Source organism: Anomaloglossus baeobatrachus, chromosome 3 (assembly GCF_048569485.1).
Source record: "Anomaloglossus baeobatrachus isolate aAnoBae1 chromosome 3, aAnoBae1.hap1, whole genome shotgun sequence".
Lineage (NCBI taxonomy): Eukaryota > Metazoa > Chordata > Amphibia > Anura > Aromobatidae > Anomaloglossus > Anomaloglossus baeobatrachus.
Genome location: NC_134355.1, coordinates 651823761 through 651895849, shown reverse-complemented (window position 1 = coordinate 651895849; position 72089 = coordinate 651823761). Strand labels below are relative to the sequence as shown.

The 72089-nt window shown below is 43.2% G+C and overlaps 4 protein-coding genes across 4 annotated transcripts in view; all 4 read left to right on the top strand.

Moving 5' to 3' along the window:
* The window catches only part of LOC142297372 (serine/threonine-protein kinase SBK1-like), a 7521-nt gene extending 1889 nt beyond the window's left edge, over positions 1-5632 (top strand). Inside the window, exons 2-3 of the mRNA XM_075341600.1 lie at positions 4095-4297; positions 5141-5632. Of these exons, the coding sequence (XP_075197715.1) occupies positions 4095-4297; positions 5141-5632 (695 nt within the window). The remainder of the gene's footprint in view (positions 1-4094; positions 4298-5140) is intronic.
* An 11981-nt stretch (positions 5633-17613) lies between these two features.
* Positions 17614-25240, top strand: LOC142297371 (serine/threonine-protein kinase SBK1-like). The gene is made up of 3 exons (XM_075341599.1): positions 17614-17731; positions 23703-23905; positions 24749-25240. The coding sequence occupies exons 1-3, from the start codon at positions 17614-17616 to the stop codon at positions 25238-25240; spliced, it is 813 nt and encodes a 270-aa protein (XP_075197714.1).
* Positions 25241-37170: 11930 nt separating this feature from the next.
* On the top strand, positions 37171-44815 carry LOC142297370 (serine/threonine-protein kinase SBK1-like). The gene is made up of 3 exons (XM_075341598.1): positions 37171-37288; positions 43278-43480; positions 44324-44815. Exons 1-3 carry the CDS (start codon positions 37171-37173, stop codon positions 44813-44815), a joined length of 813 nt encoding a protein of 270 aa, XP_075197713.1.
* An 11936-nt stretch (positions 44816-56751) lies between these two features.
* Positions 56752-64272, top strand: LOC142297369 (serine/threonine-protein kinase SBK1-like). The gene is made up of 3 exons (XM_075341597.1): positions 56752-56869; positions 62735-62937; positions 63781-64272. The coding sequence occupies exons 1-3, from the start codon at positions 56752-56754 to the stop codon at positions 64270-64272; spliced, it is 813 nt and encodes a 270-aa protein (XP_075197712.1).
* The last annotated feature ends 7817 nt before the right edge of the window (positions 64273-72089 follow it).

The following is a 72089-nucleotide window of genomic DNA, read 5'->3' as shown; positions in this document are numbered from 1 at the left end:
GGCGGATCTTATGAAGAAAAGATTTCTCGAACGGGGTTACAGTAGGAAAAATATCAACACAGCCTGCATTAGAGCAGGCAACAACAACAACAGACAAACCCTACTGTACACCAAACAGGACAAACAGAAAAAAGAACAAGTCAGATTTATTACAACGTTCCACTCACAATGGAATGTAATGAGGAAAAGTATAGAGAAATTCTGGCCGATTCTGCGTTCAGATTCATCCCTTAGTCAGTATCTTTCACCAAATCCTAGTGTCACAGCTAGGAGGAGCAAGAATTTGAAGGATATGCTGGTCTTTAGCCACTACCAACCTACAAAAAAGCCAATTTTTGACCTTAAGATACGAACTAATTGGGGCTGTTTTCCCTGTGGGAGATGCGTGGCCTGCCCTAATATTGAGCGAGCCACGTCTTTCCCAAATTCAAGTGGACAGGTGACGTATACCATCACACACCATATTACATGCACTACAACAGCTGTAATCTATCAGGCCACCTATCCTTGTGGGAAAATGTATGTGGGTTTGACTACACGTGCCCTAAAAGTACGTGTAAGGGAACACATTCGTGACATCATAGCGGCGGAAAATGAGGACGACATTGAGTCACTTAAGACGATTCCGAAACACTTCAGAAAATTCCATCAGTGTGACTCAACACAATTGAAAGTCCGCGGCATTGACCATGTCCCTATGAATATTCGTGGAGGGAATGTGGCCAAAAAATTGGCCCAATGTGAAAGTCGCTGGATCTGGACCTTAGATACCATACATCCAAAAGGGTTAAATGAAAACCTTAGTTTTACATCATTCCTGTAAAAAGTTTCCCCTTGGTTTCCTTGATGTAATATTGGTCTCTGCATTTACAACCTATGTGCTTGTATGTATTTATATGCATATATACGTAGATGTGTATCCGTGTATATATACATATTGTATGTATATGTATGCACATTCTATGTATTGCAACATTTTTCTCTGTCTTGTTTTTATCCTTCTGATCATCAGTACATATTTGGCAGGGATTTTCTCTGTTTTTTAAAAGGGTTTTTTCATATTTTATTTAGTATCTCACTAAACCTCTTTTTCTTTTTATAGTGTTTTCTACATCATGATGTTTCCTGCTTTTTTCTCATCCAGCCTATGATTACTCCCAGGACAAGAGTTTTTTTCATATCATCGGTGGACCCAGAATATACTTTGAAAGTTATATTAGGTCAGGAATTTGTTTCAAATTTGATCGCATTTCATATATCTTTTCAAGAATCATTATGTTTTAACATATTTATAATATTTATTATTCACATTTATTGCACTATTTCTTGTATGTGTATGCACTCTGTCCATTTGCCACTGTCTTTTCTTCAGGTCGCATTCACTTTCTCAATACATTTATTTATTTTACACGGATCTCCTTACACATATTCATACACTTGTTTTCACCCCTACACTGCAACAATTATAGCCATACAATTTTTTATATCTTTTTCTATACAGCTATATTTAGTTGAAGAAAAAACTTAGTTTATACATTTTATACACTTTATTCAGTGAGCCTGTTTTCTCACATTTTATCACTTGCTTTTCTTTTTTCCTTTGTTTTTCATGATGCTTCTCTTTTATATGTATGAAAGATTTTTAATAAGCTTGCAGGGTTGCATGTGTATATATATATTTTTAATATTTACACCATGTATGCTTTTTGTGTATACACATGTATATATGTATATGTATATATGTATGTTTTCTTAAATATATATATAGGAACTATTTATCTTAAACTGATGAATTATATTCTTTTCTATTTGCTCCGATTAATGTATATATGCATTCCTTGTTTGCTCTGACTAATGTATATACTCCCTGGGTAATAAGCACCAGTTTATAATATACTTCATGTCTTGGTTTATCCGGATCTACAGCGCATGCGCGGTCTCCGGACAGCGCTCACGCAGTGGGCGTATCTGTATTGTCCGAGCTCCGTACTCGCCCCTCTGACATCATCGCGTCACGTGACCTTTTTGTCACGTGTGGCGGTGACTCATAGTGGGACGACTCCGGTTGCCAAGCGACGATGACGCGTCCTTTCTGCTTGGGCTCTGTGCCGATCTGCACAGCGCATGCGCCGTCTACTTGATCCGGATAGTGATTGGCTGGATCTTTACATAAATACACTTACCCTGCCGGTATGTCGCCACGCACCCCTCCCTGACGAAGGCTGACGCTGAAACGCGCGTCGGATGGGACTTGGCGCCACTCCAGCTGTGAGTATGTGTGCTTATCGCTAATACTTGATTGCCACCATTTGATGCCCTTTGTATTATTCTGTCTTGGGACCCTGCCTGAATATAATTCAATAATACTTGCTTGCTTCCCCTTTACTTCTTAACAAGGTTGCTTTGTGGCTTCTCCATAACGTTGCACACTTCTCTGCTCTCAGCTGCTCTGGTATGGCATCTTGTGTATCCTCCCTGTTACTACATCCCCTCCTTTCCTTCTACATTTTTTATTGTTAAATAAAGATTTTTCTTACACTAATTGCTGCTATCTGATCTTTTTGTGAGTTGGTTTGTGTGTTGACATAGATCAGAATATCCATTGTATTTATGAACAAGTGGGTGGTGGAATTTTTTCCTTATGTTAGGAGACCACCTTATTACATATAATTCCCATATTATTCATATCTTACCAAGGCCGATTTTTGGTGATTATTAATATATAATATATACATATACACATATATACATATAGACAATTATAATATAAAATTATAATTATATATTTTATATTATATTATAATTGTGTATATATGTGTATATATATATATATTTTATATTATATTATAATTGTGTATATATATATATATATATATATATATATATATATATATATTTTATATTATATTATAATTGTGTGTATATATATATATATATATAATATACACACAGACACACATAATATATATGTATAATAAACATACACGCACGCTTTATTTTCAATGGGACAATTTTAGCTTTTTTTTAAACTTTTTATTGATTTTATTAGTCCCCTTAGGGCACATTATTACTGCACTGTCCAATCACTTCTCCTGTTCAGAGGGGTGCTGAAGCATTACTGGGATCAGCAGAAGTGCTGCTCTCCTGTGAATGCCGGCTCTATGGCACCATTCACAGGAATAGAGTCATGACAGCCACAGGGGTCATCAGCTGAACACTCCCCACTTTCATGACAACCCACCAGCCATTCGCAATCGCGTAACTGGGCCACTGATTGTGGTGAGGAATACTGCGATCCATGCCAGACAGTGTTACATTCAGTTGTCACATTGAGAGCAGGAATTAACTGGTTAACCACAGTGGGTAGATCAGAGATCCCCAGTGTCTGTTCGCTGCATCAGATCAGCAGAATCATGAGGGAGAAAACGTGGGTTGTGTGCGAGCCTGTATTAAAAAGACAGAGCCTTGGATGTATAGGTACTTCAAATGGTTGTAAAGGGTTTCACACATTTGAGGAGGACGTTTTCTTCATTTTTTCATCCCTATAAAAAAATTTAAAAACAGGTTTACAATATTTATTAGTCCTCCAAGGGAAATTTAACATGTGACGCCCTGCTCCCTTGCTCTACATATCACTCCCCATACAGCGCCAAATATTACAAATCATGGTTTGTACCTGACTAGCAGATTCCCACCAACACCAGCCCTATAGACACCTACCGCCATCTACCATTGCCCTACAGGGTGGCCGATGAGGAGCGCCATCACCAGCAGCCCATGGGCCTCTGACACAGCTGACAGCTGCATATCACGGGTAAAATTGCGAGGATCGGGAGGTCATCAGTACTCAGTTACAGCCGGGTTGTGTATAATTGCTCAGGCTCCTGCAGATGATCACACCAATACAGAAGCTGAACCGTGTGATCAGCATGACATAGGTCACTTAGTGCTCCAAAACTAATATGAGCTCAAGGAATATATATGTAATAAGAGGTTAAATACCAATATTTAAAATAAGACCCATTCTCTACTTCGTATTTGTTTTTGTTTTTATTTTTAATTTTATTTCATCTAAACAATTTTTTTAAAATCAGGAACTCACGTGGCCCTTAAACTAATGAAGAAGAGGAAGACAAAGGAACAAAGTTTCCTCCATGAGCTTTGTGTGTCCATCACCTTATCGGGTCACGAAGGGATCATCTTCACCCACCCAATCTACGTGGACTCGGAGTATTTCTATGTCCTGACTCAGGATTTGGCCCCTGCTGGAACTCTCCATTCGCTAATCAAACCCAGTGTAAGCATTTCACAATCACAAAGTGTTTTTGAATATGTAGCTGTAGAATCTTGGGCAGAGATTTTTTTTTAAATATTCTGACGTGTGGTAAGGAGTGGCATTTCTCATTTTTACAGCTGATTTAGATACCTAGAAAAGTGTTCTCCAACCTGCAACCCCTAGTTCTTTCAAGACTCCTTATTGCCTCTTTTGGCACATTGCACTAGTGGATGCACAATCCCTAATAACAGTGTGCACCAACCCCAGATCATGATTTCAGTGGTATTGCACGGGTGGAATTACCACCTGTTCAGCTAATTAAATCACATATACAATTACTACAGAAATACAGAAAACATGCACTGTTGGTGGCTCTTGAGAACTTTAGTTGGGGGAACACTGAACTATAGAGTCAGTTGGAAATCCGTATTCTAAATTAAATTTACCACTCTGGGTTCTTTATTTCACCACTAGATAGTTATCAGTAAGGCACGTTCTCTGTATTTAGTAAAACACAGAATAGCCATCTTCTGCTATTCCCATTGCTTATCCCGTTCTTCCTTTGCACCACGTGACCGGAGTGGTTACTGGCTGAATTGTTGCAGTGTTTGCCGGGCAGACTGGAAGTCACTTCTCAATATAAGTGTAGAAGACACTGAACGAGGCTCTCAGACTTCCAGCAATAGATATCAGCGGCTTCCACCAGTCAGAGCTGTAGTCACAAAAGTCAAGAGGTGTTTGCTGTATGTAGTAAAATGCTTACCGATTTAGAGTGGTGAAAAACAAAGCAGAGCAGCCCTTCCTCTCAGTTTGCCACATTCTCTAATTAAGGCAGCATGTATCTAATGGTTTCTTCTTTTCCAGGTTGGAATTCCAGAAGTGATGGTGAAGCGTTGTGCGGTACAGTTAACCAGTGCATTAGAATATATGCACGATCACTCACTGGTGCACAGAGACTTAAAACCAGATAATGTGTTACTCATGGACAAAGACTGCTTCCATATTAAATTGAGTGATTTCGGCCTGACACAAGCCATCGGTACCCTCGTGTCATCAATGTCACACATCATTCCCTACATGTCCCCAGAGCTGTGTCAATTGCAAAGCTATGAAGCTTTAGTCTTGCGACCCAGCATGGATACATGGGCCTTTGGTGTACTTCTGTATGTTGCATTCACGGGATATTTTCCTTGGGAAAGGGCCGCAAAGACGATCCTCTGTTCAAAGATTTTATCAAGTGGCAACGTTTTGGAAACCAAACAGCCCCGCCAGGACATTGGACCAAATGTTCCACTAAAGCACAAGAATTATTTCATGCCCTGCTCGCTGAAGACCCCACCATCAGGAGTCCAGTGACCATAACCATGAACTATCTTCACTTTCCATGGGGAGAAGACATGCCTGACAATTCTCTGGAAACTGTGGAAGACCGTGTTGAGGTGGAAAATTTGGACAATAAATTCATAGTCATTGAAGGAGAAGATGAGTACATTGTGATTGAGGACAGAGGGGACATCGAATGCATCATAATAGCTGATGGCTCCGTGGAAGCAGTTTCTAGCTCCAGTAACACTGTTCTGGTTTTGTCTGACAACGCCGAACTTCATTTGGGATCTGAAGTGGAGATCGCTTAAGTCTTCCAAGGTAAATATGTTGAGAGCTTCTAGTCTTCCATTATACTTACTGTCAAATTTGTCTTGGGTTCTAAATTACAGCTGGGCCTAAGTGTAAATGTCATGATATAAATGTAGATATGAATTTGTGTGTTTTTAAACCCCCATTGATGGAAGATGTGGTGGGCAGGCTTGTGTAAAGACCCAGCAGAAACCCAAACACTTCTCCCTGCCCAGTTCATTTTGCTTGGTTTAAAGTCCCGTTATGTAAATGGCCTTTATTCTTCGTTATATTAGCAGTTTTAGGATGAGAAATCTAGCTCCCTATATTAAAACTTGCGTAGATTGTGTAGATATCTCAGCTTACACTAAATGTAGCTTTCTTATGGATCAAGAACGATTGATTTCTTGGATAGGAACCCAAGTAAACTGGGTTGGGATGTTGGTTAACCTGATAAGAGACTCCTCAATTACATCTCTATGGCCCTAAAGAAACAAGACCCTAAACCCAGTATACATAAAAAAAAAAAAAAATGTGGTCAATACCATTTAGAGTAACAATTAACTAAAGTTTGCTATAGTCATTAATTTAACATCATTTCCTTGTACTCCTTTTAGAAGTACATTTTCATTTCCTGGAATAATATTAAAGGGGTATACATACCGTATCTCCAAATTATCATTATTAGCATATACCTACGATTAGAAATGTAGTATAGTTTTCCTGATATACTGTCACTTACCTCATGTTCAGGGCATTGCAGGACCTTAGGTATCCATGGTTATGACCACTAGCAACTAACTGGCTGTGACTATATGAGTTTTCACACCTATGGATAGTTAAGGTCCTGCAAATCCCTGACCATGAAGTAATGACAGTGAATCTGAAGAGCTATACCACATCTCTCATTGGAGGGGTTTGCTAATCTTATTACACTACATATTTTGATGTATTTATTTGATGAGGATATTGTAGATTGAAATAACCCTTTAAGTCTCATTGATCTAAATACCAGAATTACCATTTTCCAGGTGGCAATGGGGGCAGCTTTCCTTCCAAACCCAGGAGAAGGACATTTACTCACTCAAGGAGATGGGTCGAACGTCTGATCAAGAGGTAGGTGAGCCAGGTCACAAAAAGCTCCAATAATAGAGGCCTGTGTATAATTTTAAACTTTGTAATTTGTAGTTTTCTTACATGAAAAAAAAATATATAGTTTTCTTAATTAAAAATCTGTTGCAAAGTATTCGAGGAAACCACCAACGTACCGCCATCTCACTTATAACATGGCAATAAGTAGGGTGATGGCGAAGTATGTGTTACAGTTGACCAGAGTTGTGCAATACGTGTGTGGTAAAGCTCTGGTGCTTAGAGATCAAGCGAAATATTAAAGTGATCCCAATACATGCCGGGGATGCGCCTGTGTGACTAGTCCTACTTTGAATGCCACCAGGTGACTTTGCCGAACATTTGCCCTGGATTGACAGGTCTCCATATTCGTGTACATAGAGAGAGACCTGTCAATCCAGGGCAGTTGGTGGGACAAAGCCACCGGGTACCTGCCTATCCAACTAGACTACAGCACAGATCAGTCCCCGGCAGCTTTTAAAGTACGACTAGCCTTGGTTCCTGCCATCTGCCTTGGATTGAAAGTATACACGTATAGGAGAGTCCTGTCAGTCACTGGCAAGAAATCGCCAGGGACTTCACCATGACTTTTAAAGTAGGTTTCCGAAATACTGCGGCACGTCAGCCAAAAACATCAGATAAAAATCACATCCACAGACACCACAGATCGGACACATTAAAAAGGAATCTGACACCTGATACAGACAATTTCCAGCTCTGGTAAGTCATCAGTGCACATTGCAAATTAAGGCTCATCTTTCTCAAAGTGATCCAGAAAACTTTTATTGATCTCAAAATTGGCCAAAAGTTTTTGTAAAGTTTTAATTGACTTCAAATATAAAATAGATCATGTCCGGTTCAAAATACTAATGTTTATCATGCACTTTGGATACAAAATGTAACTTTGATTTTCCTTTTTCCCCTCTTTTTTTTAATCCCCATGGACATTAGAAGTGGGGGGCAGGTTTGGGAACCTTCGGACATAACATGAAGACTTCCCCCTGTCCGGTTCAGTTTGCTCGGTGCGTGTCAATAATAACCATGTCATCATCATCCTCAACTTCAGGCAGATGAGGGGCAGAACTAAAATACACCCACCACGTAAGTAACAGCTATTACCACATCTGCCCTGTACCAGGAAACTACCAGAATAAAATTCTACTTCTATAACATCCATTGTTCTCATGTTATTTTTTTTGGAAGACATTTAAGTAAATCATGTAAAAAAAAAAAAAAAAAAAAAAAAAAAAAAAGAGAAACCAGTCACAGTGAGTATTCAGTCCGATCTGCAGGCTCTAAATCATAGAGCAGGGGAGGGGAGTAAAGTGCTGTATACTTTTGTTATTAGATTCAGTGCATCCGGCATCGTAATCTTTCTGGGATTTTTAGTCCAGTATTCGGCCCAATCACTGCTGGATCTTTCTGCACATTTATAACTAGAAAGCAGTCAGAGGGGGTCAAATACTGGACAGAAAATCCCAGAAAGAGCAGAAGATTCAAACCACCAGTTATTCCAAGTTTTAAAACTACACAGCAATCTCCACCACTCCCACCGCTCTATAAAACACGGGGCCTGCAGATCAGACTGCAATTTCCGAACAGGATCTGAACTAAGAAAAGGGCCTAGGACTGTAAAGGAAGTGAGAAGGGGTTAAAAAAAAATGCGGGAAAGTAAAGGGGCTTCCCAAGGATATGGAGGTTCTTTGTTAAAAGAAGGGGTACAGAGGAGCGAGAGGACATTCGGCCATCTTTACCAGCAGTGGAAGGAAGACACCCACCCTCCCTCAATGGTGGGATTTCTACAGATACTTATGTACATACATATGGATGTTAATATTGTCAGGGCGGCAAGGTGGCTCAGTGGTTAGCCCTGCAGTCTTGTGGCGGCTCAGTGGTTAGCACTGCAGCCTTGCAGTGCTGGGGTCCTGGGTTCAAATCCCACCAAGGACAACATCTGCAAGGAGTTGGTATGTTCTCCTTGCGTTTGCCTGGCTTTACTCCGGGTTCTCCGGTTTCCTCCCACACTACAAAGACATACAGTTAGGGACTCTACATAAATTGCCAACACTGTCCCCATTGGGGCTCACAATCTAAAGCTGCGGAATTAATAGCGTTATATAAAATCAATAATTATATTGTCACCGCAGGGCTGTTTTCTCCCATGCCGGGTTATGTCTGGTGTACAAGCCTTGCTGTATAATCGGCTGTTGGCCTTCTGTAATTAAGAATAATGACAAAGTTCTGAATAAAGGGGCATCGACAGAGGTTAATTTTCTATTGCTTAATAAAGCTGGGGCCAACCCATTTCACCCAAAATTTCGTGTGTGTTTTTGTTACGGTACAGATGTGGGGCCAAAGCCCAATAGAAGCTTTTCTGGGTGGAGGTTTCTGTTACGCTCCTTCCAATCTAGTGACCGGTTCATTTTATATCCAAATACAAACATAACATAGAAATATGAGAGGAGATCTCCATCTATTTATCTCAGATTGGTTTGTAACCATAAAATGGCAGAAACTGAATAAACTGAGGTAAATTCCGGCAGTGGTTTATTCTCCCATGTGATGGAACGTTTCAGCTTTCAGATATTTCTCACAGACATTTGTGGGAGTCGAAACATTGCCCATCACAGGTGAATAAACCTCTGCTATAGAACAGGTGCAATGTTTTATACTAAGAACAGGTATAAAACTTGAACAATCGAATAAAATCTAAAAACAGAAGTATTGAGGTCCCGGGGTCTATTCTAGTGTTGGGTAGGGCTGCCGGAGTATTGCTTCTACCCAACACTTGGAAGGGATGACTGAGGACGGACACCTGCCCCTTAATATATGATGGCTTCTAGAAAGCTGACAAACATGACGTTTTTGTGAAATATCTAATGTTTTCATACACAGTTCAAGGCACTTCTCTTGTTGATTTTTAGCAGCAGAGATCCTTTCTTTCCCATAGGGTTTAACCTGTGGCTACATAAAGAGGCCGTACTGGGCCCAGCCTTAAAAGGGAGGCAGACATGACTAGGTTAGGACGGGAATAAAAGGGGGAATGAGTGATTGGGGTTAAGCAGGGGTTAAAGATATTTAGAGGGAGCGGAAAGAATATTTTGAATTGTGCATTGTGGGTGTAGTTAGTGGGGGTATCCATTTTCGGCACAGAAAACGGAACAATCTCCCATCCACCCTCCCAATTTTTACCTTCTTGTAATAGCAGCATAGCGATTGGGAGGAGGGTCCTCAAAATTGGAATTTGGGGTTTGTGTCGTAACTGTGTGGGAGTGGGGGAACCCGTATGGTTCTGGACCCCTCTTGTGGACTCTTTATATGCCGGCGAGTAGAAGAATACCGTGGTAGGCCTGGTGGGCTGCGGGTTGGGGGCGTGTGTTCAGATGAGGCCAGGTTGTTTGTTAACTGGTGCCTCAGAGCCGATGCTTGAGTGGTTGGGGGTAAAACATCAGTCTGGCTACAGTTTGGGTAGAATACCCGTCGGCAGATTTGGGGCTCAAATATACTCAACAGAACCGGAGGGTGGTCCTCTGTTATTTATGTTATGTTTTGTTACAATAAAAGGCTGCTGTGGCCAATAAAATCCATATTGGTGTGCAGTCTGTTTATTTCAGGGAAGGTAAGGGTGGGGTGGGGGGGTTATTTAAAGTCTTCATTAATGACTTGACCATACCCGTGGTCATGTGGAACATCCCGAATTCTTTAGTTTCACCTGGAAACTATCACAGGTTGGAAATGGATTTTAGTGATCAAGAGTCCTGAGACAATGTCATCCAGGAGTTTGTGAAAGAACAACAAAAAACAAACAAAACAAACCAAAACTCTTTATAAAACCAATCCAATTTGGCATAATAAAAATTAAATGTAAAATACGGTGTACACACATCTTGTTAGTAGATTTATACCTAGAGTAGCCAATGAATAAGTTGAGCTATTGAAAATATACTATGATTAAGAGTGTGTAATGCACACGAAATGCGTCAGGTTTTATTATTCTTCCCTATCACGTGTTCGGGAAAAAAAAAATGATTACAACTACCAGAAGATTATGCCGGATCCTTTTCTTCAATGTCACTGCTACTTTATAATATTTTTTGTTTTGTGCTGTTAAACATTTTCCACCATAAGCAACAGCCCCAGTAACTCCCTCTGTGCTACACCGCTACCATAGGCCCATAGCAGCTTTAGGGGCAGTGTATGATGAGACAATGGTCTTGACTCGGAAATGTGGTGCCGCTGTGGCTTTAGGCACTACAGGGTAGTGCACCCCCATTAGGGTGTCGTACTTGTCTCGGGTCCAGGTAAGGTCGGTACCAGTTTCCACCAACAGTCACACAGTACCAGTGGGTTGCCCTCCCCAATGGGGACCGGGCCAGGGGCGGGTCACAGTAGGGGGGGTCACTACAGTAGTGGGTTTACAGGACGCCACTGCACCAGGGGCTCCCCGATCCACTGGAGCCGGGACTCCAGAGCACACAGTGGGAAGAGCAGGTTGACCTAGTGAGAGTAGCGAACCAGCTGGTGGCAGTGGCTGGGGACAACAGCTTGGAACATACAACTACAACGAGGAGAACAGCTATAGACACAGTATAGCGGATGTGCCGCGAGCAGCTCTGTGGGCCAAGGCATTCAACACTGTTGCTGGGGAGAAGCAGAAAGGGACACTTTACTGACATTGGAGTCCCCAAGTGCTTCATGCCACGGGCATCCGATACTTAGTGCCTCAAAGGAGGAAGGGCCCATAGGCTGACACACCGGACTTAACCTTCCATGGATCTGGCATCGGCTTGAGCCCATCGTGGCAAAGATCAGTACTCTGTGGCAGCCTCTGAACTATCAGTGAGTAAAAGGCCTGGAACCACAGCCCCTGTCTCTGCCTTTCATTTGCTGTTGCCCAGCGCTGCGGTAACAACGGGGACTACCACCACCCTCGTCTGTCCATCCTCTCCGGGGTAATCCCGCTCCGCCTGTGCGGAGAGACACCATCCCACCTTCACAATCAGCCCCAGAGAGCAGCACCCGCAGAGGCAGCCCATCCCTGGCCGCGTACCACAGGTGGCGTCACGATCATAAAAAGACTTTCCTAACCGTCACTAACACCACCATCCTCCATCCTTCCTCCCGTCCACCGCCTTCCCTCCCTCCTGAACGTCTCGAGGTCACGAAGGCCAGGCCAGCCCGTGATGACACACAGGATCTGCACCCCCCAGCCCGGCGACGTGTCGGGTGAAAAACCCCCATCGACCCCGGGTGTTATATCAGCACATAAAAAAATGGATTGGGGAATCCCCAGAAATCACAGCAGCATGGTGGTGTCAAGCAAAATATGAAAAGGGGCCTCTTTTATTATCTCCCTAATTTCTATGTCCATCAAAAATTATATGAGGTCTTTCCTAGCTCCAGTTTGCACTTTGAAAAAGGGGTTTCACAGCATGCCTTTCCACTCCTCTTCCTCTACAGGAAAAAACACTTGTGCTCACTGGCTACAAACAACTCAAAATCAGGGAGGGAATCCGAAATAGAGAGTCAATGGGGCGTTTACCGCTCATTACCCCATGACTGCTGGATGTTGTGGACACTTGTGTGGCGCCCTGGACAAGCCAGGACGTCACAGGTACTACAAAACACCCCGGTTAGGCACATCAGTCACACACACAAATCCTTGTTGCCTCCCTCCAGGAGCTGATGTCCACACCAGGTGGGGCGGGGCCATGCGGTTGGCCTCACCCACCGAGGAGCTCACTGTCCTGGAGGCGGGAAAGGAAGAGAGTTGAGTTAGGGAGAGTGGAAGTGAAGGAGCGAGAAGTAGTAGTGGAGGAGCAAGAGCAGACTGACTGTGTCCGGGTACGTGGCCCGGGCACTCAAGAGCAAGGTTGGCAGACGGTGGTGACCGTCTGCAGGCGAGGCAGATTGACGCACAACCGTGAGGACCGGGGACGGGCGGTGGCCCGCTGGTACCGAACCGGGGAGCGAAGAGAAGCCAGGACCATTCGGCAGGGCCTACGGACCCCGACCAGGCTTGGAGTCGCCGTTAAACCGGTCAAATCAGTCAGCGACGGGAACTTCCGGGGTTTCTCAGCAGCAAAGACCCGACTGAAGGCAACCGCTCAACCGTGAAGGGAAATACAGCTACCGCCACAGCTAGAGTTCCCAGGGCCAGAGCCTGCGGGCAAAAAAGGGGCTCCTCTGGCAAATACACCGCTGGGGAGTGGGTTACCGGTGGGAAGCCATCGGAGCCAAAAACACATCACAGGTGCAGGGAGAGACAGTCACCGCCAACCTACCCCGAGTGACCATCGCAGCCAGCTGCGGGACCCGTCCATGCAGCCATTTGTTTTACCAGAGACTCAGTCTGCGTCATTGGCTGAGTACCACCGTGCCGCCTGGCACTGCGCTGCCGCCTCAGCGACCCTGCACCTCGCCAAACCCCGCCATCCACCTTACAGTCCCCATCACCGGGCCCCGGGACCATCAAAACTCCCTACCCACGGAGGGGAGAGAAACATCTCGGCTGCTCCCTGTCATCGCTCCCGGGATCCCCGTCCAGAGCAGTGGTGGTGTCCCAACCTCACCACAACCGTGGGTGGCGTCACGGACTAAATCCCCAAACCAAGCCTCCCATTTCACTCACGGGCGGGGAGCGCTGCTTGAGGCCCCGGATCCGGCCCACCGCTCGAGCCACCGAGCAGCAGCAGCAGCGCCGGACCCGAGTGTTAGTGAGCGCAGCGCCCCGCCGCCCGCGACACTTGCATAACATTTAGGATGCGGTGCTGTTGTGCCGCCCCCGTGGCAGCAGCCGCCGCTGCTCGGATCCATAAGGGGGTGGCTCGAGGGTCTCCGGACCCGGGGGTCTCGCAGACACGCCGAATAAAAAAAGGGGAACATTTATGTACAGGTTAGGCGTATTAAGTTCGTGACGCCACCCACGGTGTGTGGTAAGGTAGGACACCACCGCTGCTGTTATGGCCACCCGGGAGAGATGTTGTGGCAGCTGGATGTTAACCCCTCCGTGGGTAGGGATGGTTGCCCCAGGACCCAGTGTCTTTGTGCAGGGTATAGCGACAGCAAGGGGATGTTTTGTTACTCATAGTCAATGAATCACACGAGTCTTTGGTAAACCAAGGTGCTGGTAGCCGGCGCCGCAGCCGGTTGCATTCGGATCCCCAACCTGGGCTGGTGGTCTCTATCCTTTTCCTCTGCACTAGTTTTGTGAATGGTGGACTTCCTAGTCTGGAACTCAGGAGTCCGCTCCCGACTGGATGTGGCCTAAGGAGCCGTGCCCGCAGACGCTGGCCTGTGGGATCTATGGGCCCTGGCAGTGACCTCTATCCCTATCGGTGGGCTGTTGGCTTCTATGAGGGACTAATTTATAGACGTTTGGCGCAGAATGAATCCACAGATCAGTATGAAGTTATTCTGCCATTTGCTTTTTGGAATCTATTTTTCTATATCATCCTACTAGGAATTTTTTTTCGCATATTCACATTCAGTATTTTGTACTGTCAAACTGATGATGTAACTGAAAACTACATCTCTTCCTGCAAAAAGCAGGCTTTCCCTCAATCCTGGAAGACAAACAAAAGGAAAATAGTGAAACCTTTCATGTCTCGCCCCCAGGATGGAGCAACAAAGAGTCCATGGTGCGTTTACAGCTCATTACCTCATGAGGGATGGATGTTGTGGACACTTACATATCTGGGATGTCTTGCTGTCAGATTCTTTTTGGTTTCACCTCTAGTTTGCACTGAAACTGACAATTCCTCCCCCCCCCCACTTTGTGCGCATGTCAATATGCAATGTCGGCACCGGGGTTTTGACTGAGACCTCTGCTCGAATCAATAACAGCTCACACAGATCATAAGAGGACATTATGGATTATTCCTACAATATACCCCAAATATCTGATGGTGAGGCCATACCTACCAGAGGACTTGGAAAAGGTTTATTAAAAAATAAAAAAAAAAAATTGTTAAAGTCTGTGGTGTGTGTGTGTGTGTGTGTGTGTGTGTGTGTGTGTGTGTGTGTGTGTGTGTGTGTGTGTGTGTGTGTGTGTGTGTGTGTGTGTGTGTGTGTGTGTGTGTTTTTTCAGCATGTGCTGTCACTGCTATCCACATGGCACACGGATAGCAGGAACCTATATACTCACCCGTCCATGGTGCTGCTGTGCCCAACGCTGCTGCTTCCTGTCCAAGGTGCAGTGACTATGCAAAGAGCATAATGAGCAGGCCCAGAAGCAAGTAACAGCAGCGGCAGAGACAGCAGCACTGGAGACAGGAGAGTTCAGAAAAAGCATTTTATTTCACAGACACGCATTTTCTCCAGTACGTGTCACACGGATTAAATCAGTGTATGGTCCACATGACAGCCGTGCTGCCGGAGAAAAAAAACGGACATATCTACATGTGGAGCACAAAGACACGTATGCTCCACACATTCCATGTGAAAACACAAACGTGTGCACAGACCCATTGATTTTAATGGATCTACGTGTGCCAGTGTCTCAAGTACATGTGAAAACAGATGTCACACGTACCGGAAACAGACGTGATATTTACTATATACAAAAATGCAGTGGCATCGCTGTATAAAGCATAAGCGATTAGACAATCACAGGATAGTACTCCCCTAAGTACTCCCCTACTATAAGTAATTCTGAGTGCCACCAATAAAGCAGTGATGCCCCCATAACAAATAATGTCCCCTGTAGACACCATAGATTGTTTTGTGGGTTCAGGTTATCACTTCTCTTTGGTGACCTCTCAGGATAAAGAAAACTTTGGTCATTGTCTTTAAAAAGCCGGATGCAAATTTTCGCAAGGCTTAGGGGTGCTTCACACACAGCGAGCTCACTGCCGAGATCGCTGCTGAGTCACGCTTTTTGTGACACAGCAGTGACCTCATTAGCGATCTCGCTGTGTGTGACACTGAGCAGCGATCTGGCCCCTGCTGCGAGATCGCTGCTCGTTACACACAGCCCTGGTTCGTTTTCTTCAAAGGCGCTGTCCCACTATGACACAGATCGCTGTGTGTGACAGCGAGAGAGCGACAAATGAAGCGAGCAGGGAGCAGGAGCCGGCGTCTGACAGCTGAGGTAAGCTTGTAACCAAGATAAACATCGGGTAACCAAGGTGGTTACCCGATATTTACCTTAGTTACCAGCCTCTGCAGCTCTCACGCTGCCTGTGCTGCCGGCTCCGGCTCTCTGCACATGTAGCTGCTGTACACATCGGGTTAATTAACCCGATGTGTACAGCAGCTAGGAGAGCAGGGAGCCAGCGCTAAGCAGTGTGCGCGGCTCCCTGCTCTCTGCACATGTAGCTGCATTACACATCGGGTTAATTAACCCGATGTGTACTGTAGCTAGGAGAGCAAGGAGCCAGCGCTCAGTGTGCGCAGCTCCCTGCACACACAGCTAAGCGGTGTGCGCTGGTAACTAATGTAAACATCGGGTAACCATACCCGATGTTTACCTTAGTTACCAGTCTCCGCAGCTTCCAGACGGCGGCTCAGTGCAAGCGCAGCGTCGCTTGCACGTCGCTGCTGGCTGGGGGCTGTTCACTGGTCGCTGGTGAGATCTGCCTGTTTGACAGCTCACCAGCGACCATGTAGCGCTGCAGCAGCGATCCTGACCAGGTCAGATCGCTGGTCGGATCGCTGCTGCATCGCTAAGTGTGAAGGTACCCTTAAGTAACGAGATGGTTGACAGAACATTTAGACAAACAGTATGTAATTTTCTTCAGTGTTTTGGATATTTTAGTGTCGTTTGTCATGTAAAAACCGCATTATGCGAGAAAAATGCATCTGAAAAAATGTTGGCCAAGTCAACAATTAGCAGACACTGGAAAGAACAAATTGTGGCCTCCACCCAGACGTCCTTTATACCTGATCTGCTCATGAACTTCCCATACAATAGACTGGTGATGTAGGGGAGATCTTCATTACCATATGACTAGACGGCCATTTATCCCATTGTCTATGGAAGGGGTAGGAAGGGCCATCTCTTGGTCAGGGTGTCCTGATAAGACCATTGGATCACTGCACACATTTGTGATGTGAATCTTTCCTACAAGGTCTTCATTGCACCCAACTCCTAGAGAAGTGACTTCACTAATAGTGAGATTGCTGCTCTCCGGATACATTGCATCAGAATCAACTTGAGAAAACCCAACTGACTCTACATTGCCCAGGTATGATTTACTCTATAGATGAATATTTACCAAACCCAATGATTTGGGACCATCTAGTAATCTAGTATGTATGGTGATATTCCTGATCTGACACCGGGGAGAATTGGGACAAGAATGGGACTTATTGGTTTTAATATGTCTCATCCTTTATTCTGGAGATGAGCAACCAATGGTGATAACAGCTCATTCCCCTCTCCCCATTAATCGCTATGTAAAAGGTCTATAGACGTCTTCATACTGAAATCTTTCCAACCCTCGGCCAACTTGCAATATGTATAGTGTGTGTGAAATTGTGATATTCATTCTGTACCGCTCCAGTTTTGGATTTTACAGCAAATGTCATCTCACATCTCGCATTTTCCTTTTCGTGATAGATTTGATGTAAAACAAAAACCATACTAAGCTACAATGGAAGCAACTGGATCATTTCAGCTCCCCAAGACCAGCGAGAAGGATTTCCAGATTTTGGAGACTCTGGGCAGCGGCACCTACGGCAGAGTGGTCATGGCTATGGAGAAGAAAACCGGTGAGTCCAACATTACACGTGAGAAGTAGTCATTTTTTATGGCTTCTTCTAAAGTCTATTCAATATTTCTGAAAGCCATAGACACAATCATACAGTTTTTTGTAAAAGTTACAATTTTGTATAAAGTTCAAATCCCATTATATAATATGAAAACCAATTTTTTATTTATTTTTTCTGGATGTGCCCATTTTAAAGGGAAAACCAATTTTTACTTTCCCATGGTCATTTTAATTAAGAGCCAGAATATTTTTTTTTTCTTTGGTCATCGCTATATAAGCACTTTGGTATTTCTGGGGGAGTTACATTTGTCTGGCAGCGTTTGGGGATTTATATAAATCACTAAACTTTTCCTAGAAAAAAAAAACAAACCATTTGCCAGTTTTAAGTTTTCTGCCCTTCATATCCTGCACCAAGTAAACACTGGCAGATCTACTGTGGGGGGGTTCTTTAATTTCTCCCCATATTGGTGTTAGGCAATACGTTGTATGCACCTAAATACTCTAAACTACAATTCAATAAAAAACAAAAAAAAAAAAAAAAACACAAACCTCATACAGGTTTATTTAAAATTTCTTGTAAGTGTAGGAGGATGTTTTTTTTTGCAGGAAAATATTTAGTTTTAGCTTTGTTTTCTGTCTAGCACTATTTATCCTGTAAACAGTTACAAAAAAATACTGTCATATAATGATTATTAAATTATAATATAATAAATTCCATATAAAATAGATATAATTTTATTTATATGTATAATATATATTTTAATATATATTTATAGTGTTCAAGTAACTGCAGCCAGATGAAAAATCAGGGTTGTTTTTGTAAGCTACCAGATTAACCCATTCACCACCCGACTATTACAAGTTTTAGTTTGTTTTTTTCCTTCTCTACCTCAAAGACTCAAGAGCCATAACTTTTTTTTATTATAAGTGTATGTGTAATATATATATATATATATATATATATATATATATATATATATATATATATATATATATATATATATATATATATATATATATATATATATATATATATATATATACACATACACATACACACACATACATATACACATATATACATATATATATAGACAAATATAAAATTATATATATATATTATATATTTTATATTATATTATTATAATTGTGTATATATATTGGATCAGGTTTATATTGAAGATGACATGCTCTTGGTGATGTGCGACCTAGAGGAGCTTTATACCTCCATTCGTCACCAAGATGGTATTAGAGCCACCTCTTTCTATTTAGAAATGAGTAATATGGAGACTGGCTTTACTGATTTTCTATTGGAATTATTGAACTTCACCTTGACGCATAATTTTTTCATCTTTAACAATGCTTTCTACCTACAGCTCCAGGGAACAGCAATGTGGGCGGCCTGTGCCCCATCATATGCAAATCTTTTCCTGGGGCTGTGGGAGAGGGAGCTGTTCCTCTCGGATGGTGATTCATCAATGGACCGGGTCATATTTTGGGCCCGGTACATTGATGATATTTTCATCATCTGGAGGGGCAATGCTGAAGAATTAAGGATATTTTTTGAAGCTTTAAATGTAAACTGATACAACCTCCGCTTTACATATAAATACGACATGAAGGAAATCAATTTTTTGGATGTTGTAATAAGAAGAGATCAGAAAAACCAAATCCAAACGGATATGTTTAGGAAGAATACGGAGGTGAACTCTTTGTTACACGCGACTTCCTCACACCCCCCACAGATGTTTAGAGGGATTCCTGTAGGACAATTCCTACGCCTAAGGAGAGTTTGCTCCACTGATTCAGATTTTTGGAAACAGGCGGATCTTATGAAGAAAAGATTTCTCGAACGGGGTTACAGTAGGAAAAATATCAACACAGCCTGCATTAGAGCAGGCAACAACAACAACAGACAAACCCTACTGTACACCAAACAGGACAAACAGAAAAAAGAACAAGTCAGATTTATTACAACGTTCCACTCACAATGGAATGTAATGAGGAAAAGTATAGAGAAATTCTGGCCGATTCTGCGTTCAGATTCATCCCTTAGTCAGTATCTTTCACCAAATCCTAGTGTCACAGCTAGGAGGAGCAAGAATTTGAAGGATATGCTGGTCTTTAGCCACTACCAACCTACAAAAAAGCCAATTTTTGACCTTAAGATACGAACTAATTGGGGCTGTTTTCCCTGTGGGAGATGCGTGGCCTGCCCTAATATTGAGCGAGCCACGTCTTTCCCAAATTCAAGTGGACAGGTGACGTATACCATCACACACCATATTACATGCACTACAACAGCTGTAATCTATCAGGCCACCTATCCTTGTGGGAAAATTTATGTGGGTTTGACTACACGTGCCCTAAAAGTACGTGTAAGGGAACACATTCGTGACATCATAGCGGCGGAAAATGAGGACGACATTGAGTCACTTAAGACGATTCCGAAACACTTCAGAAAATTCCATCAGTGTGACTCAACACAATTGAAAGTCCGCGGCATTGACCATGTCCCTATGAATATTCGTGGAGGGAATGTGGCCAAAAAATTGGCCCAATGTGAAAGTCGCTGGATCTGGACCTTAGATACCATACATCCAAAAGGGTTAAATGAAAACCTTAGTTTTACATCATTCCTGTAAAAAGTTTCCCCTTGGTTTCCTTGATGTAATATTGGTCTCTGCATTTACAACCTATGTGCTTGTATGTATTTATATGCATATATACGTAGATGTGTATCCGTGTATATATACATATTGTATGTATATGTATGCACATTCTATGTATTGCAACATTTTTCTCTGTCTTGTTTTTATCCTTCTGATCATCAGTACATATTTGGCAGGGATTTTCTCTGTTTTTTAAAAGGGTTTTTTCATATTTTATTTAGTATCTCACTAAACCTCTTTTTCTTTTTATAGTGTTTTCTACATCATGATGTTTCCTGCTTTTTTCTCATCCAGCCTATGATTACTCCCAGGACAAGAGTTTTTTTCATATCATCGGTGGACCCAGAATATACTTTGAAAGTTATATTAGGTCAGGAATTTGTTTCAAATTTGATCGCATTTCATATATCTTTTCAAGAATCATTATGTTTTAACATATTTATAATATTTATTATTCACATTTATTGCACTATTTCTTGTATGTGTATGCACTCTGTCCATTTGCCACTGTCTTTTCTTCAGGTCGCATTCACTTTCTCAATACATTTATTTATTTTACACGGATCTCCTTACACATTCATACACTTGTTTTCACCCCTACACTGCAACAATTATAGCCATACAATTTTTTATATCTTTTTCTATACAGCTATATTTAGTTGAAGAAAAAACTTAGTTTATACATTTTATACACTTTATTCAGTGAGCCTGTTTTCTCACATTTTATCACTTGCTTTTCTTTTTTCCTTTGTTTTTCATGATGCTTCTCTTTTATATGTATGAAAGATTTTTAATAAGCTTGCAGGGTTGCATGTGTATATATATATTTTTAATATTTACACCATGTATGCTTTTTGTGTATACACATGTATATATGTATATGTATATATGTATGTTTTCTTAAATATATATATAGGAACTATTTATCTTAAACTGATGAATTATATTCTTTTCTATTTGCTCCGATTAATGTATATATGCATTCCTTGTTTGCTCTGACTAATGTATATACTCCCTGGGTAATAAGCACCAGTTTATAATATACTTCATGTCTTGGTTTATCCGGATCTACAGCGCATGCGCGGTCTCCGGACAGCGCTCACGCAGTGGGCGTATCTGTATTGTCCGAGCTCCGTACTCGCCCCTCTGACATCATCGCGTCACGTGACCTTTTTGTCACGTGTGGCGGTGACTCATAGTGGGACGACTCCGGTTGCCAAGCGACGATGACGCGTCCTTTCTGCTTGGGCTCTGTGCCGATCTGCACAGCGCATGCGCCGTCTACTTGATCCGGATAGTGATTGGCTGGATCTTTACATAAATACACTTACCCTGCCGGTATGTCGCCACGCACCCCTCCCTGACGAAGGCTGACGCTGAAACGCGCGTCGGATGGGACTTGGCGCCACTCCAGCTGTGAGTATGTGTGCTTATCGCTAATACTTGATTGCCACCATTTGATGCCCTTTGTATTATTCTGTCTTGGGACCCTGCCTGAATATAATTCAATAATACTTGCTTGCTTCCCCTTTACTTCTTAACAAGGTTGCTTTGTGGCTTCTCCATAACGTTGCACACTTCTCTGCTCTCAGCTGCTCTGGTATGGCATCTTGTGTATCCTCCCTGTTACTACACCCCCTCCTTTCCTTCTACATTTTTTATTGTTAAATAAAGATTTTTCTTACACTAATTGCTGCTATCTGATCTTTTTGTGAGTTGGTTTGTGTGTTGACATAGATCAGAATATCCATTGTATTTATGAACAAGTGGGTGGTGGAATTTTTTCCTTATGTTAGGAGACCACCTTATTACATATAATTCCCATATTATTCATATCTTACCAAGGCCGATTTTTGGTGATTATTAATATATAATATATACATATACACATATATACATATAGACAATTATAATATAAAATTATAATTATATATTTTATATTATATTATAATTGTGTATATATGTGTATATATATATATATATTTTATATTATATTATAATTGTGTATATATGTGTATATATATATATATATATATATATATATATATATATATATATATATATATATATATTTTATATTATATTATAATTGTGTATATATATATATATATATATATATATATATATATATATATATATATAATATACACACAGACACACATAATATATATGTATAATAAACATACACGCACGCTTTATTTTCAATGGGACAATTTTAGCTTTTTTTTAAACTTTTTATTGATTTTATTAGTCCCCTTAGGGCACATTATTACTGCACTGTCCAATCACTTCTCCTGTTCAGAGGGGTGCTGAAGCATTACTGGGATCAGCAGAAGTGCTGCTCTCCTGTGAATGCCGGCTCTATGGCACCATTCACAGGAATAGAGTCATGACAGCCACAGGGGTCATCAGCTGAACACTCCCCACTTTCATGACAACCCACCAGCCATTCGCAATCGCGTAACTGGGCCACTGATTGTGGTGAGGAATACTGCGATCCATGCCAGACAGTGTTACATTCAGTTGTCACATTGAGAGCAGGAATTAACTGGTTAACCACAGTGGGTAGATCAGAGATCCCCAGTGTCTGTTCGCTGCACGTCGGCTGATCAGATCAGCAGAATCATGAGGGAGAAAACGTGGGTTGTGTGCGAGCCTGTATTAAAAAGACAGAGCCTTGGATGTATAGGTACTTCAAATGGTTGTAAAGGGTTTCACACATTTGAGGAGGACGTTTTCTTCATTTTTTCATCCCTATAAAAAAATTTAAAAACAGGTTTACAATATTTATTAGTCCTCCAAGGGAAATTTAATATGTGACGCCCTGCTCCCTTGCTCTACATATCACTCCCCATACAGCGCCAAATATTACAAATCATGGTTTGTACCTGACTAGCAGATTCCCACCAACACCAGCCCTATAGACACCTACCGCCATCTACCATTGCCCTACAGGGTGGCCGATGAGGAGCGCCATCACCAGCAGCCCATGGGCCTCTGACACAGCTGACAGCTGCATATCACGGGTAAAATTGCGAGGATCGGGAGGTCATCAGTACTCAGTTACAGCCGGGTTGTGTATAATTGCTCAGGCTCCTGCAGATGATCACACCAATACAGAAGCTGAACCGTGTGATCAGCATGACATAGGTCACTTAGTGCTCCAAAACTAATATGAGCTCAAGGAATATATATGTAATAAGAGGTTAAATACCAATATTTAAAATAAGACCCATTCTCTACTTCGTATTTGTTTTTGTTTTTAATTTTATTTCATCTAAACAATTTTTTTAAAATCAGGAACTCACGTGGCCCTTAAACTAATGAAGAAGAGGAAGACAAAGGAACAAAGTTTCCTCCATGAGCTTTGTGTGTCCATCACCTTATCGGGTCACGAAGGGATCATCTTCACCCACCCAATCTACGTGGACTCGGAGTATTTCTATGTCCTGACTCAGGATTTGGCCCCTGCTGGAACTCTCCATTCGCTAATCAAACCCAGTGTAAGCATTTCACAATCACAAAGTGTTTTTGAATATGTAGCTGTAGAATCTTGGGCAGAGATTTTTTTTTAAATATTCTGACGTGTGGTAAGGAGTGGCATTTCTCATTTTTACAGCTGATTTAGATACCTAGAAAAGTGTTCTCCAACCTGCAACCCCTAGTTCTTTCAAGACTCCTTATTGCCTCTTTTGGCACATTGCACTAGTGGATGCACAATTCCTAATAACAGTGTGCACCAACCCCAGATCATGATTTCAGTGGTATTGCACGGGTGGAATTACCATCTGTTCAGCTAATTAAATCACATATACAATTACTACAGAAATACAGAAAACATGCACTGTTGGTGGCTCTTGAGAACTTTAGTTGGGGGAACACTGAACTATAGAGTCAGTTGGAAATCCGTATTCTAAATTAAATTTACCACTCTGGGTTCTTTATTTCACCACTAGATAGTTATCAGTAAGGCACGTTCTCTGTATTTAGTAAAACACAGAATAGCCATCTTCTGCTATTCCCATTGCTTATCCCGTTCTTCCTTTGCACCACGTGACCGGAGTGGTTACTGGCTGAATTGTTGCAGTGTTTGCCGGGCAGACTGGAAGTCACTTCTCAATATAAGTGTAGAAGACACTGAACGAGGCTCTCAGACTTCCAGCAATAGATATCAGCGGCTTCCACCAGTCAGAGCTGTAGTCACAAAAGTCAAGAGGTGTTTGCTGTATGTAGTAAAATGCTTACCGATTTAGAGTGGTGAAAAACAAAGCAGAGCAGCCCTTCCTCTCAGTTTGCCACATTCTCTAATTAAGGCAGCATGTATCTAATGGTTTCTTCTTTTCCAGGTTGGAATTCCAGAAGTGATGGTGAAGCGTTGTGCGGTACAGTTAACCAGTGCATTAGAATATATGCACGATCACTCACTGGTGCACAGAGACTTAAAACCAGATAATGTGTTACTCATGGACAAAGACTGCTTCCATATTAAATTGAGTGATTTCGGCCTGACACAAGCCATCGGTACCCTCGTGTCATCAATGTCACACATCATTCCCTACATGTCCCCAGAGCTGTGTCAATTGCAAAGCTATGAAGCTTTAGTCTTGCGACCCAGCATGGATACATGGGCCTTTGGTGTACTTCTGTATGTTGCATTCACGGGATATTTTCCTTGGGAAAGGGCCGCAAAGACGATCCTCTGTTCAAAGATTTTATCAAGTGGCAACGTTTTGGAAACCAAACAGCCCCGCCAGGACATTGGACCAAATGTTCCACTAAAGCACAAGAATTATTTCATGCCCTGCTCGCTGAAGACCCCACCATCAGGAGTCCAGTGACCATAACCATGAACTATCTTCACTTTCCATGGGGAGAAGACATGCCTGACAATTCTCTGGAAACTGTGGAAGACCGTGTTGAGGTGGAAAATTTGGACAATAAATTCATAGTCATTGAAGGAGAAGATGAGTACATTGTGATTGAGGACAGAGGGGACATCGAATGCATCATAATAGCTGATGGCTCCGTGGAAGCAGTTTCTAGCTCCAGTAACACTGTTCTGGTTTTGTCTGACAACGCCGAACTTCATTTGGGATCTGAAGTGGAGATCGCTTAAGTCTTCCAAGGTAAATATGTTGAGAGCTTCTAGTCTTCCATTATACTTACTGTCAAATTTGTCTTGGGTTCTAAATTACAGCTGGGCCTAAGTGTAAATGTCATGATATAAATGTAGATATGAATTTGTGTGTTTTTAAACCCCCATTGATGGAAGATGTGGTGGGCAGGCTTGTGTAAAGACCCAGCAGAAACCCAAACACTTCTCCCTGCCCAGTTCATTTTGCTTGGTTTAAAGTCCCGTTATGTAAATGGCCTTTATTCTTCGTTATATTAGCAGTTTTAGGATGAGAAATCTAGCTCCCTATATTAAAACTTGCGTAGATTGTGTAGATATCTCAGCTTACACTAAATGTAGCTTTCTTATGGATCAAGAACGATTGATTTCTTGGATAGGAACCCAAGTAAACTGGGTTGGGATGTTGGTTAACCTGATAAGAGACTCCTCAATTACATCTCTATGGCCCTAAAGAAACAAGACCCTAAACCCAGTATACATAAAAAAAAAAAAAAATGTGGTCAATACCATTTAGAGTAACAATTAACTAAAGTTTGCTATAGTCATTAATTTAACATCATTTCCTTGTACTCCTTTTAGAAGTACATTTTCATTTCCTGGAATAATATTAAAGGGGTATACATACCGTATCTCCAAATTATCATTATTAGCATATACCTACGATTAGAAATGTAGTATAGTTTTCCTGATATACTGTCACTTACCTCATGTTCAGGGCATTGCAGGACCTTAGGTATCCATGGTTATGACCACTAGCAACTAACTGGCTGTGACTATATGAGTTTTCACACCTATGGATAGTTAAGGTCCTGCAAATCCCTGACCATGAAGTAATGACAGTGAATCTGAAGAGCTATACCACATCTCTCATTGGAGGGGTTTGCTAATCTTATTACACTACATATTTTGATGTATTTATTTGATGAGGATATTGTAGATTGAAATAACCCTTTAAGTCTCATTGATCTAAATACCAGAATTACCATTTTCCAGGTGGCAATGGGGGCAGCTTTCCTTCCAAACCCAGGAGAAGGACATTTACTCACTCAAGGAGATGGGTCGAACGTCTGATCAAGAGGTAGGTGAGCCAGGTCACAAAAAGCTCCAATAATAGAGGCCTGTGTATAATTTTAAACTTTGTAATTTGTAGTTTTCTTACATGAAAAAAAAATATATAGTTTTCTTAATTAAAAATCTGTTGCAAAGTATTCGAGGAAACCACCAACGTACCGCCATCTCACTTATAACATGGCAATAAGTAGGGTGATGGCGAAGTATGTGTTACAGTTGACCAGAGTTGTGCAATACGTGTGTGGTAAAGCTCTGGTGCTTAGAGATCAAGCGAAATATTAAAGTGATCCCAATACATGCCGGGGATGCGCCTGTGTGACTAGTCCTACTTTGAATGCCACCAGGTGACTTTGCCGAACATTTGCCCTGGATTGACAGGTCTCCATATTCGTGTACATAGAGAGAGACCTGTCAATCCAGGGCAGTTGGTGGGACAAAGCCACCGGGTACCTGCCTATCCAACTAGACTACAGCACAGATCAGTCCCCGGCAGCTTTTAAAGTACGACTAGCCTTGGTTCCTGCCATCTGCCTTGGATTGAAAGTATACACGTATAGGAGAGTCCTGTCAGTCACTGGCAAGAAATCGCCAGGGACTTCACCATGACTTTTAAAGTAGGTTTCCGAAATACTGCGGCACGTCAGCCAAAAACATCAGATAAAAATCACATCCACAGACACCACAGATCGGACACATTAAAAAGGAATCTGACACCTGATACAGACAATTTCCAGCTCTGGTAAGTCATCAGTGCACATTGCAAATTAAGGCTCATCTTTCTCAAAGTGATCCAGAAAACTTTTATTGATCTCAAAATTGGCCAAAAGTTTTTGTAAAGTTTTAATTGACTTCAAATATAAAATAGATCATGTCCGGTTCAAAATACTAATGTTTATCATGCACTTTGGATACAAAATGTAACTTTGATTTTCCTTTTTCCCCTCTTTTTTTTAATCCCCATGGACATTAGAAGTGGGGGGCAGGTTTGGGAACCTTCGGACATAACATGAAGACTTCCCCCTGTCCGGTTCAGTTTGCTCGGTGCGTGTCAATAATAACCATGTAACCAGTAAATTGGAAAGGACAGAGAAAGTCATCATCATCCTCAACTTCAGGCAGATGAGGGGCAGAACTAAAATACACCCACCACGTAAGTAACAGCTATTACCACATCTGCCCTGTACCAGGAAACTACCAGAATAAAATTCTACTTCTATAACATCCATTGTTCTCATGTTATTTTTTTTGGAAGACATTTAAGTAAATCATGTACAAAAAAAAAAAAAAAAAAAAAAAGAGAAACCAGTCACAGTGAGTATTCAGTCCGATCTGCAGGCTCTAAATCATAGAGCAGGGGAGGGGAGTAAAGTGCTGTATACTTTTGTTATTAGATTCAGTGCATCCGGCATCGTAATCTTTCTGGGATTTTTAGTCCAGTATTCGGCCCAATCACTGCTGGATCTTTCTGCACATTTATAACTAGAAAGCAGTCAGAGGGGGTCAAATACTGGACAGAAAATCCCAGAAAGAGCAGAAGATTCAAACCACCAGTTATTCCAAGTTTTAAAACTACACAGCAATCTCCACCACTCCCACCGCTCTATAAAACACGGGGCCTGCAGATCAGACTGCAATTTCCGAACAGGATCTGAACTAAGAAAAGGGCCTAGGACTGTAAAGGAAGTGAGAAGGGGTTAAAAAAAAATGCGGGAAAGTAAAAGGGGCTTCCCAAGGATATGGAGGTTCTTTGTTAAAAGAAGGGGTACAGAGGAGCGAGAGGACATTCGGCCATCTTTACCAGCAGTGGAAGGAAGACACCCACCCTCCCTCAATGGTGGGATTTCTACAGATACTTATGTACATACATATGGATGTTAATATTGTCAGGGCGGCAAGGTGGCTCAGTGGTTAGCCCTGCAGTCTTGTGGCGGCTCAGTGGTTAGCACTGCAGCCTTGCAGTGCTGGGGTCCTGGGTTCAAATCCCACCAAGGACAACATCTGCAAGGAGTTGGTATGTTCTCCTTGCGTTTGCCTGGCTTTACTCCGGGTTCTCCGGTTTCCTCCCACACTACAAAGACATACAGTTAGGGACTCTACATAAATTGCCAACACTGTCCCCATTGGGGCTCACAATCTAAAGCTGCGGAATTAATAGCGTTATATAAAATCAATAATTATATTGTCACCGCAGGGCTGTTTTCTCCCATGCCGGGTTATGTCTGGTGTACAAGCCTTGCTGTATAATCGGCTGTTGGCCTTCTGTAATTAAGAATAATGACAAAGTTCTGAATAAAGGGGCATCGACAGAGGTTAATTTTCTATTGCTTAATAAAGCTGGGGCCAACCCATTTCACCCAAAATTTCGTGTGTGTTTTTGTTACGGTACAGATGTGGGGCCAAAGCCCAATAGAAGCTTTTCTGGGTGGAGGTTTCTGTTACGCTCCTTCCAATCTAGTGACCGGTTCATTTTATATCCAAATACAAACATAACATAGAAATATGAGAGGAGATCTCCATCTATTTATCTCAGATTGGTTTGTAACCATAAAATGGCAGAAACTGAATAAACTGAGGTAAATTCCGGCAGTGGTTTATTCTCCCATGTGATGGAACGTTTCAGCTTTCAGATATTTCTCACAGACATTTGTGGGAGTCGAAACATTGCCCATCACAGGTGAATAAACCTCTGCTATAGAACAGGTGCAATGTTTTATACTAAGAACAGGTATAAAACTTGAACAATCGAATAAAATCTAAAAACAGAAGTATTGAGGTCCCGGGGTCTATTCTAGTGTTGGGTAGGGCTGCCGGAGTATTGCTTCTACCCAACACTTGGAAGGGATGACTGAGGACGGACACCTGCCCCTTAATATATGATGGCTTCTAGAAAGCTGACAAACATGACGTTTTTGTGAAATATCTAATGTTTTCATACACAGTTCAAGGCACTTCTCTTGTTGATTTTTAGCAGCAGAGATCCTTTCTTTCCCATAGGGTTTAACCTGTGGCTACATAAAGAGGCCGTACTGGGCCCAGCCTTAAAAGGGAGGCAGACATGACTAGGTTAGGACGGGAATAAAAGGGGGAATGAGTGATTGGGGTTAAGCAGGGGTTAAAGATATTTAGAGGGAGCGGAAAGAATATTTTGAATTGTGCATTGTGGGTGTAGTTAGTGGGGGTATCCATTTTCGGCACAGAAAACGGAACAATCTCCCATCCACCCTCCCAATTTTTACCTTCTTGTAATAGCAGCATAGCGATTGGGAGGAGGGTCCTCAAAATTGGAATTTGGGGTTTGTGTCGTAACTGTGTGGGAGTGGGGGAATACCGTGGTAGGCCTGGTGGGCTGCGGGTTGGGGGCGTGTGTTCAGATGAGGCCAGGTTGTTTGTTAACTGGTGCCTCAGAGCCGATGCTTGAGTGGTTGGGGGTAAAACATCAGTCTGGCTACAGTTTGGGTAGAATACCCGTCGGCAGATTTGGGGCTCAAATATACTCAACAGAACCGGAGGGTGGTCCTCTGTTATTTATGTTATGTTTTGTTACAATAAAAGGCTGCTGTGGCCAATAAAATCCATATTGGTGTGCAGTCTGTTTATTTCAGGGAAGGTAAGGGTGGGGTGGGGGGGTTATTTAAAGTCTTCATTAATGACTTGACCATACCCGTGGTCATGTGGAACATCCCGAATTCTTTAGTTTCACCTGGAAACTATCACAGGTTGGAAATGGATTTTAGTGATCAAGAGTCCTGAGACAATGTCATCCAGGAGTTTGTGAAAGAACAACAAAAAACAAACAAAACAAACCAAAACTCTTTATAAAACCAATCCAATTTGGCATAATAAAAATTAAATGTAAAATACGGTGTACACACATCTTGTTAGTAGATTTATACCTAGAGTAGCCAATGAATAAGTTGAGCTATTGAAAATATACTATGATTAAGAGTGTGTAATGCACACGAAATGCGTCAGGTTTTATTATTCTTCCCTATCACGTGTTCGGGAAAAAAAAAATGATTACAACTACCAGAAGATTATGCCGGATCCTTTTCTTCAATGTCACTGCTACTTTATAATATTTTTTGTTTTGTGCTGTTAAACATTTTCCACCATAAGCAACAGCCCCAGTAACTCCCTCTGTGCTACACCGCTACCATAGGCCCATAGCAGCTTTAGGGGCAGTGTATGATGAGACAATGGTCTTGACTCGGAAATGTGGTGCCGCTGTGGCTTTAGGCACTACAGGGTAGTGCACCCCCATTAGGGTGTCGTACTTGTCTCGGGTCCAGGTAAGGTCGGTACCAGTTTCCACCAACAGTCACACAGTACCAGTGGGTTGCCCTCCCCAATGGGGACCGGGCCAGGGGCGGGTCACAGTAGGGGGGGTCACTACAGTAGTGGGTTTACAGGACGCCACTGCACCAGGGGCTCCCCGATCCACTGGAGCCGGGACTCCAGAGCACACAGTGGGAAGAGCAGGTTGACCTAGTGAGAGTAGCGAACCAGCTGGTGGCAGTGGCTGGGGACAACAGCTTGGAACATACAACTACAACGAGGAGAACAGCTATAGACACAGTATAGCGGATGTGCCGCGAGCAGCTCTGTGGGCCAAGGCATTCAACACTGTTGCTGGGGAGAAGCAGAAAGGGACACTTTACTGACATTGGAGTCCCCAAGTGATTCATGCCACGGGCATCCGATACTTAGTGCCTCAAAGGAGGAAGGGCCCATAGGCTGACACACCGGACTTAACCTTCCATGGATCTGGCATCGGCTTGAGCCCATCGTGGCAAAGATCAGTACTCTGTGGCAGCCTCTGAACTATCAGTGAGTAAAAGGCCTGGAACCACAGCCCCTGTCTCTGCCTTTCATTTGCTGTTGCCCAGCGCTGCGGTAACAACGGGGACTACCACCACCCTCGTCTGTCCATCCTCTCCGGGGTAATCCCGCTCCGCCTGTGCGGAGAGACACCATCCCACCTTCACAATCAGCCCCAGAGAGCAGCACCCGCAGAGGCAGCCCATCCCTGGCCGCGTACCACAGGTGGCGTCACGATCATAAAAAGACTTTCCTAACCGTCACTAACACCACCATCCTCCATCCTTCCTCCCGTCCACCGCCTTCCCTCCCTCCTGAACGTCTCGAGGTCACGAAGGCCAGGCCAGCCCGTGATGACACACAGGATCTGCACCCCCCAGCCCGGCGACGTGTCGGGTGAAAAACCCCCATCGACCCCGGGTGTTATATCAGCACATAAAAAAATGGATTGGGGAATCCCCAGAAATCACAGCAGCATGGTGGTGTCAAGCAAAATATGAAAAGGGGCCTCTTTTATTATCTCCCTAATTTCTATGTCCATCAAAAATTATATGAGGTCTTTCCTAGCTCCAGTTTGCACTTTGAAAAAGGGGTTTCACAGCATGCCTTTCCACTCCTCTTCCTCTACAGGAAAAAACACTTGTGCTCACTGGCTACAAACAACTCAAAATCAGGGAGGGAATCCGAAATAGAGAGTCAATGGGGCGTTTACCGCTCATTACCCCATGACTGCTGGATGTTGTGGACACTTGTGTGGCGCCCTGGACAAGCCAGGACGTCACAGGTACTACAAAACACCCCGGTTAGGCACATCAGTCACACACACAAATCCTTGTTGCCTCCCTCCAGGAGCTGATGTCCACACCAGGTGGGGCGGGGCCATGCGGTTGGCCTCACCCACCGAGGAGCTCACTGTCCTGGAGGCGGGAAAGGAAGAGAGTTGAGTTAGGGAGAGTGGAAGTGAAGGAGCGAGAAGTAGTAGTGGAGGAGCAAGAGCAGACTGACTGTGTCCGGGTACGTGGCCCGGGCACTCAAGAGCAAGGTTGGCAGACGGTGGTGACCGTCTGCAGGCGAGGCAGATTGACGCACAACCGTGAGGACCGGGGACGGGCGGTGGCCCGCTGGTACCGAACCGGGGAGCGAAGAGAAGCCAGGACCATTCGGCAGGGCCTACGGACCCCGACCAGGCTTGGAGTCGCCGTTAAACCGGTCAAATCAGTCAGCGACGGGAACTTCCGGGGTTTCTCAGCAGCAAAGACCCGACTGAAGGCAACCGCTCAACCGTGAAGGGAAATACAGCTACCGCCACAGCTAGAGTTCCCAGGGCCAGAGCCTGCGGGCAAAAAAGGGGCTCCTCTGGCAAATACACCGCTGGGGAGTGGGTTACCGGTGGGAAGCCATCGGAGCCAAAAACACATCACAGGTGCAGGGAGAGACAGTCACCGCCAACCTACCCCGAGTGACCATCGCAGCCAGCTGCGGGACCCGTCCATGCAGCCATTTGTTTTACCAGAGACTCAGTCTGCGTCATTGGCTGAGTACCACCGTGCCGCCTGGCACTGCGCTGCCGCCTCAGCGACCCTGCACCTCGCCAAACCCCGCCATCCACCTTACAGTCCCCATCACCGGGCCCCGGGACCATCAAAACTCCCTACCCACGGAGGGGAGAGAAACATCTCGGCTGCTCCCTGTCATCGCTTCCGGGATCCCCGTCCAGAGCAGTGGTGGTGTCCCAACCTCACCACAACCGTGGGTGGCGTCACGGACTAAATCCCCAAACGAAGCCTCCCATTTCACTCACGGGCGGGGAGCGCTGCTTGAGGCCCCGGATCCGGCCCACCGCTCGAGCCACCGAGCAGCAGCAGCAGCGCCGGACCCGAGTGTTAGTGAGCGCAGCGCCCCGCCGCCCGCGACACTTGCATAACATTTAGGATGCGGTGCTGTTGTGCCGCCCCCGTGGCAGCAGCCGCCGCTGCTCGGATCCATAAGGGGGTGGCTCGAGGGTCTCCGGACCCGGGGGTCTCGCAGACACGCCGAATAAAAAAAGGGGAACATTTATGTACAGGTTAGGCGTATTAAGTTCGTGACGCCACCCACGGTGTGTGGTAAGGTAGGACACCACCGCTGCTGTTATGGCCACCCGGGAGAGATGTTGTGGCAGCTGGATGTTAACCCCTCCGTGGGTAGGGATGGTTGCCCCAGGACCCAGTGTCTTTGTGCAGGGTATAGCGACAGCAAGGGGATGTTTTGTTACTCATAGTCAATGAATCACACGAGTCTTTGGTAAACCAAGGTGCTGGTAGCCGGCGCCGCAGCCGGTTGCATTCGGATCCCCAACCTGGGCTGGTGGTCTCTATCCTTTTCCTCTGCACTAGTTTTGTGAATGGTGGACTTCCTAGTCTGGAACTCAGGAGTCCGCTCCCGACTGGATGTGGCCTAAGGAGCCGTGCCCGCAGACGCTGGCCTGTGGGATCTATGGGCCCTGGCAGTGACCTCTATCCCTATCGGTGGGCTGTTGGCTTCTATGAGGGACTAATTTATAGACGTTTGGCGCAGAATGAATCCACAGATCAGTATGAAGTTATTCTGCCATTTGCTTTTTGGAATCTATTTTTCTATATCATCCTACTAGGAATTTTTTTTCGCATATTCACATTCAGTATTTTGTACTGTCAAACTGATGATGTAACTGAAAACTACATCTCTTCCTGCAAAAAGCAGGCTTTCCCTCAATCCTGGAAGACAAACAAAAGGAAAATAGTGAAACCTTTCATGTCTCGCCCCCAGGATGGAGCAACAAAGAGTCCATGGTGCGTTTACAGCTCATTACCTCATGAGGGATGGATGTTGTGGACACTTACATATCTGGGATGTCTTGCTGTCAGATTCTTTTTGGTTTCACCTCTAGTTTGCACTGAAACTGACAATTCCTCCCCCCCCCCACTTTGTGCGCATGTCAATATGCAATGTCGGCACCGGGGTTTTGACTGAGACCTCTGCTCGAATCAATAACAGCTCACACAGATCATAAGAGGACATTATGGATTATTCCTACAATATACCCCAAATATCTGATGGTGAGGCCATACCTACCAGAGGACTTGGAAAAGGTTTATTAAAAAATAAAAAAAAAAAATTGTTAAAGTCTGTGGTGTGTGTGTGTGTGTGTGTGTGTGTGTGTGTGTGTGTGTGTGTGTGTGTGTGTGTGTGTGTGTGTGTGTGGTTTTTTCAGCATGTGCTGTCACTGCTATCCACATGGCACACGGATAGCAGGAACCTATATACTCACCCGTCCATGGTGCTGCTGTGCCCAACGCTGCTGCTTCCTGTCCAAGGTGCAGTGACTATGCAAAGAGCATAATGAGCAGGCCCAGAAGCAAGTAACAGCAGCGGCAGAGACAGCAGCACTGGAGACAGGAGAGTTCAGAAAAAGCATTTTATTTCACAGACACGCATTTTCTCCAGTACGTGTCACACGGATTAAATCAGTGTATGGTCCACATGACAGCCGTGCTGCCGGAGAAAAAAAACGGACATATCTACATGTGGAGCACAAAGACACGTATGCTCCACACATTCCATGTGAAAACACAAACGTGTGCACAGACCCATTGATTTTAATGGATCTACGTGTGCCAGTGTCTCAAGTACATGTGAAAACAAATGTCACACGTACCGGAAACAGACGTGATATTTACTATATACAAAAATGCAGTGGCATCGCTGTATAAAGCATAAGCGATTAGACAATCACAGGATAGTACTCCCCTAAGTACTCCCCTACTATAAGTAATTCTGAGTGCCACCAATAAAGCAGTGATGCCCCCATAACAAATAATGTCCCCTGTAGACACCATAGATTGTTTTGTGGGTTCAGGTGATCACTTCTCTTTGGTGACCTCTCAGGATAAAGAAAACTTTGGTCATTGTCTTTAAAAAGCCGGATGCAAATTTTCGCAAGGCTTAGGGGTGCTTCACACACAGCGAGCTCACTGCCGAGATCGCTGCTGAGTCACGCTTTTTGTGACACAGCAGTGACCTCATTAGCGATCTCGCTGTGTGTGACACTGAGCAGCGATCTGGCCCCTGCTGCGAGATCGCTGCTCGTTACACACAGCCCTGGTTCGTTTTCTTCAAAGGCGCTGTCCCACTATGACACAGATCGCTGTGTGTGACAGCGAGAGAGCGACAAATGAAGCGAGCAGGGAGCAGGAGCCGGCGTCTGACAGCTGAGGTAAGCTTGTAACCAAGATAAACATCGGGTAACCAAGGTGGTTACCCGATATTTACCTTAGTTACCAGCCTCTGCAGCTCTCACGCTGCCTGTGCTGCCGGCTCCGGCTCTCTGCACATGTAGCTGCTGTACACATCGGGTTAATTAACCCGATGTGTACAGCAGCTAGGAGAGCAGGGAGCCAGCGCTAAGCAGTGTGCGCGGCTCCCTGCTCTCTGCACATGTAGCTGCATTACACATCGGGTTAATTAACCCGATGTGTACTGTAGCTAGGAGAGCAAGGAGCCAGCGCTCAGTGTGCGCAGCTCCCTGCTCCCTGCACACACAGCTAAGCGGTGTGCGCTGGTAACTAATGTAAACATCGGGTAACCATACCCGATGTTTACCTTAGTTACCAGTCTCCGCAGCTTCCAGACGGCGGCTCAGTGCAAGCGCAGCGTCGCTTGCACGTCGCTGCTGGCTGGGGGCTGTTCACTGGTCGCTGGTGAGATCTGCCTGTTTGACAGCTCACCAGCGACCATGTAGCGCTGCAGCAGCGATCCTGACCAGGTCAGATCGCTGGTCGGATCGCTGCTGCATCGCTAAGTGTGAAGGTACCCTTAAGTAACGAGATGGTTGACAGAACATTTAGACAAACAGTATGTAATTTTCTTCAGTGTTTTGGATATTTTAGTGTCGTTTGTCATGTAAAAACCGCATTATGCGAGAAAAATGCATCTGAAAAAATGTTGGCCAAGTCAACAATTAGCAGACACTGGAAAGAACAAATTGTGGCCTCCACCCAGACGTCCTTTATACCTGATCTGCTCATGAACTTCCCATACAATAGACTGGTGATGTAGGGGAGATCTTCATTACCATATGACTAGACGGCCATTTATCCCATTGTCTATGGAAGGGGTAGGAAGGGCCATCTCTTGGTCAGGGTGTCCTGATAAGACCATTGGATCACTGCACACATTTGTGATGTGAATCTTTCCTACAAGGTCTTCATTGCACCCAACTCCTAGAGAAGTGACTTCACTAATAGTGAGATTGCTGCTCTCCGGATACATTGCATCAGAATCAACTTGAGAAAACCCAACTGACTCTACATTGCCCAGGTATGATTTACTCTATAGATGAATATTTACCAAACCCAATGATTTGGGACCATCTAGTAATCTAGTATGTATGGTGATATTCCTGATCTGACACCGGGGAGAATTGGGACAAGAATGGGACTTATTGGTTTTAATATGTCTCATCCTTTATTCTGGAGATGAGCAACCAATGGTGATAACAGCTCATTCCCCTCTCCCCATTAATCGCTATGTAAAAGGTCTATAGACGTCTTCATACTGAAATCTTTCCAACCCTCGGCCAACTTGCAATATGTATAGTGTGTGTGAAATTGTGATATTCATTCTGTACCGCTCCAGTTTTGGATTTTACAGCAAATGTCATCTCACATCTCGCATTTTCCTTTTCGTGATAGATTTGATGTAAAACAAAAACCATACTAAGCTACAATGGAAGCAACTGGATCATTTCAGCTCCCCAAGACCAGCGAGAAGGATTTCCAGATTTTGGAGACTCTGGGCAGCGGCACCTACGGCAGAGTGGTCATGGCTATGGAGAAGAAAACCGGTGAGTCCAACATTACACGTGAGAAGTAGTCATTTTTTATGGCTTCTTCTAAAGTCTATTCAATATTTCTGAAAGCCATAGACACAATCATACAGTTTTTTGTAAAAGTTACAATTTTGTATAAAGTTCAAATCCCATTATATAATATGAAAACCAATTTTTTATTTATTTTTTCTGGATGTGCCCATTTTAAAGGGAAAACCAATTTTTACTTTCCCATGGTCATTTTAATTAAGAGCCAGAATATTTTTTTTTTCTTTGGTCATCGCTATATAAGCACTTTGGTATTTCTGGGGGAGTTACATTTGTCTGGCAGCGTTTGGGGATTTATATAAATCACTAAACTTTTCCTAGAAAAAAAAAACAAACCATTTGCCAGTTTTAAGTTTTCTGCCCTTCATATCCTGCACCAAGTAAACACTGGCAGATCTACTGTGGGGGGGTTCTTTAATTTCTCCCCATATTGGTGTTAGGCAATACGTTGTATGCACCTAAATACTCTAAACTACAATTCAATAAAAAACAAAAAAAAAAAAAAAAACACAAACCTCATACAGGTTTATTTACAAGTAAAATATATCTTTGTACCGTGTTAGCTTTTCAGTTAGCCATTAAAAGGTATCAACCACTGAGGACTCTCTGTTCTTTTAAACAATTTTTTTTTTACAGGTTTATTTAAAATTTCTTGTAAGTGTAGGAGGATGTTTTTTTTTGCAGGAAAATATTTAGTTTTAGCTTTGTTTTCTGTCTAGCACTATTTATCCTGTAAACAGTTACAAAAAAATACTGTCATATAATGATTATTAAATTATAATATAATAAATTCCATATAAAATAGATATAATTTTATTTATATGTATAATATATATTTTAATATATATTTATAGTGTTCAAGTAACTGCAGCCAGATGAAAAATCAGGGTTGTTTTTGTAAGCTACCAGATTAACCCATTCACCACCCGACTATTACAAGTTTTAGTTTGTTTTTTTCCTTCTCTACCTCAAAGACTCAAGAGCCATAACTTTTTTTTATTATACGTGTATGTGTAATATATATATATATATATATATATATATACACACACATACATATACACATATATACATATATATATAGACAAATATAAAATTATATATATATATTATATATTTTATATTATATTATAATTGTGTATATATATTGGATCAGGTTTATATTGAAGATGACATGCTCTTGGTGATGTGCGACCTAGAGGAGCTTTATACCTCCATTCGTCACCAAGATGGTATTAGAGCCACCTCTTTCTATTTAGAAATGAGTAATATGGAGACTGGCTTTACTGATTTTCTATTGGAATTATTGAACTTCACCTTGACGCATAATTTTTTCATCTTTAACAATGCTTTCTACCTACAGCTCCAGGGAACAGCAATGTGGGCGGCCTGTGCCCCATCATATGCAAATCTTTTCCTGGGGCTGTGGGAGAGGGAGCTGTTCCTCTCGGATGGTGATTCATCAATGGACCGGGTCATATTTTGGGCCCGGTACATTGATGATATTTTCATCATCTGGAGGGGCAATGCTGAAGAATTAAGGATATTTTTTGAAGCTTTAAATGTAAACTGATACAACCTCCGCTTTACATATAAATACGACATGAAGGAAATCAATTTTTTGGATGTTGTAATAAGAAGAGATCAGAAAAACCAAATCCAAACGGATATGTTTAGGAAGAATACGGAGGTGAACTCTTTGTTACACGCGACTTCCTCACACCCCCCACAGATGTTTAGAGGGATTCCTGTAGGACAATTCCTACGCCTAAGGAGAGTTTGCTCCACTGATTCAGATTTTTGGAAACAGGCGGATCTTATGAAGAAAAGATTTCTCGAACGGGGTTACAGTAGGAAAAATATCAACACAGCCTGCATTAGAGCAGGCAACAACAACAACAGACAAACCCTACTGTACACCAAACAGGACAAACAGAAAAAAGAACAAGTCAGATTTATTACAACGTTCCACTCACAATGGAATGTAATGAGGAAAAGTATAGAGAAATTCTGGCCGATTCTGCGTTCAGATTCATCCCTTAGTCAGTATCTTTCACCAAATCCTAGTGTCACAGCTAGGAGGAGCAAGAATTTGAAGGATATGCTGGTCTTTAGCCACTACCAACCTACAAAAAAGCCAATTTTTGACCTTAAGATACGAACTAATTGGGGCTGTTTTCCCTGTGGGAGATGCGTGGCCTGCCCTAATATTGAGCGAGCCACGTCTTTCCCAAATTCAAGTGGACAGGTGACGTATACCATCACACACCATATTACATGCACTACAACAGCTGTAATCTATCAGGCCACCTATCCTTGTGGGAAAATTTATGTGGGTTTGACTACACGTGCCCTAAAAGTACGTGTAAGGGAACACATTCGTGACATCATAGCGGCGGAAAATGAGGACGACATTGAGTCACTTAAGACGATTCCGAAACACTTCAGAAAATTCCATCAGTGTGACTCAACACAATTGAAAGTCCGCGGCATTGACCATGTCCCTATGAATATTCGTGGAGGGAATGTGGCCAAAAAATTGGCCCAATGTGAAAGTCGCTGGATCTGGACCTTAGATACCATACATCCAAAAGGGTTAAATGAAAACCTTAGTTTTACATCATTCCTGTAAAAAGTTTCCCCTTGGTTTCCTTGATGTAATATTGGTCTCTGCATTTACAACCTATGTGCTTGTATGTATTTATATGCATATATACGTAGATGTGTATCCGTGTATATATACATATTGTATGTATATGTATGCACATTCTATGTATTGCAACATTTTTCTCTGTCTTGTTTTTATCCTTCTGATCATCAGTACATATTTGGCAGGGATTTTCTCTGTTTTTTAAAAGGGTTTTTTCATATTTTATTTAGTATCTCACTAAACCTCTTTTTCTTTTTATAGTGTTTTCTACATCATGATGTTTCCTGCTTTTTTCTCATCCAGCCTATGATTACTCCCAGGACAAGAGTTTTTTTCATATCATCGGTGGACCCAGAATATACTTTGAAAGTTATATTAGGTCAGGAATTTGTTTCAAATTTGATCGCATTTCATATATCTTTTCAAGAATCATTATGTTTTAACATATTTATAATATTTATTATTCACATTTATTGCACTATTTCTTGTATGTGTATGCACTCTGTCCATTTGCCACTGTCTTTTCTTCAGGTCGCATTCACTTTCTCAATACATTTATTTATTTTACACGGATCTCCTTACACATATTCATACACTTGTTTTCACCCCTACACTGCAACAATTATAGCCATACAATTTTTTATATCTTTTTCTATACAGCTATATTTAGTTGAAGAAAAAACTTAGTTTATACATTTTATACACTTTATTCAGTGAGCCTGTTTTCTCACATTTTATCACTTGCTTTTCTTTTTTCCTTTGTTTTTCATGATGCTTCTCTTTTATATGTATGAAAGATTTTTAATAAGCTTGCAGGGTTGCATGTGTATATATATATTTTTAATATTTACACCATGTATGCTTTTTGTGTATACACATGTATATATGTATATGTATATATGTATGTTTTCTTAAATATATATATAGGAACTATTTATCTTAAACTGATGAATTATATTCTTTTCTATTTGCTCCGATTAATGTATATATGCATTCCTTGTTTGCTCTGACTAATGTATATACTCCCTGGGTAATAAGCACCAGTTTATAATATACTTCATGTCTTGGTTTATCCGGATCTACAGCGCATGCGCGGTCTCCGGACAGCGCTCACGCAGTGGGCGTATCTGTATTGTCCGAGCTCCGTACTCGCCCCTCTGACATCATCGCGTCACGTGACCTTTTTGTCACGTGTGGCGGTGACTCATAGTGGGACGACTCCGGTTGCCAAGCGACGATGACGCGTCCTTTCTGCTTGGGCTCTGTGCCGATCTGCACAGCGCATGCGCCGTCTACTTGATCCGGATAGTGATTGGCTGGATCTTTACATAAATACACTTACCCTGCCGGTATGTCGCCACGCACCCCTCCCTGACGAAGGCTGACGCTGAAACGCGCGTCGGATGGGACTTGGCGCCACTCCAGCTGTGAGTATGTGTGCTTATCGCTAATACTTGATTGCCACCATTTGATGCCCTTTGTATTATTCTGTCTTGGGACCCTGCCTGAATATAATTCAATAATACTTGCTTGCTTCCCCTTTACTTCTTAACAAGGTTGCTTTGTGGCTTCTCCATAACGTTGCACACTTCTCTGCTCTCAGCTGCTCTGGTATGGCATCTTGTGTATCCTCCCTGTTACTACACCCCCTCCTTTCCTTCTACATTTTTTATTGTTAAATAAAGATTTTTCTTACACTAATTGCTGCTATCTGATCTTTTTGTGAGTTGGTTTGTGTGTTGACATAGATCAGAATATCCATTGTATTTATGAACAAGTGGGTGGTGGAATTTTTTCCTTATGTTAGGAGACCACCTTATTACATATAATTCCCATATTATTCATATCTTACCAAGGCCGATTTTTGGTGATTATTAATATATAATATATACATATACACATATATACATATAGACAATTATAATATAAAATTATAATTATATATTTTATATTATATTATAATTGTGTATATATGTGTATATATATATATATATATATTTTATATTATATTATAATTGTGTATATATGTGTATATATATATATATATATATATATATATATATATATATATATATATATATATATATATATATTTATATTATATTATAATTGTGTATATATATATATATATATATATATATATATATAATATACACACAGACACACATAATATATATGTATAATAAACATACACGCACGCTTTATTTTCAATGGGACAATTTTAGCTTTTTTTTAAACTTTTTATTGATTTTATTAGTCCCCTTAGGGCACATTATTACTGCACTGTCCAATCACTTCTCCTGTTCAGAGGGGTGCTGAAGCATTACTGGGATCAGCAGAAGTGCTGCTCTCCTGTGAATGCCGGCTCTATGGCACCATTCACAGGAATAGAGTCATGACAGCCACAGGGGTCATCAGCTGAACACTCCCCACTTTCATGACAACCCACCAGCCATTCGCAATCGCGTAACTGGGCCACTGATTGTGGTGAGGAATACTGCGATCCATGCCAGACAGTGTTACATTCAGTTGTCACATTGAGAGCAGGAATTAACTGGTTAACCACAGTGGGTAGATCAGAGATCCCCAGTGTCTGTTCGCTGCACGTCGGCTGATCAGATCAGCAGAATCATGAGGGAGAAAACGTGGGTTGTGTGCGAGCCTGTATTAAAAAGACAGAGCCTTGGATGTATAGGTACTTCAAATGGTTGTAAAGGGTTTCACACATTTGAGGAGGACGTTTTCTTCATTTTTTCATCCCTATAAAAAAATTTAAAAACAGGTTTACAATATTTATTAGTCCTCCAAGGGAAATTTAACATGTGACGCCCTGCTCCCTTGCTCTACATATCACTCCCCATACAGCGCCAAATATTACAAATCATGGTTTGTACCTGACTAGCAGATTCCCACCAACACCAGCCCTATAGACACCTACCGCCATCTACCATTGCCCTACAGGGTGGCCGATGAGGAGCGCCATCACCAGCAGCCCATGGGCCTCTGACACAGCTGACAGCTGCATATCACGGGTAAAATTGCGAGGATCGGGAGGTCATCAGTACTCAGTTACAGCCGGGTTGTGTATAATTGCTCAGGCTCCTGCAGATGATCACACCAATACAGAAGCTGAACCGTGTGATCAGCATGACATAGGTCACTTAGTGCTCCAAAACTAATATGAGCTCAAGGAATATATATGTAATAAGAGGTTAAATACCAATATTTAAAATAAGACCCATTCTCTACTTCGTATTTGTTTTTGTTTTTAATTTTATTTCATCTAAACAATTTTTTTAAAATCAGGAACTCACGTGGCCCTTAAACTAATGAAGAAGAGGAAGACAAAGGAACAAAGTTTCCTCCATGAGCTTTGTGTGTCCATCACCTTATCGGGTCACGAAGGGATCATCTTCACCCACCCAATCTACGTGGACTCGGAGTATTTCTATGTCCTGACTCAGGATTTGGCCCCTGCTGGAACTCTCCATTCGCTAATCAAACCCAGTGTAAGCATTTCACAATCACAAAGTGTTTTTGAATATGTAGCTGTAGAATCTTGGGCAGAGATTTTTTTTTAAATATTCTGACGTGTGGTAAGGAGTGGCATTTCTCATTTTTACAGCTGATTTAGATACCTAGAAAAGTGTTCTCCAACCTGCAACCCCTAGTTCTTTCAAGACTCCTTATTGCCTCTTTTGGCACATTGCACTAGTGGATGCACAATTCCTAATAACAGTGTGCACCAACCCCAGATCATGATTTCAGTGGTATTGCACGGGTGGAATTACCATCTGTTCAGCTAATTAAATCACATATACAATTACTACAGAAATACAGAAAACATGCACTGTTGGTGGCTCTTGAGAACTTTAGTTGGGGGAACACTGAACTATAGAGTCAGTTGGAAATCCGTATTCTAAATTAAATTTACCACTCTGGGTTCTTTATTTCACCACTAGATAGTTATCAGTAAGGCACGTTCTCTGTATTTAGTAAAACACAGAATAGCCATCTTCTGCTATTCCCATTGCTTATCCCGTTCTTCCTTTGCACCACGTGACCGGAGTGGTTACTGGCTGAATTGTTGCAGTGTTTGCCGGGCAGACTGGAAGTCACTTCTCAATATAAGTGTAGAAGACACTGAACGAGGCTCTCAGACTTCCAGCAATAGATATCAGCGGCTTCCACCAGTCAGAGCTGTAGTCACAAAAGTCAAGAGGTGTTTGCTGTATGTAGTAAAATGCTTACCGATTTAGAGTGGTGAAAAACAAAGCAGAGCAGCCCTTCCTCTCAGTTTGCCACATTCTCTAATTAAGGCAGCATGTATCTAATGGTTTCTTCTTTTCCAGGTTGGAATTCCAGAAGTGATGGTGAAGCGTTGTGCGGTACAGTTAACCAGTGCATTAGAATATATGCACGATCACTCACTGGTGCACAGAGACTTAAAACCAGATAATGTGTTACTCATGGACAAAGACTGCTTCCATATTAAATTGAGTGATTTCGGCCTGACACAAGCCATCGGTACCCTCGTGTCATCAATGTCACACATCATTCCCTACATGTCCCCAGAGCTGTGTCAATTGCAAAGCTATGAAGCTTTAGTCTTGCGACCCAGCATGGATACATGGGCCTTTGGTGTACTTCTGTATGTTGCATTCACGGGATATTTTCCTTGGGAAAGGGCCGCAAAGACGATCCTCTGTTCAAAGATTTTATCAAGTGGCAACGTTTTGGAAACCAAACAGCCCCGCCAGGACATTGGACCAAATGTTCCACTAAAGCACAAGAATTATTTCATGCCCTGCTCGCTGAAGACCCCACCATCAGGAGTCCAGTGACCATAACCATGAACTATCTTCACTTTCCATGGGGAGAAGACATGCCTGACAATTCTCTGGAAACTGTGGAAGACCGTGTTGAGGTGGAAAATTTGGACAATAAATTCATAGTCATTGAAGGAGAAGATGAGTACATTGTGATTGAGGACAGAGGGGACATCGAATGCATCATAATAGCTGATGGCTCCGTGGAAGCAGTTTCTAGCTCCAGTAACACTGTTCTGGTTTTGTCTGACAACGCCGAACTTCATTTGGGATCTGAAGTGGAGATCGCTTAAGTCTTCCAAGGTAAATATGTTGAGAGCTTCTAGTCTTCCATTATACTTACTGTCAAATTTGTCTTGGGTTCTAAATTACAGCTGGGCCTAAGTGTAAATGTCATGATATAAATGTAGATATGAATTTGTGTGTTTTTAAACCCCCATTGATGGAAGATGTGGTGGGCAGGCTTGTGTAAAGACCCAGCAGAAACCCAAACACTTCTCCCTGCCCAGTTCATTTTGCTTGGTTTAAAGTCCCGTTATGTAAATGGCCTTTATTCTTCGTTATATTAGCAGTTTTAGGATGAGAAATCTAGCTCCCTATATTAAAACTTGCGTAGATTGTGTAGATATCTCAGCTTACACTAAATGTAGCTTTCTTATGGATCAAGAACGATTGATTTCTTGGATAGGAACCCAAGTAAACTGGGTTGGGATGTTGGTTAACCTGATAAGAGACTCCTCAATTACATCTCTATGGCCCTAAAGAAACAAGACCCTAAACCCAGTATACATAAAAAAAAAAAAAATGTGGTCAATACCATTTAGAGTAACAATTAACTAAAGTTTGCTATAGTCATTAATTTAACATCATTTCCTTGTACTCCTTTTAGAAGTACATTTTCATTTCCTGGAATAATATTAAAGGGGTATACATACCGTATCTCCAAATTATCATTATTAGCATATACCTACGATTAGAAATGTAGTATAGTTTTCCTGATATACTGTCACTTACCTCATGTTCAGGGCATTGCAGGACCTTAGGTATCCATGGTTATGACCACTAGCAACTAACTGGCTGTGACTATATGAGTTTTCACACCTATGGATAGTTAAGGTCCTGCAAATCCCTGACCATGAAGTAATGACAGTGAATCTGAAGAGCTATACCACATCTCTCATTGGAGGGGTTTGCTAATCTTATTACACTACATATTTTGATGTATTTATTTGATGAGGATATTGTAGATTGAAATAACCCTTTAAGTCTCATTGATCTAAATACCAGAATTACCATTTTCCAGGTGGCAATGGGGGCAGCTTTCCTTCCAAACCCAGGAGAAGGACATTTACTCACTCAAGGAGATGGGTCGAACGTCTGATCAAGAGGTAGGTGAGCCAGGTCACAAAAAGCTCCAATAATAGAGGCCTGTGTATAATTTTAAACTTTGTAATTTGTAGTTTTCTTACATGAAAAAAAAATATATAGTTTTCTTAATTAAAAATCTGTTGCAAAGTATTCGAGGAAACCACCAACGTACCGCCATCTCACTTATAACATGGCAATAAGTAGGGTGATGGCGAAGTATGTGTTACAGTTGACCAGAGTTGTGCAATACGTGTGTGGTAAAGCTCTGGTGCTTAGAGATCAAGCGAAATATTAAAGTGATCCCAATACATGCCGGGGATGCGCCTGTGTGACTAGTCCTACTTTGAATGCCACCAGGTGACTTTGCCGAACATTTGCCCTGGATTGACAGGTCTCCATATTCGTGTACATAGAGAGAGACCTGTCAATCCAGGGCAGTTGGTGGGACAAAGCCACCGGGTACCTGCCTATCCAACTAGACTACAGCACAGATCAGTCCCCGGCAGCTTTTAAAGTACGACTAGCCTTGGTTCCTGCCATCTGCCTTGGATTGAAAGTATACACGTATAGGAGAGTCCTGTCAGTCACTGGCAAGAAATCGCCAGGGACTTCACCATGACTTTTAAAGTAGGTTTCCGAAATACTGCGGCACGTCAGCCAAAAACATCAGATAAAAATCACATCCACAGACACCACAGATCGGACACATTAAAAAGGAATCTGACACCTGATACAGACAATTTCCAGCTCTGGTAAGTCATCAGTGCACATTGCAAATTAAGGCTCATCTTTCTCAAAGTGATCCAGAAAACTTTTATTGATCTCAAAATTGGCCAAAAGTTTTTGTAAAGTTTTAATTGACTTCAAATATAAAATAGATCATGTCCGGTTCAAAATACTAATGTTTATCATGCACTTTGGATACAAAATGTAACTTTGATTTTCCTTTTTCCCCTCTTTTTTTTAATCCCCATGGACATTAGAAGTGGGGGGCAGGTATGGGAACCTTCGGACATAACATGAAGACTTCCCCCTGTCCGGTTCAGTTTGCTCGGTGCGTGTCAGTAATAACCATGTAACCAGTAAATTGGAAAGGACAGAGAAAGTCATCATCATCTTCAACTTCAGGCAGATGAGGGGCAGAACTAAAATACACCCACCACGTAAGTAACAGCTATTACCACATCTGCCCTGTACCAGGAAACTACCAGAATAAAATTCTACTTCTATAACATCCATTGTTCTCATGTTATTTTTTTTGGAAGACATTTAAGTAAATCATGTACAAAAAAAAAAAAAAAAAAAAAAAAAAAAAAAAAAGAGAAACCAGTCACAGTGAGTATTCAGTCCGATCTGCAGGCTCTAAATCATAGAGCAGGGGAGGGGAGTAAAGTGCTGTATACTTTTGTTATTAGATTCAGTGCATCCGGCATCGTAATCTTTCTGGGATTTTTAGTCCAGTATTCGGCCCAATCACTGCTGGATCTTTTTGCACATTTATAACTAGAAAGCAGTCAGAGGGGGTCAAATACTGGACAGAAAATCCCAGAAAGAGCAGAAGATTCAAACCACCAGTTATTCCAAGTTTTAAAACTACACAGCAATCTCCACCACTCCCACTGCTCTATAAAACACGGGGCCTGCAGATCAGACTGCAATTTCCGAACAGGATCTGAACTAAGAAAAGGGCCTAGGACTGTAAAGGAAGTGAGAAGGGGTTAAAAAAAAATGCGGGAAAGTAAAAGGGGCTTCCCAAGGATATGGAGGTTCTTTGTTAAAAGAAGGGGTACAGAGGAGCGAGAGGACATTCGGCCATCTTTACCAGCAGTGGAAGGAAGACACCCACCCTCCCTCAATGGTGGGATTTCTACAGATACTTATGTACATACATATGGATGTTAATATTGTCAGGGCGGCAAGGTGGCTCAGTGGTTAGCCCTGCAGTCTTGTGGCGGCTCAGTGGTTAGCACTGCAGCCTTGCAGTGCTGGGGTCCTGGGTTCAAATCCCACCAAGGACAACATCTGCAAGGAGTTGGTATGTTCTCCTTGCGTTTGCCTGGCTTTACTCCGGGTTCTCCGGTTTCCTCCCACACTACAAAGACATACAGTTAGGGACTCTACATAAATTGCCAACACTGTCCCCATTGGGGCTCACAATCTAAAGCTGCGGAATTAATAGCGTTATATAAAATCAATAATTATATTGTCACCGCAGGGCTGTTTTCTCCCATGCCGGGTTATGTCTGGTGTACAAGCCTTGCTGTATAATCGGCTGTTGGCCTTCTGTAATTAAGAATAATGACAAAGTTCTGAATAAAGGGGCATCGACAGAGGTTAATTTTCTATTGCTTAATAAAGCTGGGGCCAACCCATTTCACCCAAAATTTCGTGTGTGTTTTTGTTACGGTACAGATGTGGGGCCAAAGCCCAATAGAAGCTTTTCTGGGTGGAGGTTTCTGTTACGCTCCTTCCAATCTAGTGACCGGTTCATTTTATATCCAAATACAAACATAACATAGAAATATGAGAGGAGATCTCCATCTATTTATCTCAGATTGGTTTGTAACCATAAAATGGCAGAAACTGAATAAACTGAGGTAAATTCCGGCAGTGGTTTATTCTCCCATGTGATGGAACGTTTCAGCTTTCAGATATTTCTCACAGACATTTGTGGGAGTCGAAACATTGCCCATCACAGGTGAATAAACCTCTGCTATAGAACAGGTGCAATGTTTTATACTAAGAACAGGTATAAAACTTGAACAATCGAATAAAATCTAAAAACAGAAGTATTGAGGTCCCGGGGTCTATTCTAGTGTTGGGTAGGGCTGCCGGAGTATTGCTTCTACCCAACACTTGGAAGGGATGACTGAGGACGGACACCTGCCCCTTAATATATGATGGCTTCTAGAAAGCTGACAAACATGACGTTTTTGTGAAATATCTAATGTTTTCATACACCGTTCAAGGCACTTCTCTTGTTGATTTTTAGCAGCAGAGATCCTTTCTTTCCCATAGGGTTTAACCTGTGGCTACATAAAGAGGCCGTACTGGGCCCAGCCTTAAAAGGGAGGCAGACATGACTAGGTTAGGACGGGAATAAAAGGGGGAATGAGTGATTGGGGTTAAGCAGGGGTTAAAGATATTTAGAGGGAGCGGAAAGAATATTTTGAATTGTGCATTGTGGGTGTAGTTAGTGGGGGTATCCATTTTCGGCACAGAAAACGGAACAATCTCCCATCCACCCTCCCAATTTTTACCTTCTTGTAATAGCAGCATAGCGATTGGGAGGAGGGTCCTCAAAATTGGAATTTGGGGTTTGTGTCGTAACTGTGTGGGAGTGGGGGAATACCGTGGTAGGCCTGGTGGGCTGCGGGTTGGGGGCGTGTGTTCAGATGAGGCCAGGTTGTTTGTTAACTGGTGCCTCAGAGCCGATGCTTGAGTGGTTGGGGGTAAAACATCAGTCTGGCTACAGTTTGGGTAGAATACCCGTCGGCAGATTTGGGGCTCAAATATACTCAACAGAACCGGAGGGTGGTCCTCTGTTATTTATGTTATGTTTTGTTACAATAAAAGGCTGCTGTGGCCAATAAAATCCATATTGGTGTGCAGTCTGTTTATTTCAGGGAAGGTAAGGGTGGGGTGGGGGGGTTATTTAAAGTCTTCATTAATGACTTGACCATACCCGTGGTCATGTGGAACATCCCGAATTCTTTAGTTTCACCTGGAAACTATCACAGGTTGGAAATGGATTTTAGTGATCAAGAGTCCTGAGACAATGTCATCCAGGAGTTTGTGAAAGAACAACAAAAAACAAACAAAACAAACCAAAACTCTTTATAAAACCAATCCAATTTGGCATAATAAAAATTAAATGTAAAATACGGTGTACACACATCTTGTTAGTAGATTTATACCTAGAGTAGCCAATGAATAAGTTGAGCTATTGAAAATATACTATGATTAAGAGTGTGTAATGCACACGAAATGCGTCAGGTTTTATTATTCTTCCCTATCACGTGTTCGGGAAAAAAAAAATGATTACAACTACCAGAAGATTATGCCGGATCCTTTTCTTCAATGTCACTGCTACTTTATAATATTTTTTGTTTTGTGCTGTTAAACATTTTCCACCATAAGCAACAGCCCCAGTAACTCCCTCTGTGCTACACCGCTACCATAGGCCCATAGCAGCTTTAGGGGCAGTGTATGATGAGACAATGGTCTTGACTCGGAAATGTGGTGCCGCTGTGGCTTTAGGCACTACAGGGTAGTGCACCCCCATTAGGGTGTCGTACTTGTCTCGGGTCCAGGTAAGGTCGGTACCAGTTTCCACCAACAGTCACACAGTACCAGTGGGTTGCCCTCCCCAATGGGGACCGGGCCAGGGGCGGGTCACAGTAGGGGGGGTCACTACAGTAGTGGGTTTACAGGACGCCACTGCACCAGGGGCTCCCCGATCCACTGGAGCCGGGACTCCAGAGCACACAGTGGGAAGAGCAGGTTGACCTAGTGAGAGTAGCGAACCAGCTGGTGGCAGTGGCTGGGGACAACAGCTTGGAACATACAACTACAACGAGGAGAACAGCTATAGACACAGTATAGCGGATGTGCCGCGAGCAGCTCTGTGGGCCAAGGCATTCAACACTGTTGCTGGGGAGAAGCAGAAAGGGACACTTTACTGACATTGGAGTCCCCAAGTGCTTCATGCCACGGGCATCCGATACTTAGTGCCTCAAAGGAGGAAGGGCCCATAGGCTGACACACCGGACTTAACCTTCCATGGATCTGGCATCGGCTTGAGCCCATCGTGGCAAAGATCAGTACTCTGTGGCAGCCTCTGAACTATCAGTGAGTAAAAGGCCTGGAACCACAGCCCCTGTCTCTGCCTTTCATTTGCTGTTGCCCAGCGCTGCGGTAACAACGGGGACTACCACCACCCTCGTCTGTCCATCCTCTCCGGGGTAATCCCGCTCCGCCTGTGCGGAGAGACACCATCCCACCTTCACAATCAGCCCCAGAGAGCAGCACCCGCAGAGGCAGCCCATCCCTGGCCGCGTACCACAGGTGGCGTCACGATCATAAAAAGACTTTCCTAACCGTCACTAACACCACCATCCTCCATCCTTCCTCCCGTCCACCGCCTTCCCTCCCTCCTGAACGTCTCGAGGTCACGAAGGCCAGGCCAGCCCGTGATGACACACAGGATCTGCACCCCCCAGCCCGGCGACGTGTCGGGTGAAAAACCCCCATCGACCCCGGGTGTTATATCAGCACATAAAAAAATGGATTGGGGAATCCCCAGAAATCACAGCAGCATGGTGGTGTCAAGCAAAATATGAAAAGGGGCCTCTTTTATTATCTCCCTAATTTCTATGTCCATCAAAAATTATATGAGGTCTTTCCTAGCTCCAGTTTGCACTTTGAAAAAGGGGTTTCACAGCATGCCTTTCCACTCCTCTTCCTCTACAGGAAAAAACACTTGTGCTCACTGGCTACAAACAACTCAAAATCAGGGAGGGAATCCGAAATAGAGAGTCAATGGGGCGTTTACCGCTCATTACCCCATGACTGCTGGATGTTGTGGACACTTGTGTGGCGCCCTGGACAAGCCAGGACGTCACAGGTACTACAAAACACCCCGGTTAGGCACATCAGTCACACACACAAATCCTTGTTGCCTCCCTCCAGGAGCTGATGTCCACACCAGGTGGGGCGGGGCCATGCGGTTGGCCTCACCCACCGAGGAGCTCACTGTCCTGGAGGCGGGAAAGGAAGAGAGTTGAGTTAGGGAGAGTGGAAGTGAAGGAGCGAGAAGTAGTAGTGGAGGAGCAAGAGCAGACTGACTGTGTCCGGGTACGTGGCCCGGGCACTCAAGAGCAAGGTTGGCAGACGGTGGTGACCGTCTGCAGGCGAGGCAGATTGACGCACAACCGTGAGGACCGGGGACGGGCGGTGGCCCGCTGGTACCGAACCGGGGAGCGAAGAGAAGCCAGGACCATTCGGCAGGGCCTACGGACCCCGACCAGGCTTGGAGTCGCCGTTAAACCGGTCAAATCAGTCAGCGACGGGAACTTCCGGGGTTTCTCAGCAGCAAAGACCCGACTGAAGGCAACCGCTCAACCGTGAAGGGAAATACAGCTACCGCCACAGCTAGAGTTCCCAGGGCCAGAGCCTGCGGGCAAAAAAGGGGCTCCTCTGGCAAATACACCGCTGGGGAGTGGGTTACCGGTGGGAAGCCATCGGAGCCAAAAACACATCACAGGTGCAGGGAGAGACAGTCACCGCCAACCTACCCCGAGTGACCATCGCAGCCAGCTGCGGGACCCGTCCATGCAGCCATTTGTTTTACCAGAGACTCAGTCTGCGTCATTGGCTGAGTACCACCGTGCCGCCTGGCACTGCGCTGCCGCCTCAGCGACCCTGCACCTCGCCAAACCCCGCCATCCACCTTACAGTCCCCATCACCGGGCCCCGGGACCATCAAAACTCCCTACCCACGGAGGGGAGAGAAACATCTCGGCTGCTCCCTGTCATCGCTTCCGGGATCCCCGTCCAGAGCAGTGGTGGTGTCCCAACCTCACCACAACCGTGGGTGGCGTCACGGACTAAATCCCCAAACGAAGCCTCCCATTTCACTCACGGGCGGGGAGCGCTGCTTGAGGCCCCGGATCCGGCCCACCGCTCGAGCCACCGAGCAGCAGCAGCAGCGCCGGACCCGAGTGTTAGTGAGCGCAGCGCCCCGCCGCCCGCGACACTTGCATAACATTTAGGATGCGGTGCTGTTGTGCCGCCCCCGTGGCAGCAGCCGCCGCTGCTCGGATCCATAAGGGGGTGGCTCGAGGGTCTCCGGACCCGGGGGTCTCGCAGACACGCCGAATAAAAAAAGGGGAACATTTATGTACAGGTTAGGCGTATTAAGTTCGTGACGCCACCCACGGTGTGTGGTAAGGTAGGACACCACCGCTGCTGTTATGGCCACCCGGGAGAGATGTTGTGGCAGCTGGATGTTAACCCCTCCGTGGGTAGGGATGGTTGCCCCAGGACCCAGTGTCTTTGTGCAGGGTATAGCGACAGCAAGGGGATGTTTTGTTACTCATAGTCAATGAATCACACGAGTCTTTGGTAAACCAAGGTGCTGGTAGCCGGCGCCGCAGCCGGTTGCATTCGGATCCCCAACCTGGGCTGGTGGTCTCTATCCTTTTCCTCTGCACTAGTTTTGTGAATGGTGGACTTCCTAGTCTGGAACTCAGGAGTCCGCTCCCGACTGGATGTGGCCTAAGGAGCCGTGCCCGCAGACGCTGGCCTGTGGGATCTATGGGCCCTGGCAGTGACCTCTATCCCTATCGGTGGGCTGTTGGCTTCTATGAGGGACTAATTTATAGACGTTTGGCGCAGAATGAATCCACAGATCAGTATGAAGTTATTCTGCCATTTGCTTTTTGGAATCTATTTTTCTATATCATCCTACTAGGAATTTTTTTTCGCATATTCACATTCAGTATTTTGTACTGTCAAACTGATGATGTAACTGAAAACTACATCTCTTCCTGCAAAAAGCAGGCTTTCCCTCAATCCTGGAAGACAAACAAAAGGAAAATAGTGAAACCTTTCATGTCTCGCCCCCAGGATGGAGCAACAAAGAGTCCATGGTGCGTTTACAGCTCATTACCTCATGAGGGATGGATGTTGTGGACACTTACATATCTGGGATGTCTTGCTGTCAGATTCTTTTTGGTTTCACCTCTAGTTTGCACTGAAACTGACAATTCCTCCCCCCCCCCACTTTGTGCGCATGTCAATATGCAATGTCGGCACCGGGGTTTTGACTGAGACCTCTGCTCGAATCAATAACAGCTCACACAGATCATAAGAGGACATTATGGATTATTCCTACAATATACCCCAAATATCTGATGGTGAGGCCATACCTACCAGAGGACTTGGAAAAGGTTTATTAAAAAATAAAAAAAAAAAATTGTTAAAGTCTGTGGTGTGTGTGTGTGTGTGTGTGTGTGTGTGTGTGTGTGTGTGTGTGTGTGTGTGTGTGTGTGTGTGTGGTTTTTTCAGCATGTGCTGTCACTGCTATCCACATGGCACACGGATAGCAGGAACCTATATACTCACCCGTCCATGGTGCTGCTGTGCCCAACGCTGCTGCTTCCTGTCCAAGGTGCAGTGACTATGCAAAGAGCATAATGAGCAGGCCCAGAAGCAAGTAACAGCAGCGGCAGAGACAGCAGCACTGGAGACAGGAGAGTTCAGAAAAAGCATTTTATTTCACAGACACGCATTTTCTCCAGTACGTGTCACACGGATTAAATCAGTGTATGGTCCACATGACAGCCGTGCTGCCGGAGAAAAAAAACGGACATATCTACATGTGGAGCACAAAGACACGTATGCTCCACACATTCCATGTGAAAACACAAACGTGTGCACAGACCCATTGATTTTAATGGATCTACGTGTGCCAGTGTCTCAAGTACATGTGAAAACAAATGTCACACGTACCGGAAACAGACGTGATATTTACTATATACAAAAATGCAGTGGCATCGCTGTATAAAGCATAAGCGATTAGACAATCACAGGATAGTACTCCCCTAAGTACTCCCCTACTATAAGTAATTCTGAGTGCCACCAATAAAGCAGTGATGCCCCCATAACAAATAATGTCCCCTGTAGACACCATAGATTGTTTTGTGGGTTCAGGTGATCACTTCTCTTTGGTGACCTCTCAGGATAAAGAAAACTTTGGTCATTGTCTTTAAAAAGCCGGATGCAAATTTTCGCAAGGCTTAGGGGTGCTTCACACACAGCGAGCTCACTGCCGAGATCGCTGCTGAGTCACGCTTTTTGTGACACAGCAGTGACCTCATTAGCGATCTCGCTGTGTGTGACACTGAGCAGCGATCTGGCCCCTGCTGCGAGATCGCTGCTCGTTACACACAGCCCTGGTTCGTTTTCTTCAAAGGCGCTGTCCCACTATGACACAGATCGCTGTGTGTGACAGCGAGAGAGCGACAAATGAAGCGAGCAGGGAGCAGGAGCCGGCGTCTGACAGCTGAGGTAAGCTTGTAACCAAGATAAACATCGGGTAACCAAGGTGGTTACCCGATATTTACCTTAGTTACCAGCCTCTGCAGCTCTCACGCTGCCTGTGCTGCCGGCTCCGGCTCTCTGCACATGTAGCTGCTGTACACATCGGGTTAATTAACCCGATGTGTACAGCAGCTAGGAGAGCAGGGAGCCAGCGCTAAGCAGTGTGCGCGGCTCCCTGCTCTCTGCACATGTAGCTGCATTACACATCGGGTTAATTAACCCGATGTGTACTGTAGCTAGGAGAGCAAGGAGCCAGCGCTCAGTGTGCGCAGCTCCCTGCTCCCTGCACACACAGCTAAGCGGTGTGCGCTGGTAACTAATGTAAACATCGGGTAACCATACCCGATGTTTACCTTAGTTACCAGTCTCCGCAGCTTCCAGACGGCGGCTCAGTGCAAGCGCAGCGTCGCTTGCACGTCGCTGCTGGCTGGGGGCTGTTCACTGGTCGCTGGTGAGATCTGCCTGTTTGACAGCTCACCAGCGACCATGTAGCGCTGCAGCAGCGATCCTGACCAGGTCAGATCGCTGGTCGGATCGCTGCTGCATCGCTAAGTGTGAAGGTACCCTTAAGTAACGAGATGGTTGACAGAACATTTAGACAAACAGTATGTAATTTTCTTCAGTGTTTTGGATATTTTAGTGTCGTTTGTCATGTAAAAACCGCATTATGCGAGAAAAATGCATCTGAAAAAATGTTGGCCAAGTCAACAATTAGCAGACACTGGAAAGAACAAATTGTGGCCTCCACCCAGACGTCCTTTATACCTGATCTGCTCATGAACTTCCCATACAATAGACTGGTGATGTAGGGGAGATCTTCATTACCATATGACTAGACGGCCATTTATCCCATTGTCTATGGAAGGGGTAGGAAGGGCCATCTCTTGGTCAGGGTGTCCTGATAAGACCATTGGATCACTGCACACATTTGTGATGTGAATCTTTCCTACAAGGTCTTCATTGCACCCAACTCCTAGAGAAGTGACTTCACTAATAGTGAGATTGCTGCTCTCCGGATACATTGCATCAGAATCAACTTGAGAAAACCCAACTGACTCTACATTGCCCAGGTATGATTTACTCTATAGATGAATATTTACCAAACCCAATGATTTGGGACCATCTAGTAATCTAGTATGTATGGTGATATTCCTGATCTGACACCGGGGAGAATTGGGACAAGAATGGGACTTATTGGTTTTAATATGTCTCATCCTTTATTCTGGAGATGAGCAACCAATGGTGATAACAGCTCATTCCCCTCTCCCCATTAATCGCTATGTAAAAGGTCTATAGACGTCTTCATACTGAAATCTTTCCAACCCTCGGCCAACTTGCAATATGTATAGTGTGTGTGAAATTGTGATATTCATTCTGTACCGCTCCAGTTTTGGATTTTACAGCAAATGTCATCTCACATCTCGCATTTTCCTTTTCGTGATAGATTTGATGTAAAACAAAAACCATACTAAGCTACAATGGAAGCAACTGGATCATTTCAGCTCCCCAAGACCAGCGAGAAGGATTTCCAGATTTTGGAGACTCTGGGCAGCGGCACCTACGGCAGAGTGGTCATGGCTATGGAGAAGAAAACCGGTGAGTCCAACATTACACGTGAGAAGTAGTCATTTTTTATGGCTTCTTCTAAAGTCTATTCAATATTTCTGAAAGCCATAGACACAATCATACAGTTTTTTGTAAAAGTTACAATTTTGTATAAAGTTCAAATCCCATTATATAATATGAAAACCAATTTTTTATTTATTTTTTCTGGATGTGCCCATTTTAAAGGGAAAACCAATTTTTACTTTCCCATGGTCATTTTAATTAAGAGCCAGAATATTTTTTTTTTCTTTGGTCATCGCTATATAAGCACTTTGGTATTTCTGGGGGAGTTACATTTGTCTGGCAGCGTTTGGGGATTTATATAAATCACTAAACTTTTCCTAGAAAAAAAAAACAAACCATTTGCCAGTTTTAAGTTTTCTGCCCTTCATATCCTGCACCAAGTAAACACTGGCAGATCTACTGTGGGGGGGTTCTTTAATTTCTCCCCATATTGGTGTTAGGCAATACGTTGTATGCACCTAAATACTCTAAACTACAATTCAATAAAAAACAAAAAAAAAAAAAAAACACAAACCTCATACAGGTTTATTTAAAATTTCTTGTAAGTGTAGGAGGATGTTTTTTTTTGCAGGAAAATATTTAGTTTTAGCTTTGTTTTCTGTCTAGCACTATTTATCCTGTAAACAGTTACAAAAAAATACTGTCATATAATGATTATTAAATTATAATATAATAAATTCCATATAAAATAGATATAATTTTATTTATATGTATAATATATATTTTAATATATATTTATAGTGTTCAAGTAACTGCAGCCAGATGAAAAATCAGGGTTGTTTTTGTAAGCTACCAGATTAACCCATTCACCACCCGACTATTACAAGTTTTAGTTTGTTTTTTTCCTTCTCTACCTCAAAGACTCAAGAGCCATAACTTTTTTTTATTATACGTGTATGTGTAATATATATATATATATATATATATATATATATATATATATATATATATATATATATATATATATATATATACACACACATACATATACACATATATACATATATATATAGACAAATATAAAATTATATATATATATTATATATTTTATATTATATTATAATTGTGTATATATATTGGATCAGGTTTATATTGAAGATGACATGCTCTTGGTGATGTGCGACCTAGAGGAGCTTTATACCTCCATTCGTCACCAAGATGGTATTAGAGCCACCTCTTTCTATTTAGAAATGAGTAATATGGAGACTGGCTTTACTGATTTTCTATTGGAATTATTGAACTTCACCTTGACGCATAATTTTTTCATCTTTAACAATGCTTTCTACCTACAGCTCCAGGGAACAGCAATGTGGGCGGCCTGTGCCCCATCATATGCAAATCTTTTCCTGGGGCTGTGGGAGAGGGAGCTGTTCCTCTCGGATGGTGATTCATCAATGGACCGGGTCATATTTTGGGCCCGGTACATTGATGATATTTTCATCATCTGGAGGGGCAATGCTGAAGAATTAAGGATATTTTTTGAAGCTTTAAATGTAAACTGATACAACCTCCGCTTTACATATAAATACGACATGAAGGAAATCAATTTTTTGGATGTTGTAATAAGAAGAGATCAGAAAAACCAAATCCAAACGGATATGTTTAGGAAGAATACGGAGGTGAACTCTTTGTTACACGCGACTTCCTCACACCCCCCACAGATGTTTAGAGGGATTCCTGTAGGACAATTCCTACGCCTAAGGAGAGTTTGCTCCACTGATTCAGATTTTTGGAAACAGGCGGATCTTATGAAGAAAAGATTTCTCGAACGGGGTTACAGTAGGAAAAATATCAACACAGCCTGCATTAGAGCAGGCAACAACAACAACAGACAAACCCTACTGTACACCAAACAGGACAAACAGAAAAAAGAACAAGTCAGATTTATTACAACGTTCCACTCACAATGGAATGTAATGAGGAAAAGTATAGAGAAATTCTGGCCGATTCTGCGTTCAGATTCATCCCTTAGTCAGTATCTTTCACCAAATCCTAGTGTCACAGCTAGGAGGAGCAAGAATTTGAAGGATATGCTGGTCTTTAGCCACTACCAACCTACAAAAAAGCCAATTTTTGACCTTAAGATACGAACTAATTGGGGCTGTTTTCCCTGTGGGAGATGCGTGGCCTGCCCTAATATTGAGCGAGCCACGTCTTTCCCAAATTCAAGTGGACAGGTGACGTATACCATCACACACCATATTACATGCACTACAACAGCTGTAATCTATCAGGCCACCTATCCTTGTGGGAAAATGTATGTGGGTTTGACTACACGTGCCCTAAAAGTACGTGTAAGGGAACACATTCGTGACATCATAGCGGCGGAAAATGAGGACGACATTGAGTCACTTAAGACGATTCCGAAACACTTCAGAAAATTCCATCAGTGTGACTCAACACAATTGAAAGTCCGCGGCATTGACCATGTCCCTATGAATATTCGTGGAGGGAATGTGGCCAAAAAATTGGCCCAATGTGAAAGTCGCTGGATCTGGACCTTAGATACCATACATCCAAAAGGGTTAAATGAAAACCTTAGTTTTACATCATTCCTGTAAAAAGTTTCCCCTTGGTTTCCTTGATGTAATATTGGTCTCTGCATTTACAACCTATGTGCTTGTATGTATTTATATGCATATATACGTAGATGTGTATCCGTGTATATATACATATTGTATGTATATGTATGCACATTCTATGTATTGCAACATTTTTCTCTGTCTTGTTTTTATCCTTCTGATCATCAGTACATATTTGGCAGGGATTTTCTCTGTTTTTTAAAAGGGTTTTTTCATATTTTATTTAGTATCTCACTAAACCTCTTTTTCTTTTTATAGTGTTTTCTACATCATGATGTTTCCTGCTTTTTTCTCATCCAGCCTATGATTACTCCCAGGACAAGAGTTTTTTTCATATCATCGGTGGACCCAGAATATACTTTGAAAGTTATATTAGGTCAGGAATTTGTTTCAAATTTGATCGCATTTCATATATCTTTTCAAGAATCATTATGTTTTAACATATTTATAATATTTATTATTCACATTTATTGCACTATTTCTTGTATGTGTATGCACTCTGTCCATTTGCCACTGTCTTTTCTTCAGGTCGCATTCACTTTCTCAATACATTTATTTATTTTACACGGATCTCCTTACACATATTCATACACTTGTTTTCACCCCTACACTGCAACAATTATAGCCATACAATTTTTTATATCTTTTTCTATACAGCTATATTTAGTTGAAGAAAAAACTTAGTTTATACATTTTATACACTTTATTCAGTGAGCCTGTTTTCTCACATTTTATCACTTGCTTTTCTTTTTTCCTTTGTTTTTCATGATGCTTCTCTTTTATATGTATGAAAGATTTTTAATAAGCTTGCAGGGTTGCATGTGTATATATATATTTTTAATATTTACACCATGTATGCTTTTTGTGTATACACATGTATATATGTATATGTATATATGTATGTTTTCTTAAATATATATATAGGAACTATTTATCTTAAACTGATGAATTATATTCTTTTCTATTTGCTCCGATTAATGTATATATGCATTCCTTGTTTGCTCTGACTAATGTATATACTCCCTGGGTAATAAGCACCAGTTTATAATATACTTCATGTCTTGGTTTATCCGGATCTACAGCGCATGCGCGGTCTCCGGACAGCGCTCACGCAGTGGGCGTATCTGTATTGTCCGAGCTCCGTACTCGCCCCTCTGACATCATCGCGTCACGTGACCTTTTTGTCACGTGTGGCGGTGACTCATAGTGGGACGACTCCGGTTGCCAAGCGACGATGACGCGTCCTTTCTGCTTGGGCTCTGTGCCGATCTGCACAGCGCATGCGCCGTCTACTTGATCCGGATAGTGATTGGCTGGATCTTTACATAAATACACTTACCCTGCCGGTATGTCGCCACGCACCCCTCCCTGACGAAGGCTGACGCTGAAACGCGCGTCGGATGGGACTTGGCGCCACTCCAGCTGTGAGTATGTGTGCTTATCGCTAATACTTGATTGCCACCATTTGATGCCCTTTGTATTATTCTGTCTTGGGACCCTGCCTGAATATAATTCAATAATACTTGCTTGCTTCCCCTTTACTTCTTAACAAGGTTGCTTTGTGGCTTCTCCATAACGTTGCACACTTCTCTGCTCTCAGCTGCTCTGGTATGGCATCTTGTGTATCCTCCCTGTTACTACATCCCCTCCTTTCCTTCTACATTTTTTATTGTTAAATAAAGATTTTTCTTACACTAATTGCTGCTATCTGATCTTTTTGTGAGTTGGTTTGTGTGTTGACATAGATCAGAATATCCATTGTATTTATGAACAAGTGGGTGGTGGAATTTTTTCCTTATGTTAGGAGACCACCTTATTACATATAATTCCCATATTATTCATATCTTACCAAGGCCGATTTTTGGTGATTATTAATATATAATATATACATATACACATATATACATATAGACAATTATAATATAAAATTATAATTATATATTTTATATTATATTATAATTGTGTATATATGTGTATATATATATATATTTTATATTATATTATAATTGTGTATATATATATATATATATATATATATATATATATATATATTTTATATTATATTATAATTGTGTGTATATATATATATATATATAATATACACACAGACACACATAATATATATGTATAATAAACATACACGCACGCTTTATTTTCAATGGGACAATTTTAGCTTTTTTTTAAACTTTTTATTGATTTTATTAGTCCCCTTAGGGCACATTATTACTGCACTGTCCAATCACTTCTCCTGTTCAGAGGGGTGCTGAAGCATTACTGGGATCAGCAGAAGTGCTGCTCTCCTGTGAATGCCGGCTCTATGGCACCATTCACAGGAATAGAGTCATGACAGCCACAGGGGTCATCAGCTGAACACTCCCCACTTTCATGACAACCCACCAGCCATTCGCAATCGCGTAACTGGGCCACTGATTGTGGTGAGGAATACTGCGATCCATGCCAGACAGTGTTACATTCAGTTGTCACATTGAGAGCAGGAATTAACTGGTTAACCACAGTGGGTAGATCAGAGATCCCCAGTGTCTGTTCGCTGCATCAGATCAGCAGAATCATGAGGGAGAAAACGTGGGTTGTGTGCGAGCCTGTATTAAAAAGACAGAGCCTTGGATGTATAGGTACTTCAAATGGTTGTAAAGGGTTTCACACATTTGAGGAGGACGTTTTCTTCATTTTTTCATCCCTATAAAAAAATTTAAAAACAGGTTTACAATATTTATTAGTCCTCCAAGGGAAATTTAACATGTGACGCCCTGCTCCCTTGCTCTACATATCACTCCCCATACAGCGCCAAATATTACAAATCATGGTTTGTACCTGACTAGCAGATTCCCACCAACACCAGCCCTATAGACACCTACCGCCATCTACCATTGCCCTACAGGGTGGCCGATGAGGAGCGCCATCACCAGCAGCCCATGGGCCTCTGACACAGCTGACAGCTGCATATCACGGGTAAAATTGCGAGGATCGGGAGGTCATCAGTACTCAGTTACAGCCGGGTTGTGTATAATTGCTCAGGCTCCTGCAGATGATCACACCAATACAGAAGCTGAACCGTGTGATCAGCATGACATAGGTCACTTAGTGCTCCAAAACTAATATGAGCTCAAGGAATATATATGTAATAAGAGGTTAAATACCAATATTTAAAATAAGACCCATTCTCTACTTCGTATTTGTTTTTGTTTTTATTTTTAATTTTATTTCATCTAAACAATTTTTTTAAAATCAGGAACTCACGTGGCCCTTAAACTAATGAAGAAGAGGAAGACAAAGGAACAAAGTTTCCTCCATGAGCTTTGTGTGTCCATCACCTTATCGGGTCACGAAGGGATCATCTTCACCCACCCAATCTACGTGGACTCGGAGTATTTCTATGTCCTGACTCAGGATTTGGCCCCTGCTGGAACTCTCCATTCGCTAATCAAACCCAGTGTAAGCATTTCACAATCACAAAGTGTTTTTGAATATGTAGCTGTAGAATCTTGGGCAGAGATTTTTTTTTAAATATTCTGACGTGTGGTAAGGAGTGGCATTTCTCATTTTTACAGCTGATTTAGATACCTAGAAAAGTGTTCTCCAACCTGCAACCCCTAGTTCTTTCAAGACTCCTTATTGCCTCTTTTGGCACATTGCACTAGTGGATGCACAATCCCTAATAACAGTGTGCACCAACCCCAGATCATGATTTCAGTGGTATTGCACGGGTGGAATTACCACCTGTTCAGCTAATTAAATCACATATACAATTACTACAGAAATACAGAAAACATGCACTGTTGGTGGCTCTTGAGAACTTTAGTTGGGGGAACACTGAACTATAGAGTCAGTTGGAAATCCGTATTCTAAATTAAATTTACCACTCTGGGTTCTTTATTTCACCACTAGATAGTTATCAGTAAGGCACGTTCTCTGTATTTAGTAAAACACAGAATAGCCATCTTCTGCTATTCCCATTGCTTATCCCGTTCTTCCTTTGCACCACGTGACCGGAGTGGTTACTGGCTGAATTGTTGCAGTGTTTGCCGGGCAGACTGGAAGTCACTTCTCAATATAAGTGTAGAAGACACTGAACGAGGCTCTCAGACTTCCAGCAATAGATATCAGCGGCTTCCACCAGTCAGAGCTGTAGTCACAAAAGTCAAGAGGTGTTTGCTGTATGTAGTAAAATGCTTACCGATTTAGAGTGGTGAAAAACAAAGCAGAGCAGCCCTTCCTCTCAGTTTGCCACATTCTCTAATTAAGGCAGCATGTATCTAATGGTTTCTTCTTTTCCAGGTTGGAATTCCAGAAGTGATGGTGAAGCGTTGTGCGGTACAGTTAACCAGTGCATTAGAATATATGCACGATCACTCACTGGTGCACAGAGACTTAAAACCAGATAATGTGTTACTCATGGACAAAGACTGCTTCCATATTAAATTGAGTGATTTCGGCCTGACACAAGCCATCGGTACCCTCGTGTCATCAATGTCACACATCATTCCCTACATGTCCCCAGAGCTGTGTCAATTGCAAAGCTATGAAGCTTTAGTCTTGCGACCCAGCATGGATACATGGGCCTTTGGTGTACTTCTGTATGTTGCATTCACGGGATATTTTCCTTGGGAAAGGGCCGCAAAGACGATCCTCTGTTCAAAGATTTTATCAAGTGGCAACGTTTTGGAAACCAAACAGCCCCGCCAGGACATTGGACCAAATGTTCCACTAAAGCACAAGAATTATTTCATGCCCTGCTCGCTGAAGACCCCACCATCAGGAGTCCAGTGACCATAACCATGAACTATCTTCACTTTCCATGGGGAGAAGACATGCCTGACAATTCTCTGGAAACTGTGGAAGACCGTGTTGAGGTGGAAAATTTGGACAATAAATTCATAGTCATTGAAGGAGAAGATGAGTACATTGTGATTGAGGACAGAGGGGACATCGAATGCATCATAATAGCTGATGGCTCCGTGGAAGCAGTTTCTAGCTCCAGTAACACTGTTCTGGTTTTGTCTGACAACGCCGAACTTCATTTGGGATCTGAAGTGGAGATCGCTTAAGTCTTCCAAGGTAAATATGTTGAGAGCTTCTAGTCTTCCATTATACTTACTGTCAAATTTGTCTTGGGTTCTAAATTACAGCTGGGCCTAAGTGTAAATGTCATGATATAAATGTAGATATGAATTTGTGTGTTTTTAAACCCCCATTGATGGAAGATGTGGTGGGCAGGCTTGTGTAAAGACCCAGCAGAAACCCAAACACTTCTCCCTGCCCAGTTCATTTTGCTTGGTTTAAAGTCCCGTTATGTAAATGGCCTTTATTCTTCGTTATATTAGCAGTTTTAGGATGAGAAATCTAGCTCCCTATATTAAAACTTGCGTAGATTGTGTAGATATCTCAGCTTACACTAAATGTAGCTTTCTTATGGATCAAGAACGATTGATTTCTTGGATAGGAACCCAAGTAAACTGGGTTGGGATGTTGGTTAACCTGATAAGAGACTCCTCAATTACATCTCTATGGCCCTAAAGAAACAAGACCCTAAACCCAGTATACATAAAAAAAAAAAAAAATGTGGTCAATACCATTTAGAGTAACAATTAACTAAAGTTTGCTATAGTCATTAATTTAACATCATTTCCTTGTACTCCTTTTAGAAGTACATTTTCATTTCCTGGAATAATATTAAAGGGGTATACATACCGTATCTCCAAATTATCATTATTAGCATATACCTACGATTAGAAATGTAGTATAGTTTTCCTGATATACTGTCACTTACCTCATGTTCAGGGCATTGCAGGACCTTAGGTATCCATGGTTATGACCACTAGCAACTAACTGGCTGTGACTATATGAGTTTTCACACCTATGGATAGTTAAGGTCCTGCAAATCCCTGACCATGAAGTAATGACAGTGAATCTGAAGAGCTATACCACATCTCTCATTGGAGGGGTTTGCTAATCTTATTACACTACATATTTTGATGTATTTATTTGATGAGGATATTGTAGATTGAAATAACCCTTTAAGTCTCATTGATCTAAATACCAGAATTACCATTTTCCAGGTGGCAATGGGGGCAGCTTTCCTTCCAAACCCAGGAGAAGGACATTTACTCACTCAAGGAGATGGGTCGAACGTCTGATCAAGAGGTAGGTGAGCCAGGTCACAAAAAGCTCCAATAATAGAGGCCTGTGTATAATTTTAAACTTTGTAATTTGTAGTTTTCTTACATGAAAAAAAAATATATAGTTTTCTTAATTAAAAATCTGTTGCAAAGTATTCGAGGAAACCACCAACGTACCGCCATCTCACTTATAACATGGCAATAAGTAGGGTGATGGCGAAGTATGTGTTACAGTTGACCAGAGTTGTGCAATACGTGTGTGGTAAAGCTCTGGTGCTTAGAGATCAAGCGAAATATTAAAGTGATCCCAATACATGCCGGGGATGCGCCTGTGTGACTAGTCCTACTTTGAATGCCACCAGGTGACTTTGCCGAACATTTGCCCTGGATTGACAGGTCTCCATATTCGTGTACATAGAGAGAGACCTGTCAATCCAGGGCAGTTGGTGGGACAAAGCCACCGGGTACCTGCCTATCCAACTAGACTACAGCACAGATCAGTCCCCGGCAGCTTTTAAAGTACGACTAGCCTTGGTTCCTGCCATCTGCCTTGGATTGAAAGTATACACGTATAGGAGAGTCCTGTCAGTCACTGGCAAGAAATCGCCAGGGACTTCACCATGACTTTTAAAGTAGGTTTCCGAAATACTGCGGCACGTCAGCCAAAAACATCAGATAAAAATCACATCCACAGACACCACAGATCGGACACATTAAAAAGGAATCTGACACCTGATACAGACAATTTCCAGCTCTGGTAAGTCATCAGTGCACATTGCAAATTAAGGCTCATCTTTCTCAAAGTGATCCAGAAAACTTTTATTGATCTCAAAATTGGCCAAAAGTTTTTGTAAAGTTTTAATTGACTTCAAATATAAAATAGATCATGTCCGGTTCAAAATACTAATGTTTATCATGCACTTTGGATACAAAATGTAACTTTGATTTTCCTTTTTCCCCTCTTTTTTTTAATCCCCATGGACATTAGAAGTGGGGGGCAGGTTTGGGAACCTTCGGACATAACATGAAGACTTCCCCCTGTCCGGTTCAGTTTGCTCGGTGCGTGTCAATAATAACCATGTCATCATCATCCTCAACTTCAGGCAGATGAGGGGCAGAACTAAAATACACCCACCACGTAAGTAACAGCTATTACCACATCTGCCCTGTACCAGGAAACTACCAGAATAAAATTCTACTTCTATAACATCCATTGTTCTCATGTTATTTTTTTTGGAAGACATTTAAGTAAATCATGTACAAAAAAAAAAAAAAAAAAAAAAAGAGAAACCAGTCACAGTGAGTATTCAGTCCGATCTGCAGGCTCTAAATCATAGAGCAGGGGAGGGGAGTAAAGTGCTGTATACTTTTGTTATTAGATTCAGTGCATCCGGCATCGTAATCTTTCTGGGATTTTTAGTCCAGTATTCGGCCCAATCACTGCTGGATCTTTCTGCACATTTATAACTAGAAAGCAGTCAGAGGGGGTCAAATACTGGACAGAAAATCCCAGAAAGAGCAGAAGATTCAAACCACCAGTTATTCCAAGTTTTAAAACTACACAGCAATCTCCACCACTCCCACCGCTCTATAAAACACGGGGCCTGCAGATCAGACTGCAATTTCCGAACAGGATCTGAACTAAGAAAAGGGCCTAGGACTGTAAAGGAAGTGAGAAGGGGTTAAAAAAAAATGCGGGAAAGTAAAGGGGCTTCCCAAGGATATGGAGGTTCTTTGTTAAAAGAAGGGGTACAGAGGAGCGAGAGGACATTCGGCCATCTTTACCAGCAGTGGAAGGAAGACACCCACCCTCCCTCAATGGTGGGATTTCTACAGATACTTATGTACATACATATGGATGTTAATATTGTCAGGGCGGCAAGGTGGCTCAGTGGTTAGCCCTGCAGTCTTGTGGCGGCTCAGTGGTTAGCACTGCAGCCTTGCAGTGCTGGGGTCCTGGGTTCAAATCCCACCAAGGACAACATCTGCAAGGAGTTGGTATGTTCTCCTTGCGTTTGCCTGGCTTTACTCCGGGTTCTCCGGTTTCCTCCCACACTACAAAGACATACAGTTAGGGACTCTACATAAATTGCCAACACTGTCCCCATTGGGGCTCACAATCTAAAGCTGCGGAATTAATAGCGTTATATAAAATCAATAATTATATTGTCACCGCAGGGCTGTTTTTTCCCATGCCGGGTTATGTCTGGTGTACAAGCCTTGCTGTATAATCGGCTGTTGGCCTTCTGTAATTAAGAATAATGACAAAGTTCTGAATAAAGGGGCATCGACAGAGGTTAATTTTCTATTGCTTAATAAAGCTGGGGCCAACCCATTTCACCCAAAATTTCGTTTGTGTTTTTGTTACGGTACAGATGTGGGGCCAAAGCCCAATAGAAGCTTTTCTGGGTGGAGGTTTCTGTTACGCTCCTTCCAATCTAGTGACCGGTTCATTTTATATCCAAATACAAACATAACATAGAAATATGAGAGGAGATCTCCATCTATTTATCTCAGATTGGTTTGTAACCATAAAATGGCAGAAACTGAATAAACTGAGGTAAATTCCGGCAGTGGTTTATTCTCCCATGTGATGGAACGTTTCAGCTTTCAGATATTTCTCACAGACATTTGTGGGAGTCGAAACATTGCCCATCACAGGTGAATAAACCTCTGCTATAGAACAGGTGCAATGTTTTATACTAAGAACAGGTATAAAACTTGAACAATCGAATAAAATCTAAAAACAGAAGTATTGAGGTCCCGGGGTCTATTCTAGTGTTGGGTAGGGCTGCCGGAGTATTGCTTCTACCCAACACTTGGAAGGGATGACTGAGGACGGACACCTGCCCCTTAATATATGATGGCTTCTAGAAAGCTGACAAACATGACGTTTTTGTGAAATATCTAATGTTTTCATACACAGTTCAAGGCACTTCTCGTTGATTTTTAGCAGCAGAGATCCTTTCTTTCCCATAGGGTTTAACCTGTGGCTACATAAAGAGGCCGTACTGGGCCCAGCCTTAAAAGGGAGGCAGACATGACTAGGTTAGGACGGGAATAAAAGGGGGAATGAGTGATTGGGGTTAAGCAGGGGTTAAAGATATTTAGAGGGAGCGGAAAGAATATTTTGAATTGTGCATTGTGGGTGTAGTTAGTGGGGGTATCCATTTTCGGCACAGAAAACGGAACAATCTCCCATCCACCCTCCCAATTTTTACCTTCTTGTAATAGCAGCATAGCGATTGGGAGGAGGGTCCTCAAAATTGGAATTTGGGGTTTGTGTCGTAACTGTGTGGGAGTGGGGGAACCCGTATGGTTCTGGACCCCTCTTGTGGACTCTTTATATGCCGGCGAGTAGAAGAATACCGTGGTAGGCCTGGTGGGCTGCGGGTTGGGGGCGTGTGTTCAGATGAGGCCAGGTTGTTTGTTAACTGGTGCCTCAGAGCCGATGCTTGAGTGGTTGGGGGTAAAACATCAGTCTGGCTACAGTTTGGGTAGAATACCCGTCGGCAGATTTGGGGCTCAAATATACTCAACAGAACCGGAGGGTGGTCCTCTGTTATTTATGTTATGTTTTGTTACAATAAAAGGCTGCTGTGGCCAATAAAATCCATATTGGTGTGCAGTCTGTTTATTTCAGGGAAGGTAAGGGTGGGGTGGGGGGGTTATTTAAAGTCTTCATTAATGACTTGACCATACCCGTGGTCATGTGGAACATCCCGAATTCTTTAGTTTCACCTGGAAACTATCACAGGTTGGAAATGGATTTTAGTGATCAAGAGTCCTGAGACAATGTCATCCAGGAGTTTGTGAAAGAACAACAAAAAACAAACAAAACAAACCAAAACTCTTTATAAAACCAATCCAATTTGGCATAATAAAAATTAAATGTAAAATACGGTGTACACACATCTTGTTAGTAGATTTATACCTAGAGTAGCCAATGAATAAGTTGAGCTATTGAAAATATACTATGATTAAGAGTGTGTAATGCACACGAAATGCGTCAGGTTTTATTATTCTTCCCTATCACGTGTTCGGGAAAAAAAAAATGATTACAACTACCAGAAGATTATGCCGGATCCTTTTCTTCAATGTCACTGCTACTTTATAATATTTTTTGTTTTGTGCTGTTAAACATTTTCCACCATAAGCAACAGCCCCAGTAACTCCCTCTGTGCTACACCGCTACCATAGGCCCATAGCAGCTTTAGGGGCAGTGTATGATGAGACAATGGTCTTGACTCGGAAATGTGGTGCCGCTGTGGCTTTAGGCACTACAGGGTAGTGCACCCCCATTAGGGTGTCGTACTTGTCTCGGGTCCAGGTAAGGTCGGTACCAGTTTCCACCAACAGTCACACAGTACCAGTGGGTTGCCCTCCCCAATGGGGACCGGGCCAGGGGCGGGTCACAGTAGGGGGGTCACTACAGTAGTGGGTTTACAGGACGCCACTGCACCAGGGGCTCCCCGATCCACTGGAGCCGGGACTCCAGAGCACACAGTGGGAAGAGCAGGTTGACCTAGTGAGAGTAGCGAACCAGCTGGTGGCAGTGGCTGGGGACAACAGCTTGGAACATACAACTACAACGAGGAGAACAGCTATAGACACAGTATAGCGGATGTGCCGCGAGCAGCTCTGTGGGCCAAGGCATTCAACACTGTTGCTGGGGAGAAGCAGAAAGGGACACTTTACTGACATTGGAGTCCCCAAGTGCTTCATGCCACGGGCATCCGATACTTAGTGCCTCAAAGGAGGAAGGGCCCATAGGCTGACACACCGGACTTAACCTTCCATGGATCTGGCATCGGCTTGAGCCCATCGTGGCAAAGATCAGTACTCTGTGGCAGCCTCTGAACTATCAGTGAGTAAAAGGCCTGGAACCACAGCCCCTGTCTCTGCCTTTCATTTGCTGTTGCCCAGCGCTGCGGTAACAACGGGGACTACCACCACCCTCGTCTGTCCATCCTCTCCGGGGTAATCCCGCTCCGCCTGTGCGGAGAGACACCATCCCACCTTCACAATCAGCCCCAGAGAGCAGCACCCGCAGAGGCAGCCCATCCCTGGCCGCGTACCACAGGTGGCGTCACGATCATAAAAAGACTTTCCTAACCGTCACTAACACCACCATCCTCCATCCTTCCTCCCGTCCACCGCCTTCCCTCCCTCCTGAACGTCTCGAGGTCACGAAGGCCAGGCCAGCCCGTGATGACACACAGGATCTGCACCCCCCAGCCCGGCGACGTGTCGGGTGAAAAACCCCCATCGACCCCGGGTGTTATATCAGCACATAAAAAAATGGATTGGGGAATCCCCAGAAATCACAGCAGCATGGTGGTGTCAAGCAAAATATGAAAAGGGGCCTCTTTTATTATCTCCTTAATTTCTATGTCCATCAAAAATTATATGAGGTCTTTCCTAGCTCCAGTTTGCACTTTGAAAAAGGGGTTTCACAGCATGCCTTTCCACTCCTCTTCCTCTACAGGAAAAAACACTTGTGCTCACTGGCTACAAACAACTCAAAATCAGGGAGGGAATCCGAAATAGAGAGTCAATGGGGCGTTTACCGCTCATTACCCCATGACTGCTGGATGTTGTGGACACTTGTGTGGCGCCCTGGACAAGCCAGGACGTCACAGGTACTACAAAACACCCCGGTTAGGCACATCAGTCACACACACACAAATCCTTGTTGCCTCCCTCCAGGAGCTGATGTCCACACCAGGTGGGGCGGGGCCATGCGGTTGGCCTCACCCACCGAGGAGCTCACTGTCCTGGAGGCGGGAAAGGAAGAGAGTTGAGTTAGGGAGAGTGGAAGTGAAGGAGCGAGAAGTAGTAGTGGAGGAGCAAGAGCAGACTGACTGTGTCCGGGTACGTGGCCCGGGCACTCAAGAGCAAGGTTGGCAGACGGTGGTGACCGTCTGCAGGCGAGGCAGATTGACGCACAACCGTGAGGACCGGGGACGGGCGGTGGCCCGCTGGTACCGAACCGGGGAGCGAAGAGAAGCCAGGACCATTCGGCAGGGCCTACGGACCCCGACCAGGCTTGGAGTCGCCGTTAAACCGGTCAAATCAGTCAGCGACGGGAACTTCCGGGGTTTCTCAGCAGCAAAGACCCGACTGAAGGCAACCGCTCAACCGTGAAGGGAAATACAGCTACCGCCACAGCTAGAGTTCCCAGGGCCAGAGCCTGCGGGCAAAAAAGGGGCTCCTCTGGCAAATACACCGCTGGGGAGTGGGTTACCGGTGGGAAGCCATCGGAGCCAAAAACACATCACAGGTGCAGGGAGAGACAGTCACCGCCAACCTACCCCGAGTGACCATCGCAGCCAGCTGCGGGACCCGTCCATGCAGCCATTTGTTTTACCAGAGACTCAGTCTGCGTCATTGGCTGAGTACCACCGTGCCGCCTGGCACTGCGCTGCCGCCTCAGCGACCCTGCACCTCGCCAAACCCCGCCATCCA

What these genes read in the sequence shown, in the direction of transcription:
- LOC142297370 (XM_075341598.1), top strand. Translation starts at nt 37,171, where the DNA reads ATGGAAGCAACTGGATCATTTCAGCTCCCCAAGACCAGCGAGAAGGAT. An exon ending in GGCTATGGAGAAGAAAACCG is followed by an intron (nt 37,289 to 43,277) that starts GTGAGTCCAACA and finishes TTTTAAAATCAG; the next exon opens with GAACTCACGTGGCCCTTAAA. An exon ending in ATTCGCTAATCAAACCCAGT is followed by an intron (nt 43,481 to 44,323) that starts GTAAGCATTTCA and finishes CTTCTTTTCCAG; the next exon opens with GTTGGAATTCCAGAAGTGAT.
- LOC142297369 (XM_075341597.1), top strand. Translation starts at nt 56,752, where the DNA reads ATGGAAGCAACTGGATCATTTCAGCTCCCCAAGACCAGCGAGAAGGAT. An exon ending in GGCTATGGAGAAGAAAACCG is followed by an intron (nt 56,870 to 62,734) that starts GTGAGTCCAACA and finishes TTTTAAAATCAG; the next exon opens with GAACTCACGTGGCCCTTAAA. An exon ending in ATTCGCTAATCAAACCCAGT is followed by an intron (nt 62,938 to 63,780) that starts GTAAGCATTTCA and finishes CTTCTTTTCCAG; the next exon opens with GTTGGAATTCCAGAAGTGAT.
- LOC142297371 (XM_075341599.1), top strand. Translation starts at nt 17,614, where the DNA reads ATGGAAGCAACTGGATCATTTCAGCTCCCCAAGACCAGCGAGAAGGAT. An exon ending in GGCTATGGAGAAGAAAACCG is followed by an intron (nt 17,732 to 23,702) that starts GTGAGTCCAACA and finishes TTTTAAAATCAG; the next exon opens with GAACTCACGTGGCCCTTAAA. An exon ending in ATTCGCTAATCAAACCCAGT is followed by an intron (nt 23,906 to 24,748) that starts GTAAGCATTTCA and finishes CTTCTTTTCCAG; the next exon opens with GTTGGAATTCCAGAAGTGAT.